We start from the raw sequence: 56,108 nt of genomic DNA on the forward strand, positions 1-56,108 counted from the left end.
ATAATAAACACTATATGGCAATTAGCGGTAAGAGATAATGTTCTAAATGGCGTGAAAATGGGGTTTCCGCATTCTAATCATAAGATGGAAACTCCGATGTATCGAAAGACCCAATGAATCGAACAAAAATGAAAAAGTTTTTATGACAAATCGCTTATTGCAGTAATGAGGTCTATTTCACGACGAGTAATACAAAGTTTGACATAATTTGAAACGTGCAGAAGAAGAACCTTGGTTTTCTCATTGGGTCCTTCTAGGTCAGCTCACTTTCTATAGCGTTAATTTGCTGTTACTCGCAAATGTGAAAATAAAAGTTTGAGCTTTTTCTGTGGCCACGATAAAGAAATTATGCATAAGATTAGCTACAGATGCCCCCATTCAATGAGTAAATCACTATAGGTCACGTCGAAAACATATAATTTTTCTCGAGTAAAAACATTTTTAGGATTAAGCAGTGCAACATACTACTCATTGTTGTTTTTTCATATTAGACTCATTCGGAATATATAATAAGTTTAAAAAAATTAAAAAATGCAATTATTAAATTTCTTATTATTCTGTGTAATAGAAAATTATGAATTCGCACGAATCTTATCAACAAATTTTGTATGAGGAGAAATAAGATAATCTTGGAAAGAAAGTAATTAAAAATTTTATGGTGTTTATAATTTTAACTCATTTACATTGTATTTATTTTTATGTAATATAATTTGATAATAACCGTATTAACCGAAACGAATATAAATCACTTCATTTCTTTATTTAATTTATCAATTCAATGAAAAGCGATTAAAAACTGTACGCATTTGAGAGTGTATATAATATACACATTTTATATACATACGTTGATAGTTTAATAATCAGAGGTTCAATGAAAAAAAAGAGGAAAAAAATCTAAAAAATCAATTCTAATTTTAATATTCTTCCGTTCTAATGTAGAAAGTAACTGTATTATCGACTTAGAATAAGATACACATTGCGAGAAATCCAAATTTCCACCGATGGATAAGTGGACAGAAAATTTTCAAAAAAAGCATCGAGCATAACGACCATAGATTTTTGTGTAATATTCATCATGAACAATTATAATTTCTTATATAAAACTCAATGAACGGAGACTCGATAAAAAGCGAATGAAGTTAAAAATTAATATTCTAAATTGTATCCCAAGTTTCATAAAAAGATACGATTCGCCCTCAATAGATTTAGGACATAAGTGATTGGTATAAATCGTATTAACTATCAGTAAGTGATGTTGAATGATATGACTAAAAATTTTTAATTTTACTTTTTTCGGCTTATCGAGAGAAATATATGAACGAAAAAAACCCACCCTCGTTTAAATCCAACTCATCCTTTTAGTAGTTGCAATGAAGTATAATACTTGGTTGTTACGTATAACAAACAACCAAACTTACCTCAAACATATCATGTCTTTCAATACGTTTACTATGCAATCTAGCATGTTTAATGAATACAGTAGTAGCCATACACTCGAGTATAGTATCTTATACTGGCCAGGAAAATGTCGGTTGCCTAGGCAATGACGCGCAGCCGCGGCAATTGTGCCGCCAACAAAACTCATATATATACGACCCTTACGTACTACACATACAGTCCATGGTATATAGTACATATGCTACGTTTTGCTTTTACAAACGCGATGTGTGCGTAGTACGATCCAAGTTATATGTACGTACGGATAGTATAGAATGCGCGAGTCTCGTCGTCGGGTCGTGCTGTGCTTCGCGTAAACAAACGGCCGCTCCGCTGCTGCTGCTATACTGCTCGCACATACACCCGTGCTCATGTGTGCACAATATAATTTTATACATCAAAGTCAATCAATCAGCTCGCAAGATATCGGCTGTATGTTACAGCGACAACATCAACGAAAATGACATCGTTGGATTTGAGACAGCAAAAACTCGAGCAACAGGTAGAGTCCATTTGTACATTACACTGCGATCGGATGCGAGGAGTGAAACATTGAGAGCCTCTCTCTCTCTATATATACGGCGTGAAAATTGAAACTCCGAGATATACTATGCACGTATAATGAAATACGGGGGATATAATATGCGTTCGAACCGAGTCGATAGTACCTACGGCACGCGACCTCTCGCCCAGCGATAACCTTTTTTCGAACAGTCGATCAAGCCATGGGTGGGATGACGTTTTCGAAGTACGCATTCTCGATTCTCAAATTTTCAAATTTAAAGAGCTTATCGCTTATTCATAGAATCATTTGTAAATGAGCGCAAGCGTCTGGTGTTTCGCTCGCTTGATAGCGATACTAGATCGGCGCTTTCGCGATTTCGAAAGTTTGTTCAATAATACGACTGCTTGGCTCGTGACATACATACAACATGTAGTACACAATTAAAATAGTACGATTTTGCGGAATGAAATTTATGTACTCGAATTTGGAAAATTTGCCATAGCCAATTCATGCATACAAAATGAATATTCTTTATAAACTGTTGAATCAATATCAATTAATTGTTATAGAGACAACTTATAGCTCAGAAACAAAAACAAAAAAGGCAAACTGGTGCTGGAGGAATGGTGCAGGCTTCTAATATTTCTAGTGCACAACGTAACAGTCGCTCAGCAGCCTGGCAACATGAAGTCCATGGTAATGCACTTATATCCAGATTTTTTAATACCATTTTTCTATTTTGTGCTATGCTTTAATGTTGTTTTTTTTTAAATTTTCTTCAAAATTTTTTTTTTTTATTTCAGGATATGACGGAACTTTACAATACAATATGTTTCCAGGTACTCCTGATTCTAGTACACTTCCTGAAAATAGGACAATGGAGTCTGAGTTAATGACAGGTATATTCAGCTATTTTGTAATATTTCATCAGCATGTTTCAAAATATTTTAAAATTTTAAATCACTGTTTTGTTCTCAGATATGAGCACTGAAGGAATTTTTTATGATGGAGCTGATGAGGAATCTTCACCAGTCATTCAATCACCTACTGAAACTTTAGCGTGTGCATCTCCTCTAAGAGTAGCTCCATCGGATGGGCCTCTGACAGTTATCAATAGAGATAATCATGTAATATAAACTTTACTTTACTTAATAATTTTTTAATTAAATTCATCTTCATAAAATTATTTTTTTTGAAGAGTCCTGAACTTGAAGGTAATGTTGAAGGTAATCTTGAACAATTTGTACTACAACCAGCCAACAAAAAAATGCATTACAAATGCAGAATAACACGCGATAGAAAGGGAATGGATAGAGGATTTTATCCAACTTATTTTTTACATTTAGAAAGAGATTATGGTAAAAAGGTAATTATTAATTATAAATTAAGTACTATTTTATTTTATGGTCAGAGCTTTTGCATGTACAAATAAATTAAATTTTTCAGATATTCCTTCTGGCTGGACGTAAAAGAAAACGCAGTAAAACAAGTAATTATTTAATATCCACTGATCCAACTGATTTATCAAGAGGTGGTGAAGCATTCATAGGCAAATTGAGATCGAATCTTTTGGGAACACAATTTACGATATACGATAGTGGATATTCTCAGTTGAAAGACGATAAAAGAGAAGAACGAAGATCTCATCCTCGGCAAGAATTAGCCGCTGTAGTTTATGAAACAAATGTATTGGGATTCAAAGGTCCTCGAAAAATGACCGTTATCATACCGGGAATGACCCCCGATGAGCGAAGAGTTGAAATTTGCCCGCGAGATGAATCTGAAACGTTACTAGGTAGAACTTTAATTCAAATATGAATTATCAGTTAAATGCCTTGATTGAAACAATTTTTCAATTTCCAGAACGATGGAAAGCAAAGAATATGGATAATCTTATTGAATTGCATAATAAAACTCCAGTATGGAATGATGACACTCAATCATATGTATTAAATTTTCACGGCAGAGTAACGCAGGCATCGGTGAAAAATTTTCAAGTAGTTCACGAAACTGATGGTAAACTTACCTAAGATATTCAATATTCAAAACTTTTTTACACAAATGCAAGTCTAAAATCAGCCAACACTTTTTAATCTTTTTATAGTGGACTATGTAGTCATGCAATTTGGTAGAGTCGCCGAGGATGTATTCACGATGGATTATCGATTCCCGTTGTGCGCTTTGCAAGCTTTTGCCATAGCTTTGAGTAGTTTTGACAGTAAGCTTGCCTGCGAATAATAAGATGTAACTAAAATATCGACAGCTCATAAAAAGGTAAGCCTGTTACTCTTGATTATGTATGTACGCCAATACATAAAGGGTTGTAGATACATCAAAACATTGTAAAAGCAAATCATTCAGAACAATGAACTGACAATCTAATAGTGCGTTTACCTGCTCGTTCAATAATCGATGTTCGACTTTGTATGTAGCAACAGTAAATAACTCATGCTGTATGTTTCTCTCAACTATGAAAACTTTTACTGATAAACTTTTTTTTTCATATTAATTTGCACAAATGAAAAAATGTGGTTGTGAATTTAATTTCATTGTTGAGTACAACAATATTGAACTTTATTTGTTGCTTTTTAAAATTTCACAAAAGTAGATAAAATAAATATGTAAAAAGAAATTATTTATTTCAAAAGTTAGAAATTTTACAACTAGTATTATTTAATTTTCGTCGAATATTAATTCCAAAAATCAACAATAAACGGCGATCATGTATGTAATACGCATCACCGTTAGTTACGAGTTCTTATATATTTACACAATACGTTCGTTTTACCCGAGTGTTAAAAAAAAGACTCACGAAACGTGCAATTTTTTGTGTGTATATCGATAAAGCAAAGTTCTACGAATTGTCAACAGTATGATGCATAGAAGAAAATCGGTGTTCAAAAAAAAAGTAAATGTGTTCAATTGCTAAAACGAAATGAAAAGAATAGGTCAACTACACAATATTGTGAAAAAACAAATACGAACGTTACAATATAATACAATTAGATAGCGCTACGCTATTGCAGCTGCAGTATTAAATAATAAGATTTAAGAATGAATGAAGATGATAAATTTTTGAAATGTGAAATTATTATAGATATAAGAATTGTTAGAAAATCAATTGTGTCATTGTACTTAAACTTATGCATCACTCACTGATCTTCAGAGCATTATGTACATTATTGATAAAAACGGCGGCCTTTTAATGCTGTTTGAAACAATATATTTAGTTAAGGCGTAATTGTAAAAGATTAGAGTTAAGTATTTTTAAGTGTTATGGAATGAATATTTTAACAATGATGATAATTGATATGATAACTAAACGTTGTTATTCCATAACTATTATCATTATTATTATTATATTTGAAAAAAGGGTCAAGACCTTATTTTAAAATACACATTATGATATGCCAGGTAATATGCATTTTTTTTTTATATAAAACATGCATTTAAAATGTTTTATGATAAAAATAGTTTAAAATTTCGAACTCGTTTTTTACAATCTATTTGTATATAATTAAATAAGTTCTTAGAATTACAAGTAATCTCAAATAATTTTTACCACATTATTTTGTGTACTTCTGATTTGTATCACACATACAGAAGATGTGTAAAATCAATTTTTTTAAGCACATTGTTCAATATGCGTATTAATATGGCTTACAGTGTGTCTAGTCTTGTACTCATTAATGATATGAATTAATTAAGTGGCATGTAGAATGAACAGCGCATATTTTAACAAAAAATTTTTTTCATAGATTATATATTATATTCATATATAAAATATATAATATAATATTATTATTATATTAAGCCAAAAATCAAGCACTGTGTTTTTAAACAATAAATTTTTTTTCATGATTAACATGAATATTTATTATTTTTACCACCATAATTCATTCGTAAAAATTATAATCAAGAAACTAATACGCAACTCATTTAGTATATAACAAAAGCTTCTTTATTAGTTTTCTATAAAATATTTCTGGGATGTAAAAATTTGTATACGTATCGGAAGCTGATTAATGGCAATGCTCAGCTTAGAGCTTACATTTATAATTTGAACACGCAAAATTTGATCACGAGCAGAATTTGCACGTATTTTTTCAAGGCACTTGAAGTTTAGTTATAATGAAAAATTCTTAAGTCAAAATTAACATAACAAAAGTAGTGAAATGATTTTTTTTCCACTTTACAGAAATCTACATAATGATTTGTCATGAACAATTTTGATTTCTCGATTTCTCGGTTCATCAAAACATATTTCAAAATAAATATTGTAACATAGTAATTTTTAACTTTATTATATTACTATAATTATAATATTCATTTCTTTGAACAGCATCAAAATCAATAACGTGATTCTCTCAGTAAAATTCAACGTACTCACAAGAATGCATTTATAAAAGTAGAGATAAATTTATTATTTTTTTTACAACTATACCTTAGTACAATAATTTTCATTAATTTTTCCATTTAAATACGTAACTAATACGTGATATTTTGAAAATATATTTCGATTAAAAATCAAGTAAAATTACTGGATGTAGCAAAGGAAAAATTTATAAATAGAAAATAAATCCTAAACTACTAATGATCAGTCAGAAGTTTTACTTCATCAATTAATACAGATATAAATATTCTGAGTTATTCAAATTTTTAGTGCTGCATATGATGTATGAAAAAATAAAATATATTAATTTGAATTAAACTATTCATATTATAATAATAAAATTTTTTAGATCATCAATTCTAAGACTAACTTGAATTCAGTAATAATGAAAGCTATAAACGAGCTTAAAAAAACTATTTCACGAAACATGTCATTTTCGAAATAATTTTTTTTCAAGAGAGCTAATTTAAATTCCAGTATCCTCAAATGCAATAACAATCAATAATTTTTGGTTAGCAACTTACACCGCAAGTTTTGCTGTAAACCCATAAATGCCAAATTATAGCACTAATTTGTTAAAATTGCCCAATATACGATATATTTCTTTCTTATTTTGCTTTAACATCAAAAAGAAATTTGTAATTGATAGCATAAAAAATGTAACACATAATTTCTCTTTGACTATCATATTAAATTATCTAGCAATAATAGATATGCAAAATTGTTGATGAAAATACAGAGTACGGGCTAAATTTGCTTTATCCAATTTTTACAAAATTTGTTCAATGTTTTATCATTACAATATTTACAACGACTCATGTCTTATATCAAAGAAATGAAAACAGTTATAAACAACATCAAAAATTAATTTTCTGTACGATACAAGTGTATTTGTAAGCACGATCGGGCAAATTTGTACTGCTGTTCTTTTTTAAAGCAGATATTCATCTTCTGAGATTCTATCAACTCGTACTCTTCTCGATAAAAGGAAAAATAACATTGGTTCGATCATTTATAGCTCGGCCTAACAAATCTCGGTCCCGGTATGCGAGACTGTGGTCTCGGAATACCACTCGAGACACCATTTGCTGCACTATTATTTACCGTAGACGCCGGTGTTGCATTTGGAGCGGCGCCATAATTCATGGGTCGTCGCAGTTGACTGCTTGCATTTGTATTTATGACATTCATTGGCTTGATTTGATTGACAGGCTTAACGTTCTCGGTGGTTTGTATATTTTCCTCGATCGTTTCGATACCTCCATTGTCGATTCCCATTTTGTTGATCGCCTGAGTCGAACCGACAGGACTGAATAACGGTGAACTTGTCGTCGGTGACGTGCTCCTACTTTCTCCACTGCTGTCCGGGTAATTTGTGACGCGCCCATTTTTCAAGATAGGCGATGGCAAATTACTTCCGGCCACCCACGTATTCTCGAGTATGTGTGGTGGTGATTTGACTTTGGGTGTTGAAAGAGCGAGCTTTCCTTCTACAAATTGCACAGAAAATTTTTATCTTGTTTAATATCGTAAGATACATTATGTGTCAGTATAATTAGGCATTTTCCGTACAACCTACCGTATTTTCTAATCGTTTTCGTGGTCTCTGCAGGCTTGATCGTGTACGATGCTTTGCTATTATCGGAACAAGAACTCAACTTGTCTTCGAGATCCGGTGCACTATGCACACTGCTGGTGCTACTCACACTCTCGGTTGACTGGCTCGAACATTTGTTCATGGCAAATTCGGACTGTCGAAGCTTTTGTTCGGATTTATGTCTGCCGAGCGCGTACATGTTAGGTTGCGAGCCCTTATTGTACCCAATACTGACGTCGATTTTGGCCAACGACGGTCTCGCAGCAAAATTGAGATTTGGATTTGACTTTTGAAACATTTGCGGTAGCTTCGACAGAGTCTTTGGTGGCTGTATTTGTTTCGTTGGTTTTACAAATTTATTCGAATCTTCGGCCCTATGGTCAGCCGAGACACCGTGATCGACGTAATGCATTTTTTTCAGTATTCCTCCCGATTTTTTAGAAAATGTGTTGAACCGATTTTGATTTAGAGCCTCGTTCGCTGCTTTTGTGGATGGTATTTCAGTTGGAGCTGTAGATGGCCTATTCGTGTTGTTCTTTTCAGCTATGTCTTGAGCTTTTGAAAAGTGATTATTCCGTACGGCTTTGGGATTTTTACGATAAGTATTGAATCGATTTGGATCTGGTTGTGAAGTTGGCTCAGTAGATATCTTTTTCGGCGGCACTAAACTATTCGAGGAACACAAATAAAGTTTAACGAAATTATTATATTTTGGAAAAAAAATGAATTGATATAAAAAGTGTAATGTTTATTTACCCGAATCGTGGCACAGAAGATACAGGACTAATTTTGGTTTTCTGCGAAGTCGGATCGGAAGCCGTATCGACGATCTTCCTTGAAACCGGTGGCTCCATTTTACTGACATACGTTGCCTCGAGAACGTTGCTGCATTGCTTCAAAATTTCACGGGTTTCATCGCTTTTTACTTCAGCAGCATTGATTTTCAAGTCTTGTCGATCGCTCGCGACGTCGAAAGTTGCGTCGGCACTCGAAGTAGTAACAGCGAACGTAGTATCAACCTTGGGGTCTTGCAAACACTTCAAAGCTGGGGCGTCGAACGTTGCATCGGCTCTCAAAGCTTGTTCATCGTTCGGAGCTGCGGCATCGAACGTGGCATCGGATCTTAACGCTTGATCTTTCGGAGCCAAGGCATCGAATGTGGCATTATTCGCAACCGTTGACGTCGGTTCGTCGTTCGGAGGCGAAGCATCGAAAGTAACATCGTTCGAGCCGGTGATGAACGTCACGTCATCCTTTGGCGTAGCGGCATCGAATGTTGCGTCATTCTTCGGGGTAACGGCATCGAATGTCGCGTTATTCTTCGAGGGAGCTGCCTCGAATGTCGCGTCGTTAAATCCATCCAAGTTGGTATTTAATTTGAAAGTCGAGTCAAATTTGCCACTCGTTCGGCGCACTTCTTTGAGCAGTTCCGACCTCAGATTTGGTACTGCTGCTTCTGCTCTGTTACCCGGTTGACCCACTAGAGTCTGTCGTCGAAGCACTTGCTCGGTGACTTGATACCCTGCGTCGAAGGGCTTTCTACTCGCCAGGGCTTGCGGAGACGAAGATTGTAGGTCGAAGGTTGCATCGGCCTTCTCATTGGCCAGCGTTTGCGTGGTAGTCATCATCGAGTTGGGTGTCGAAGTGTCGAGAATTCCGATGGTACTGAGAACTGTATCTGGCGATTGAGCAGCGACGATGTGCGTCAGTTTGGCCAGACTACCTTTCAAAATTGGTGACGACGTCCCCGAGTACGTGTCCTTGAGTATGGACTTGTTGGCCACAAACGTGTCGCTCAACTTGGAATTGTCGTTGCTGGCAACAAAAGTCTCGTTGGGCGAGCTCTTGCGATAAGTTCCATTTTTATCATCGACATTCTCATTGACGAACGTTCGGTCGCTGGGATCGGTAGCGGAGCTTTCGTAGCCCGTCGCGTCTTCCTGCAATACGAGTTCGCTCGTGCTTTGCTTGAGAAAATCTACGATTACCGAGGCGTCCTGCACCTCCTTGAACATGCTAGTCTCCATCATCGAGTCCGTCAGTATTTGCGGATCGATAAAGCTGTCAGTTATAGACTGGGTCATCATTTGTATGCTGCCGTCGTCGATTTTGCTATCAGACATTATCGACGAATAGAGAAACGAAGGTTCCGAGATATTCATGAGAAAAGGAGCAACTTCTGGCTCACTGACATCACTTAACATTGAACAGTGACCATCTTTTGAACCACCAGCATTTATAAATGCTTCCATACTGGCATCGCTATTGATTGATTTAGGACTTTCTGATGGATACGCTGACATGAACTGATTTGTTTTGCGACGAAGCATCATAGGTATACTGTCTCTTCTTTCATGTAGTATTTTTTGTTCTTTATCCATATTATTGTTTTGTTCCTTATCAGTGTTAACATTCTAAAAAAATACCAAATGAATATTATACTCTAATAAAGTTTTTTGTGAAAAGGATGCTTACTTTTGTTTCTGAAACAAATGTATTATTTTTCCAAATATTAGAAAATGGTTTATCACTTGTTGTTAAAGCTTCGGTACTATCGTGGCTTAATCTATTATTTGATTTTCTTTTTATCCTAAATGTTCTTGTGTCGACCAATTTATGAGAAGCTGAAAACAAAATAATTATCAGAACTTGTATCTCAAGACTACAAGTGTTACAAAAATCCATTAAACTAACCAGATTCACTGATATCATACTGATTGTTTTCTTGGCCATGCAGCCAAGCTTGAAGATCTTCAACTCTTTGATTTCCCACACTGTTACGTCTGGATGATGGTGTACACAACCTGCAACACAACAAATGACAAGATAAATAACAACAAATAACAAATGTCAAGAAATGAGTCTAAATGAACAGAAGTTGAAAAAATATGATATTAAATCCAAAATAAAATGAAACAAAATATAATTATAAATTAAATGTGCATATTGTTTAAACCAACCATGTATCTTTATCGCTAAAATCAAATTGGGATGCATCGATAATGCTATCATCGTCACTTTGATGCTGCGGGTAATCAAATGCAGGAGATGATGCAGCTGCAGCAACTTCGTTGTCATTCATTTTTTCTTTGTTTTTATTCAAAGACACATACACACGAGTCACGACAAACAATCACACACGATATGTATCAGCGACACATCATTACTTGACATGAATATATTTTTTATTATCGCAAGCTATCGAAGCACCGTTATTATAACCTTTAGACGTGCATATAATCGCGCAGCCGTTGGCCACGCATGAAAATTATAATTGTTCTAATTCGCGCACGTCCCAAACGCGAAACACACACACACGCGAACACTTATAAGTACACTTCTTTCAAGGGTATAAATACTTTAAACATCTATACGCGAATACATTTACATACGCGTTCATGTATCCACGTATGTATGTATATAAATATAATCTGATATATCGCATCCCGTGTGTAACGAGCAACGACACTGGCGAATATATGACCAACTGACGGAGCGCGCTGTGATTTGCGAATAGGTAGGTGATATAATAGCAGCTACTCTATATCCAAACACGTAAAAATTCGTTCGCAACACGAGACAACGGTTCGTTCGTCGAGACGTGGACGAACACCTAATGCCGTTGCGCTTAGAAAATGAGCGAGCGTCTACTAATTATTTGACGGCCAAATAACCCATAATATTATTGCCCGCGCGTACGCGAACAAAATACATAAGTTGACAATAATATTATGGCTTGGCAGACACTTTGGAAAATAACGCGACACTCGCTGCTGCCCACGACACGGCCGTTATTGGGATTGAGCAAGATAATGCGTATGTTGCACACAACATAATACATGTAAGAGCAGTAGGCGCAACAGAGAGTCGTAGATGCATTTTTACGTTTGCTCCGTATAAATGGGCTCGAATAACATCGCAGCCATACCTATATATGTATGAATGTTTTGCAGACGATTCGTTGCTGCTGTGTGGCCTGTGTCTGCGACGCATGCAACGATGTGTCAAACGCAGCGCCCCCGAGAGTCTGATTTTCATCTGTGCAGCGGCTTACTTTGAAACTACGCGCGCGCCCGCGCGTCATACAGGTAGGATGGGTAATGCGTTACGAACGAAATTCGCTTGCGATTCGCGATCGTCGATAATATTACCGATTGATCGGCCAAGATTAAAATTTCTATCTTTGGGAATTTGAATTTAACAAATATACCTCAATGATAAATGAACTTTTTTATTGTGTCGAAGCAAGTAGCAGTTGAGACAATTTTCTCCGATTGTGAGGTACAGCATATACGGGACAAAAATGAGCATCAGCGACGATTTAAATAAGAACATATAGCTAATTTAACTACCGATTTTCTACCATGAATAAGACAATATTCATCCTTTAATTTAACTATGAGTTTTGAATCATTTCAAGTCCGATAACGTGCAGTAGTGCTTATGAACTTTACCACTAGAGGACGCGTTCTACCTCGTCAATTTGGTCAGCTATATCCGTAGCAGTCAGCTCTATAATTCACGTTAAATTCTCAACTACAGGTAGGTTTATTACGACAATTGTTACATTTTCGACATCAACATGAGCATTACTGAATCGTATGATTGTTGATGTCAAAGTTTCGATTTCGTAAACTCGATGATAATTTTGACTTTCTGTGATGCATTACATAACAGAGCGAAGTAGGCAGCGTTCAGCCACATCAGTAACTTGCTAGGGTCACACGTGCGTTCATCCATAGTAGGACACCAACCGGTGACTTGTGTTGTCAAGTTTTTTTAATCAATAAAGTATCAACAAAATGTCGGAGTTCAGTTCTGTGTCGTCTTTTGACGTCGGTGATAATAATAAATCAAGCGCAGCCAGCTCTGAACTCGAAGAATTCATCATGGTTGAAAAGCAGAAGGCTCAATTCAATGCTCAGGTACAGAATATTTTTACTTATAACCTTTTTTAATACTTTGAATATTGTAAAAGTAGAAGTTTATTCTTGACTGACTTATTCACCAACTTAATAGCAATAGCTTGAAAAAATACACCATTTATCATGTTAACCTGATAAAATTTCAATTCTTCTTTAGATTCATGAATTCAGCGGTCTCTGTTGGGACAAGTGCATTGACAAGCCTGGAAACAAACTGGATGGAAGGTCTGAAACTTGCTTGGTCAACTGTGTCAATAGATTTATTGATGTCTCGCTCTTAATTACAAATAGATTTACACAAATGTTGCAAAAAAATATGTAGGAATCAGCAATGACACTAATATAAAATTTTACCATACACTTTTTGACTTTTAAAGTCAACTAGTTCAATTACCATCAAAAATGGTAAAATGTTGTGATTTCTTTTGATTATTAGGAAATTTTAATAATTTCCCGGAACAAAAATACTGAATTTGTTGTTAAATAATTATTGAAAAACATTGAAAATTATGATGCAATAACTGATTCAACAAGGACATAAAAAATATATGTGAATATCTCAATTGTTGTTGTCAGTGTAGAGTTGAAATAATGTAAATGTTTCAAATTTAGTCAATTAATTTCATTAAAATTGATGTTTATAAATGAAGTGTTATTTTTAAATATAAATACTTGTACAAACAGTTTTTATAACATAAAATGAAGCGTGAAGTTACAAAAAACAAAATAAGAATAATACTCTATGATTGTTGATAGAGCCTCTATAATGCTCCTGTCACAATTTTCATTAGCAGGTGAAACATGTAAAGTTTAGTGACCTTTGGTCATGAATTATAAAGAAATTGTACAGAAATAGTACAAGCTTCCCAATAAATCATTTTCAAATAGTCAAACAAGCAAGTCGCCCACCTCATCATTTGCCTCCTCGACGAACTATTTCAAGAAGCGCAACAAGGAAAAATAAAGAATCGAAAAAAAATTGATGCCACCAAGACAGCTATATTGTGATAGTGCACACTGTATGTATTATATTCGAGTGCAGTATAGAATGTTGTACGTAACGTGGACGGAGAAGGCTTTCGCGTGACAGTACAATGCGCGAATAAGTACACATGTGTGCTGTAGGATGCTTTTGGTGTGTGCCGATACGTATGATAATATGTGCATAGTCTCGCAGCCCCGCAAAACCCAAAAGCGAAAACGTTTCGCCCGACGAGCGCAAAAAGGAACACGATTGAAGAAAAACAAACTAACGCCGATGCATGCCTCCCACGTGACCGGATTATAAGTGTGTTTAACATCAACGGCGTCCACAGTCCACACCACGTAGCGAGAGTTAAGTCGTGGTATATTATATCGGCAGTAGTAGTGGTGCACTCATAGAGCGTTGCAAAAAATAATCATCGCCCGAGTGCGCGTCGAGTGCAGTTTTATATTATTATAGTTCGAGAAGGCGCGCTGCATTGCAGCAGGCGGAGGCGAGCGACGCGCCGTGCCACAACAGAGAAAGGAGTTGCTCCGCCGATAGTCGTCGTCGTCGTCGTCGTCGCGATCTGGCAACGTGGTCTATAAGGCGGTTCCTTCCCTGCAGAGAATAATGTACGCAGTTATATTCTGCGGCAATTCGACTGCAGAGCTGTATACGTGGCAACGTCGCCCGAGCCCAATACGATGCTCACCTACACATGTACACACACGTACATGTCATCGGCTGCAGCAGCAGCAGCAGCAGTAGCGCGTTGAGCTCGATACTGGGGGGCTCTCCGCAACGTATACTTCTCTCTCTCTCTCTTGCTCCATTACGTATGTGTGTGTGTATGTGTCGAGGCTCTCCGCGCGCGATGTCGGGCGCTCGAACGAACGAGCATATCTAGCCGAAGTCGTGTGTCTCGGGGCGCGTCTTCCATTTGCCTGGCTTTTATAAACCATATTCACCTTCGATTAAAGCGACGAAAATTCGCCCGCAGTCGTCTCGTACGTTCGATTACGCAGTTTATTCCAAGCGTCCAATGCCCGTTAAACGTGCTCGATATTTTTATATAATCGTCGTCGCGTTGCGCTTCCTGTACACTCGCGTATAAATTCTCCATTTTTTTTTCTGGCATTTTAAGAAAATTGTGGTGCGTACAGTATGGCTCGAACGATCGTCGGAGGCGTCAGTACATCAGCAGCAGCACCTGGGAAGACTCGCACGTATATTCGAGAGCGAATATATCGGCTCGGGTCTCGACGAAGATGCTGCACTGTGCTGCACGACGAAGAGAAGCGAGCACACGAAATGGCGACTGCGGCGGCGGTGACGGCTGCGGAGACCCGACCAAGTACCACCGAGCGATCTCTCGCTACACACACGTACGTGGTGCTGCTGTTCTCGTAGACGCGGCAGTAATAGTGGTGGTGTCGTGTGCAGTTATACAGAAGTATATTAGATAGAACTTGGTGCGAATTATTCATGCACGCCACGTTGAAATCGCGCTGAATAATGGGCTATAGTCATCGGGATATACGCGATGTCGCGATCATCGACGAGTCGTCGCGATTTCGTCAACGCCGTGGACGGATAATATCGAGTAGAGACCCGCGTGAAAATCGGTCGATCCGGGAGGTTCCGCAGCTCGGGGGCATTTCGGGAGCCACGGCATCAACCCACGTAGCTTCTTCGGGGAAAAGCGGAGTCGGGTCACGTAACTCCAGTAGGCCATATTGGTTTTTTCTCTGGTCGATTCGTCTCGCATTGTCTCTCTCTCTCTTTCGCGTTGGCTTTTTCGCTGATTCGTCGATGTGGCAGGCGAACTGCAAAGACTTGTGGGAGAGCGCGAATAAGAACGACGCAGTGGGGGGGGGGGGGTGAGCGCGCGCGAGAGACGGAGAAAGAGAGAGGTCGGACGCAAGGGAACCGAACGGCAGCAGGGAAAGGGTATATCGGGCTTCGTTTCGTATACGTGTGAGATATGCTGCTCCTATATATGACTATCTGCGCGGGCGCGCTTAGTTCGCGATATCTTGTGTTGGTAGTGTGTGCAGCATTCGGTACACCCTACCCACTCTGCTCTGCGCCGTTCTCTTTCTCTCTCTCTCTCTGTAGCTGCTGTGACCTAAATCGCGGCAGCCGAGCGACGCAGCTCGGCTCGGCCAAACGCAAACGTTTTGCTCGGGAGAGGACACACTGCACAGCGCGCGGAGCACGGGCCACAAGCGCGAGAGATCGATGCGCGCGTTCGCGCGACGATTCCTCGCTGCTGCCGCCGCCGTCGAATGGGGAGTTCGTTCGCCGCGTGGAACAGCTGTTGCTGCTGCTACTGCTGCAGTGGCGGCGCTCGTCGCGTCGTGGACCGTGGTGTGCGTGCCGTGCCGTTCCGTTGTTGTTGCTGCTGCTGATATTATACGTATATGTATCGCGCGCGCGAAGATGTCGGACAGCAACCTTCTCCGTCTCTCTCGCTCATTGAAACTAACGCGCAACTCACCAGGGCCGTAGCAACCAAAACGTCGTCTCGCGCGCGCCTCCTTCAATAACAAGCCGGTCTATTGTTGTTATTATTTTCGTTACGTGTGGGTCTCGAGCCAGCCGTAATTCTTTTTGTTTCTCCAACTCGACGATCGGAAGTGATGTATTTCTTTTTTTTATTGTTGCACTTTTAATGCGGCTGTGATATCGAATACGGACTCCAAGTAGAAGTATAGCAGTGTGACCATGTGAGATTTAACAGATTTTAAAAACACGATGAAAATAATACGTGACAGAAGAACTCGTATGACTTTGACTCAAGTGCGCGTGTGGTGTTGATTCTTTTTTTTTCACCTTTTTTTTTAGAAAATCAGTCGCACTCGAAGCCAGAATTACAAGTATAATTATATGACCAACCTGCAAGACAATGGAGTCGAGCTGGTTTGTTCGTAACTATTTACTGCTAATGATGATTTAAATCTCACAATACTTTCAAACATGATGAATCTTCACACCATTTTAAATTTAATTTATATGCTTTTCAGTTTCTATTATAATTTGTAATTTGGTTCATAAACTGTATCATTGATCAACTAAGGGATTATAATAATGTATCTAATTCATTTAATTGACAACAATTTAAATGACATTGATGTGCGTATGGATTATTTTAAATCATGTTTATCTTTTTTTATTTATCATTGCTTAAAGTTTTAACAAGATTCTTTTTTTTTCATCTTTTAATTATCATTATAATTTGATATTTACTCATTTTAGATTTAGATTATTGGTGCTGGAAAATAAAAATATTAAGTTACATAAAAAAAACATGTGCATCTAAGAATGCATTATGTGTATATTGAAAAAAGACTCAATAAAATTGAAATTTTTTATTAAAAACTAAATGAAAATTTGTCAAGTGCTTTTTCATATCATTGTGAAACCTGTAGAATGCATATTCAATATGTGAATTCCTCACTCCACTTTCCATTATCACTTTGTTATCTACTTTCTTTCTTTTTACCTAAGTTATATTTATTTTTTATGTCTGTAATTATTGTGTTTACACTGTGAGGTAGCTATGTAAAAATAATCATACTATCTAAAGTTGTGAATTCTTTTGTTTTTGGCAATATGTTACGAGCCAGCAAATTAGACTAATGTTACTATTCACTTCAACATTTACTATGTTACAAAGTTGTAATAACAATCTTTCATTGGAACTCAGCAGCTGATTGTGATGTATCTGATTGTAGCTGTTATCTTTTATATTTTTGTTTATACTAAATATCAGTATTTCAAAGCGACTCAATAAGAAGTGTTGTGCAAAGTGTATAGTTATTGTACATTTTATAATGTTTAAATTATGCTGCAGTGTCTATACCATCTGTCATAATGTTTGAAATACAAGAATGTCTGTGTAAATTTAAGGCAATTGTAATGAATGTCAAAACTTGACTTGATGACTTTTGAACTGGTAATAGAGACAAATAAGTTTTTAGGATTTCTATTATAGAATCTTTGTTTCTATTAAGTTATATTCTATTAATAGTTACTCAAAGTTCACTAAAAAGTTTACAGCTTCTCATTGATCAGTTGAATATTAATCAAAAGTCAGTAATTGTGAAATTTATGATGAAAGTATGCTTGTTACAAGTTTTAGCAGTAATCAGTAAATTCCAATAAACTTAATAGGTCAAAGGATAATCTGTATTGTAAAGGTAAAAGATTATAATGAGAAAGACATGAGAACTTTCTCTTGAGAAAAAGAAAAAGCGTATGAACGAATGCAGTGTATTACAATTTCATGTAAGTAAAGTGAGCAAGAAAAAGAGACATCGGACCAGAGCACGTTTTAGCGCGACAATATGGTTTTGTGTACATCAGCAAAGTTCTTTAACGTAACAATCGTATACGGCCCTGGGGCCGACAATATAGCAGCTAAAGTTTCTCTCTCGTACCAATACAGGCTCGCGCGAAACGCACATACATACACGCTCGAGGAGCGTACGAATAAACGAGCGCATGTGTACTTTATGCACGTATAGGTATACGCACGTACACATCGAAGAGTGTGCGAGTATATATAGCCAATCGCGATTCGAGATATGCATGTACACATGTACGTATGCACACACAACGACACAGCGTCCAAGTGTAGTAGCAGCAACAGCAGCAGGAGAGGTTACGAGGGGTGCCTCGCTATATTCCGCACACCCGTCTCTGGCTTGGAGTTGGCTTGCTTGCTGCTGCTGCTGCTGCTGCTATACCTCTCTGTGTTTATGTTCGTGTGTGCGTGACGTATAGGTTGCTGGTGTGTGTGTGTGTGTATGCGCGCAGCGGCGAAGCAGCAGCCAACCAGCCAGCCAGCCAGCCAGCCAGCCAACCAACACAGCCAGCTAGCAGCTAGCAGCCAAATCCAGTCAAGTCAGTTCCTTGTTTGCCATACCGCGTAGAGCGTTACCTTATTGCCGATGCATCGCGCGCGATACATATAGGCATCGCTTTTCTGCACCAGCCACAATTACATAGTGTGTGAAGCCTCAAGAGCAGCAGCAGTTTTTCAATTCTGCGGCTCCGAAATTCGTGCTGGGATCGCTCGATTTATCATGTGCAGTGGTGTCGTCCGAGTTTTCGCGCAAAAGTCATCGCGAGATTGTCTGCAAAAAAACGACGTTATGGACAGTCTATGGAGTAATAAAGCCTAGGCGTGCGTTAACTCACCAACACACACATACGTCGTAGCGGGCAGAGGCACTACACACTCGAAGTCGGAGCACATACATATAGTTGCGTGCACTTGGATACGTGCGTCGTCTGAGAGACCCCCGCAAAAGAACATTTTGCGAGAGACGACGGCGAAGAACCATTTTTGCGTGTGTGGTGTGCTGTGTGTGTGTGCGTGCGTGCATGCACGCACGAGTTTCGTTTGATGTAACTATTATACACCGTCGTTGCTGCATATGCAATCGGGTGCCCGCGCGTGTGTGCATATTGGAGAACTTGAGCTCGGCACCTAAATAAAGAAGAAGAGAAAAAAAACGCCAAGAAGTTGTTAAAGTTTTATGTGCGTGCGCTCTCTCGGTGTGTGCGGTTGTGTGCGAATGCTTTGCTGCGATGATTTTGGTCGGCAGCAGCAACAATAATAATAATCAAAGAAATAGTAACTCATCGGCGAATAAAGTGCTAAGCAGCAGCAGAAGCCAACGTCGTAACAGCAGCAGCAGCAGCAGCAGTAGCAAAGGTGAAGCAAGAAGAAGCGTCGGCGAAATAATTGTTACTGAAAAATTCGAGGAGAAGCGTTTCAACCGCAGCAGTAGCAGCAGACTGAAGCAGCAGCAGCAGTCTGACTCGTCGTCAGCAGCCGCAAAGACGACGACTGCGTCGTCGTCTACGTTCTGGTTGCGTTACGATAATACTCTTGCAGCACGAGTCATGCTTCGACCTCGAATAATGAAGAAAAAGTTGTGCCGTAGTAGCCCCGCGTCGTCGTCGCCGTCGTTTGATAACCTGCGTCACAGCAGCATTGTGTTCAACCACGGATCTGCCTCCTCGACTGCAGCAGTGCGCGTTCTTGTTGATTCGCCGTTGTTGCTCTTCTCGTGAGTGCATCGCGTCGTTGTTGTTCGTCGCCACACTCGACGAAATATAATACACAAACCTCGTCGAACCTCTCTAAAAGACTAATAAAACGTATTTACTTGGCTCTGCTGTGTTTCATTCTTATATATGCGAGCTATATGTATCAAATACATATATAGGTACTCTCTCTCTCTCTCTCTCTATCGTATTCACACATACGTATATGCAGCTCTATAAAGGCGCGAGCGCGCGCATTACGCACACAAGCTCAAACAGACAGAACATTGTGATTACATACGTATAAGTGTATGAACGTGAAAAAGTGCGTTGCGTGCCCAGCAGGAGAAAAAAACAATAATTAAGAGTTGAAAAAAAAGTTTGTTGCATCGGGCCGATCGAAGGACAAAGCCAGCCTAAAAACGAGAACAACGTCGTCGTCGTCGCCGTCGTCGTAGTAGTCGGCAGTCGTCATCATCTTTCTCGTATATAATACCTACACTACTGCGCGAAACCAATACACGCGCATATTCGCGCGCATATACAGCAGCAGCAGCAGGCCAGACAGGCGCAAGCAGCGGAGAGACAGGCAGACAAACGTATAAAGCTTGTGTGTATGTATACACGCTCTTTCACACACTCATACAAGAACTCTTGGAAAGAAGGGGGGGGAAGGAAAGCAACATTACCTATAAACCCAAGGCAACCCCAAGTGTGCAAAGTGTATATAAAATACATGTATGAAAATATATGCATTTGTATGTGTATAAGTGCAGATGTCAAGTGACTCCAAAATTTTGTACATTAAAAAAAATTCGCTCGCCTAAAGGTTTATCAAAACATTGGTTACTTTGACAGAAAGAGAGTCAACCGAGAATTCAAGGAAAAAACAGAGCTTTAATCGAAGGTACGTTGTGTTTTTTTTTTCATTCACGCAGCACGAATTGCAACAAACGCGGGCATTTCATTTTACAAGCATACAACACAACGCACCAAGTATATAACACACGCACACTCACACACACATATACACGCGCGCGCGCGGCTGCAGCAACAGCAGCAGCCAGTCATACTGCTGCGGTGCTTCTGCGGTGCGAAACGTTGAAAAGAGTATAAGAACGAAAAAGATCGGACCCGGCGCAACGCCACACACGTATTACACACATCGTCTCGTCCTCTTTATCTCGCTCTCTCGGCGTGTTCTTTGGCGAATATACACACACATATAAATACAAACGGTCCACTCTCTCTCGTTCAACGTACTTTTCTTTGCTCCTTTTTTTTTGCTCTCGCTGCTCTTTTCGCGTACGTGCGCGTGTGTATATTATAAATATAACGCACAAATGCAAAACGCGATCGTGAACATGAGTGTGTGGCCTTAATAGGTCTCGGTGACACCGCGCGCTGATCGTTACACGGATGAAAATAAAATGAAAAAAAATGCAACGAAAAAGAGTTTAATTATTATAACATCGCGAGTGCGAGTTACAATACAATCGGCTGGTTTTACGTCTTCTGCATTGTAAACGTCGCTTCGTCGTTCGTCGCTCTCTCTCTCTCTTGCTCGCTCTCGTAAAGACGTATTATATCGGCTATGTGCTGTACGCGAATGTGTGAGTGCGCGCGATTATGTGTGTGCATGTATACACAGAGCGAAAGTAGCGCTTCGTGACTGGCGCGCGCGCGCGCGCGACGCTCGTGCGAGCTGCTGACTTGCTGCTGCGGGCTGCCTCCTCACACACCGAGGCCCTATATATACCGCTGCTGGCTTATGTTGTGTTTTCTGCGAGCGAATTCGGAGTGATTCTATACTTGTATACAAGTCCACGACTCCTTTTTTTTTTGTCTGTTACTTCATGCGATCTTTTCTCTTTTCGTACCGATTAAACTCTGTGTTGTGTGCGTCGACGTCGTTGATTCGCGCTCATCGATGCGATTACCCTCGATCGATTTTTATATTATGCTCGCTTACTACAACGAGCGAGCCCTGCAACCAAGCCCTTTGGCCTTTAAGTGCAAGCGCGTCTCTGAAGTGTACACACACCCTCACGCACACACGACGAGCTGCATCGTCGCGCCGAGGGCCTCTGCATGCGAGGCAGTATATGCATATTGTGTGCCGCCATGTATATCTCTATCTCGCTGACCGAAAACATGCAGCGCAAAGAGTACACAGTACACACTGCAACTATATATATTTCTGCTGCTGCTGTTAGTATGCGTGCAGAGAGCACATAATATAAGAAGGGAGGGAGAAAGGACAGTCACAGACAGCCGCAAAAGTAACAGCAGCAGCAGCACACGGCGCGTCGTTTCCTGTCCGATCGCGAATACCTTGCTGCTGTTGCCGCCGCCGACACCGCCACCGCTACCTCCGTCGCTGTGCAGTGTGTGTGATACAATTTACCTCGGGTTTTCGGTGCTTTTCAAAATTTCTCTCTCTCTCTCTTTCCGTGTATTTTGCGCACGTACACACGCATACACTTGCACTCCTATGCAGACACATGCCTCGCTCGAATTCGACTCCTTTTTTTTTGCCGTTGCCGTTATGTAACTCGTTGTGTGTACTTCACCTTTACGGTGCTGTATACCGTACACGAGAGCCGAAGTGTGCCTCGGCGTCGTACGCACATGCCCAAACACGAAGGCCCGCGCGAAGGAATTTCGAAATTTTATCAAAATAAATGTACGGCAGCAGGCGGACACACGCAAGAGAGTTTTAACTCGTTCGCGATCATATGCTACAGCAGTAGCGCGCCCGAGCGCAAGTTTTCCATGCCTCTCTTTCTCTCGTGCACTGCGCTGCGCTGAGCTATATGTATGCCTACTTACGAGCAGCTACATTGGTGCGCGCGCCTTTGACGCTTCTATAAATATGGGTGTGAGACTGTGTACGTGCGTATACGTGTTGGTCGTCGTCGCCGTGCAACTATATTTGTGAATTGCGGCTACCTAGCATCGTCGTTGTCGTCGTTCAAGCCGCCGCCGTTATGATAACGGAAAGACCAGCTGGTCGTTTTATTATTATATAAACTCGACAACAACGGACGCCTACGTACAAAAAATGCACGCAGAAAGTCGAGCACTCGCATCAATGTATGACAAAAAAATATGCACGCAGTCGCACACGTTCGGAGTTGTTATACGCGTAGTCATTGTACAATACGCACAGCAGCAGGCCAGCAGAAGATAATCGACTCGAGGCTCCTTTCATCGTCGACGTATTATTATTGCGAAACTCACGCGATTGTACTCGCGTTGAAATATTTTCTTTTCAGCTAGACATTTAATGTAATATCGAAATCGGAGCTTCTTGACGACAGCAGTAGCCTAGCACGTAGCAAAACGTACAAACACACATGCACAGACACACATACACGCAGACTGGCAGAGCTGTAGCGAGGCGCCTCTCGTGGCGACCGCCCGCACTCGACTTGGCTATGTATATAGTTCCCTCCCCCTTTATAAGCTTTGGAGCTCGCGCTATAATACTTGCGAAGCAGCAACAGAAGCAGCAGCAGCAGTTTTCGTATTCGCTCTTTTTTCCGTGATCTATGTATACCTACTTATATACGTTGGGGCGTGCGTGTGTGTGTGTGTGTGTATGTGTGCAAGCGCGAATATTTCTCGTCTGCTGTCTCGTTTTTCAATCTTCCTACATAGACGCGAATTGGGATTGTCTTTATATTTAGAATTTTTCATCGCGCCTGGTGTATGTTTATGTCGAGAGGCTCTCGTGCTCGTGATACGAAATACCGAATAGAAGATGCCTCACGCGCGCAGGTCGATTAAAAACCGATAAATACTCAACAATTTTCATGTCGCGCGTGCCCGAAGAAAAGCTCATAGCTCTGTGTATCGTACGATCATCGAATCTCTGCTAGTAACGAACCTCGTCAAAATCAAAATGAATGAAACCTTGAAATAATTCTGCAGCATAATAGGTATACATTGTGTACGGAGACGATCTAGCTCTCACGATAAACACAACACCTTACGCGGCCTGAAGTTTATGCCATTAGGCGCAAGCGCAAGGTGATGCTCGGATGAACGGACTATAATAATATGACAGTACATGCACACACAACATTCTATGCTATAGGCATATATAACACACATTTGCGCGCAAGGCGATTCAAAAACATACATAGCTGCGTACGATGCTTTAGTACTCCCACTACCTATACATCTGGGGTATCCATATACACCGATCCTCATCCAGATCGGGCGCGATGGTCGACTCGTCGATCTCTATGTATACACTCGGCGCGAGCGTCCCACTATACCTATAATCTTCTTTTCTCTCTTAAAAAATATATAATATAAAGATGTGTGTATATACTCGTTACTATACATCCCAGATCCTATACATTTATAGGCACCTTCGCCCGTACCAACATATATACGACTATATTCCAAACGCTGGATTTCGAATGAAACGAAACGACACACAACAGGACGCCGCCGCGGCGCAGAGATACGCGTGCGCACACACGTATTACCATCACTAAGATACTTCGGATCAGTTATTTAGCCCGCTTGATGCCACACACACTGTAGAGTATGTAGTTGCGACGATGTATAGTGTGTGCCAGCAGAGCAGTAGCACGCACTATAGAGCGAGGCGCGCGTGTCGCCCTCCATCTGGCCATAGACTGAAAACTTCTCGCGCTCGCCGTGTATAATAATCTCCGCGCTGAATTGTACACTGCCGTAATGTGTTTTCTCCTGCAGTCGTCATTCGGGATACCAACGCGTTATCGTGTGTACGCGTTTTCTTAAACCGACGTACGTGGTGATCCATTGTTCGAGGCATAGCTTGTAATCTCATTTTCAAACCCGTCGGAGGGATGATTTATATCTAGCTCTGATAACGAAATATAGTTAGTGTGTTGAAAATACAGCTCGAGAAATATACTGCTAGCACGACGAAATCTTGAGAGAGTTCTCTCTTTCTCTCTCTGTTCGCGAGTGTGTGTGCGTGTCAGTGGGCATTGGAAAAGTTGCTCGTTTTTCGAAAAGTCGTGTCGTCGCCAAGCCATCAAGCCAAAGATCCTACGATAATTGATATACAAGGATCTGTGTTTGTTTAAAAAACTCTCAGCGTTTGAAACAGCCAGGGTTTGAATTATTGATACGTCCCCAGTCAGGTACAATACTGACACTTGAAAATTCTCTCGATTGCTTGGGTAGGTTTACACATCACATCTAATCATCATCATCAAATTCTATAAAGGTCGCCTCTCGTTCTCGAGAGGTGCAGCTCGACGATTTCGTGTGCCCCGTAGTATTGTAACGCGCGTGTGGTGTGCCTCGAAATATTATTGCGTGCCGCTCGACGACGACGACGACGACGTCCATATATACCGAGACTCAGTGCTGTGGCGGCTGCTGTAGTGTTGTTGCTCGAGGACAGATAAATAACGATCACTCTACCGGATAAAATGCCATGCACTGCAGTGACCACGATACCGCTAGAGATCGAGGCAATTTTGACGGACGCTCGTGATAACAATCCAAGCCGGCAATCGATTACTTGATTGTCGACCCCAGCTCTCTCTCACTCTCGTTGTAAATTGTGTATACGTGTGTGCAAGTAAGTGAGTGAGTGAGTAAACGGGCAGTGAACTTTTACAGTGCCTTCACGCAGTTTATTGTTCATACACATAATACTGTTGCTGGTAGGTTAACTTCGTTCACTATAACGTCAACTCTCAACTCTCTTTTCCTGTACATACTCTCTCTTTCTCTCTCTCTCTCCTATCTATGAACGTAGCTTGGCTCGTTTTTGAGACGTTGCGTCCATTCATATCATATATTTCAGCTAAATCTCGTGTCTCGATTTTGTCCCTGTATGCGTTCGTCTGTCTAGCTTCATTTCACCAAAAAAAAAATTCGGCCGCTATTCAAAACTCTCTCATAACACCACGAAACCTATCGGTACAGACGCATTTTACGCACACGTTGCACTCGATTGCGAGGTTAGAACGAGCGAGGCACAACACGCCGTCACTTGGCTTGGCTGCCATGTACAACATGAAAACCGGAACAGCAGATATAGATATAGCAGCGACTCGCGTCGAAAAGAGCGCGGGATTATGTCAGCTATTATATTTTGGTGTGAAATGCCCATGCGTGACTGGATTTTGCCATACTTGGTGCTGTTACGATTATTATAACTGTATAATAACTTTATCACGTGTACGCGTACGTAGTAATGGAGACCCCCTCTGCGCAGCGTATTTTTGTTTTGATTTGCTCCGATTTTAAACAATCAATAAATTTAATAACAGAAACACTTATAAACAAGTAAACACATACACACGAGATATGACAAACATGCGAATTGACCTAACGCATTTTCATCTTACCTGCTCTGCACGATTTGACAATTGGCAAATTCTTTTTTATTTCAGCATTTTCGATGTAAATTGAGATGAAACGCGTTCGCGGGGTGGAAGAGATAGGACCGCCAACCGCGTCACAGTCGCAGCGGCCGCAGCCGCAGCAACCTCAGCAACAGCAGCAACAACAGCATCAACAGCAGCAGCCACACCAGCAGCAGCAGCTGTCGCAGCAGTTGCAATTACAGCATCACAACGTCAGTGTCACGTCGAGCTCGGGTGCAGCCGTCGCTGTTGCTGGCGGCGGCCCCACTGCTGCTGTCGGTGTTGGCCCAGGATCGCAAATCGGTCAGACTATAGATTATTTACCTGGCCCGAGCACCTCGTCGGCTGGTATAAACGTTCAAGCTACCGGCAGACAATTGCAAGCAAAAGAGATGCCAGGCAGTATTCAATACTCGCAGTCGCAGCAGCAGTACCCTGGCGCGATTGTCGTTCCTAATTCTGCGACCGCTCCCATAAAGGTGAGTTTTATTTAATTACTGAGCTGAAATCACATTTTACTTTGACTGCATTGGCAAGAATGATGTAGACTGTTGATTTCCAGGGTTACGTGTTGCAGTCCAGTAATTCAAACAGTGGCTTTCCTGCTAACTCCTCATGTGCCGCATCTATACCAGCAGGGTTAGTAGTTCATAATGCTACAAATTTTGGAAAACATGCACAAGCTACTACCAGACCAGTTGGTCAAAGCAAAGTAAGGACAACCAAGTTTTAAAAGTCATTTACCTTACAGTATTGTACAATGAACTTCATTATTTTTTTTTTTAGATGGTACAAGGCAATCCTCCAACAATTCAAACGCAAGGGCATGTCAATCAAAATTCTGCTCAGCAGTTTCAAAGGCTCAAAGTTGAAGATGCGCTATCATATCTCGATCAAGTTAAATACAAATTTAGTGATCAACCCCAGGTTTATAATGATTTCTTAGATATTATGAAAGAGTTTAAATCTCAAAGCATAGATACTCCAGGAGTTATTACCAGGGTTAGCCATTTATTTAAAGGACATCCCGAATTGATCGTTGGCTTCAACACATTTCTACCGCCGGGTTACAAAATAGAGGTTCAGGCAAATGAACAAGGCTACGCTTTTCAAGTCTCGGTTAGCATGCCTAGTCCAACAGCCACTCACACCAATACTACATCTGCTCACCAATGTACAGTCAATGTTGGATCACCACCTATTACGAGTCCTCCAATCCAATTACCCAAGGCCCAACCTGTTGTACAAATAATGCAAGGGTAAATATCAGTTGATTCTAATTTATTACATTTATTTATAATAGTACAACATTTTAATCAAAGTTTTATTGATCAATTTATTCAAAAATGAATAATCAAACCTCTACAAGAAATATGTTCTTATTTTTGTTTTTTAAATATTTTAGGGGAGCAACTATTCATCCACAAATAAATAATATTGGCCCAAATAGCCTTCCAATGCATGGATCTGCATCACCAGTTCCTGCATACAATAACCATGTGACACAAGCGCAAGCTCAGGCTGTAAGCCAAGCATTGAGTCAAGCTCAAGATGGTGTACCAGTGTCAGGTCAACAACAGCAAAATCAACCAGTAGAGTTTAATCATGCGATTAACTATGTTAATAAAATTAAGGTAAATAACTTTTTTTTGTAAATTTTACAGTTCATGTTTCCATCAGCATTCATTTCAATTGTATTATTTCTCAGAACCGATTTCAAAGTCATCCTGACAAATACAAAAGGTTCCTTGAAATTCTCCATACATATCAAAAGGAACAACGAAATATGAAAGAATCAGGAAGTGGAAGTGGAGGTAGTGCTGCTGGTAGTGGCAAACAATTAACAGAAGCTGAAGTTTACAGCCAGGTTGCAAAATTGTTTGAAAATCAGGAAGATTTACTACTGGAGTTTGGCCAATTTCTTCCTGATGCTACTAACCAACAAAATGCACTAGTGAGTAATCCCGAAAATATGCAAACAGATCAATTTCTTGTAAGTTGTTTTTTTTCTTTTTTTTTCAAATTTTAATCTATATTCAATCTATCCTTGTATCTTCATTTTATTTTGAGAGATGAATTTAAGAAAATTTCTAATATAATTTCTTGTACCCCAGTCTGCGGTATTTCAGAATAATAAGGTGTGTAATGTTAATGATCACGCAACAATTGCCAAAAAGCCACCCACCCTGAAACAACAATACAATAACGCCGGCCCTGTACCTAGAGAACAAGGGTCGGTTATTCCTTTCGATGTACGTGATCAGCGAGAACGAGAGAAGGAACGTACTGGAATGAGAGAAGTCAATGTGCCAAGTCAGAAATATGGACACAGTCAGAATCAATTAAAAAGGAGTCCGTCATTTAATACTACAGTAACAACAAGTAATTCTCATCTTCCCCATGGTCCACCTCCTCCTAAAAAACATAAAGTAGCGTCTGTTCGGGATTTATCCATAGCAGAAGTAGGGAAGCATGGAACGTTAGCGGACTACGCCTTCTTTGACAAGGTAAATTTATCTTCAATTATTTAAACATTTTTTTCTAAGTTGGGTTGAAATTGTCAATCGTATTCAAAACATTGAAATAAAAAAAATAATTACACTTTCATTAAGATTATAAAAATTTATAATAAAAAAATTGCTCTGTAAAAATATGTAAAAAGTACCTCAAATCATCGTTGCTAAAGTGAATAAGTTTTTAATGTTTCCCAAATTAAATTTTACAGGTTCGCAAAGCTCTGCGTTCCCAAGAAGTGTATGAGAACTTCTTAAGATGTCTTGCATTATTCAACAATGAAATCATATCTAAGACTGAATTGGTTACATTGGTTACTCCGTTTTTGGGACGTTTTCCTGATCTTTTACGTTGGTTTAAAGAGTTTCTTGGTTATATAGACGCATCGACATCGCTCTCACCTTCTAACTCTAACTCTAATTCAGTATGCAACATTGAAGCAGTACCAAATAATGTAGTTAGGAGTCATCAAGACAGGCCTCAAGGGGATCTTGCAATGGAAATTGACTATACGGCATGTAAACGACTTGGTGCATCGTATTGTGCTATACCAAAAACTTATATTCTGCCGAAGTGTGCTGGTAGAACTGCCTTGTGTAAATCGGTGCTAAATGATACTTGGGTATCGTTCCCGACATGGTCTGAGGATAGTACTTTTGTTACGTCAAGAAAAACCTCGTTTGAAGAAATGATCTATCGTTGTGAAGATGAACGTTTTGAGCTTGATGTTGTAATTGAAACAAACGCCGCCACTATTCGCGTTCTAGAAGCGATTACTAAAAAAATGGCCCGAATGACGCAAGAAGAATTATTAAGGTTTAAATTGGACGATTGTTTAGGCGGAAATTCGCCTACGATACATCAGCGAGCTATTCGAAGGATTTATGGTGATAAAGCAGCAGATATAATTGATGGATTAAAAAAGAATCCAGTAGTCGCAGTGCCAATATGTCTAAGACGATTAAAAGCTAAAGAGGAAGAATGGAGAGAAGCTCAAAAAAGCTTCAACGCCCTTTGGCGAGAGCAAAATGAAAAGTTTTATTTGAAGTCTCTCGATCATCAGGGTATTAACTTCAAACAAACCGATATTAAATCGCTCAGATCGAAAGCCTTGTATAATGAAATTGAGCTCGTATATGATGAGGTAATAATCGACTATTTTCTTTTGAACAAATTTTTTTTATAGATAATTTTTATAATGTTTTCTATTTACAGAGACACGAGAATGAGGAAAATACTGGCGTTTCAGGAGATGAGGCTCATTTAACTTTACAGTATCCTCCTTTAACGCCCATTTTGAATGACGTGTCGAACCTTATTATCCATCATGTGAAAAGACAAACGTCAATACAGAAAGGGGATAAAAAACAAATAAAAGCAATACTGAAACAATTTGTACCCGATCTATTTTATCATCCAAGACAAGAACTCAGCGATGATGAACAAGACGAAGAAAGTAAGTACAATAATCCTTGACTTTACGGAGAAATTGTCGCTAATTTCTTGTTTGCATAGATACTAGTTGGCATTGAGTTGTGCCTTTAGTCAATCGTGGCTATGAGTATTTATCGGTCTGAAAAATTTTTACGCGATGCTTGAAAGTTTAATTTGTTGCTAAAACTAATGTTCTTGATAAAGTAATGCAATTTACATAAGAATGGATCTGAATTTTCATGTATTTATTGAAAAACTATTGTAGTTGTCGTCAAATTTAAACGGGAAAGATAATTAGTTTTTGTGGGCCACATAAACACCGTTTGTAATATATATGAAACGCGTACACAGCTCTTTTGCCATACTTACCCAATGAAATTGAATTTCAAATGATTCTTTGATTAAAATTTAATCTTGCTGTTGTTATGTCTAGACGACAAAGATGATGTGCCCTCCAGCAGTACGGGGAAAAATACACCTAATTTGGATGTTGGCTCTTACAATGCAGCCGGATTGCAAGGGAGCAATAAAAATAACGACAGTAAATCACCTGAAACGCCTTCCAAACATGACGAAGACAACATGAAAAGAATGATTCAAAATCATCATACCATGAGAGAACCTAATGAAGCATACGTCTTTTTCATGGGCAGCAATAACTGGTATCTTTTCATGAGACTTCATCAAATACTCTGCGATCGAATAAATAAAATGTATAATCGAGCCATGGTTCTTGCTGAAGAAGAAAGGCAGTATAAACAACAGAGAAAAGAAAGTACAGCGATTGCCCTTAGATTAAAGCCTAAAAGTGAGTTTTAATTTAATGTTAATTAATTTTATTTATTTTAACTCGAAATTTATTTATTAATTAAAATTTATAGATGTACATAAAATCGAAGAATACTACCCTGTTTTTCTGGACATGATTAAAAATCTTCTTGACGGAAATCTTGACGCTAATCAATATGAAGATAATTTAAGAGAAATGTTTGGTATCCATGCCTTCACTGCTTTTACACTTGATAAAGTTGTAATATATGCTGTGAGACAGGTAAATAATTTTTAATGATTTTTATTAATGGTATTTTGCATGAATGAAAAACATCGTAATAAAATCATCCGTTTCCACACAGCTTCAACATATTGTCTGCGATAAGCCTAGCGTTCAATGTATGGAAATATTCAGTCGAGAAAGAAAGCGACCAAAAGAGGTTTCTAGTACAGGTGGTCTGTGTCGGACCGCTTATTTAAGGACTGCCTATGAAATGGCATATTTCAGAGATGTCGAACGTTTAATGACTGACGAAAACATCTTCAGAATCGTCATAGTAAGTAGAATTTTAACATTTTAATTAAATTAATTTTTTTTATAAATCTTTTAAAACATCCAGTTAACTTTTCATTTATAAATTTACAGTACAAGAATTGTCTAAAAATGTTAATGACGATGATTGATGTCGAGTCCGAGGATAATACCCATTCGAACACTAATCGTGGTGATAGAGACAAAGAGACCTCAGTGATAGTGGCAGAAAAGTGGTCGTCTTACGTTGAGAATTATTCGGGTACGGCTAAAGGCAAATCGACGACGTCGTTAATAACGACGACGATTAGTGGTGGTGTAGGAGTGCCAGGACAAAGTTCCAAGGACGTTACTTCCTCAACCGATTCTAATGCGGCAGCTAGTCATCCTGTGAGTAGCGACCAGGCATCAAAGGGGGGGAGGGGAAGAAAGCGCAAGAATACTGACGTTAACAAGAAGGTATAGGATCCACACCCCTTGTTTCAAAACTTGCCAACGTTGTAGATATTACTTATCATTGCGCTCTAACGTGTGGCTTAACTATTTCTATTATCATGATTACTGCTATACATTAATTACTTACCATTCATCAGAATTGTGATTAAGTTATTGAAATCATCTCGATAATAGTATAATAGAAGTGAAAACGCGGTACAAATTTGTGATCATTTTCTCTATAATGAGCTGCTCCGCCCGGTATCCATAGTGGATACTCATAAACTAGATAAATTAGATGTATATAAATAATGCATCGATTACCTTTCGGGAATCATTTCATCTTGAACCACATTTATTAATGAAAACTTTGAGAGGAATTTTTGCGGCTCCGATAACAAAGGTTGTAATTAACGTATTACCCTATTACGTTTATATATGTGTATTAATCAGAGACAGAATAGAAAAATTGTACTACCTTCGACTTTTGATTCTAGCTTCTGATCATAGCGAGTACTTGTGATTTATTATATCGGAAATTATATATTTTAATATACATTGCAAATTATATTTTTTTAATTCTATGCAGATTCAATTGTAAACTACTTATGCTCGGTTCGAGTTTCGCTTTAATTTTTTTTAAATGTAGTCATATTGTATTTAGTAATTTCATCTTGTATTATACCGGTGCTTGTTCAATTTAGAAATAATCGAAGGGTTTTTTTCGAAATTCTGATATATGCATTTCATTGATTAAATTTAAATTGCCCTCAAAACGTATCCAGATACGGACTAATTCAATTGATTCGGTTATAAAAAATTTGCATTTTTGCATCCTACTCAACGCACAGTTACGTTCGTCTAGCCAAAGAGCAGCACTATTTTTTAAGAAATAGAAGAGAAAACTCGTAACGAAATTATTTATAATTTTAAATTGACCTTCTCAATTTTTCATTTTAGTGCTATATAATACTGATTGACCCCTGCATAATATTGTTCGTTAGTTTTAAATGAAATTTTATACACGAGTTATAAATGCTTTGACAAGTCTGAAAGAAGTATGAAACATACTTGATTGCTAATTTTTTGCATTTGTACATTTTCTATCCAACGTTACATTCGTGTCCCTTATCAGTTTTCACAGTGTGAAACAAATTGATACTAATACTTGAATCAAACATAACAACAATTTCAATTCTCTACGTATTGGAATTTCCTACAAAAAATCTGCAGCTTCAACGAGAGAAAATATAGGTCCATGTTGTCTATAAAATTTAAAAATATTAAGTATCTACAGACAGAAAGAGAGAGAAAATTCGTAATGTGCTATTCCGCGTTCGCTACTAACAATTTAAAATTAAGAACGTATCTTTCAGTGATAGAATCTAATAGGCATAGCGATCGCAGACTACATACAATACGAAATACAAGTTAATAAAGTTATTAACTTTTAATTTTTCGACGTGATTCCCGATACATATTGATAAGTACGATCGAATTAATTTATTAAACACGAAAAAATTGACATTGCCTTGAATTAAGTGAAAGAAATTAAATAAAAGTTACAATTTGTGAAAAATTGTTTGTAAATGAATAAGTCGTGTATGAGTGCGCGTGCGAATGTTATTAAATCGTAGAACTCAATAAACTAATTCCGTCGAACGAATGTTGAGGGAATCGCACCGAATTTTACTTGACTAGAAAAAAGTTGAATTATAAGAAGTTCCAGTAAATATTTGTAAATATAAAAATTAAATATATATTTATAGGAATCGAAGAGTGATACAGAGAATATGGAAGATATGTCTATAGAAAAAAGTCACAGTGACGATTTATAATGATTAATATCATTACCATAAACGTTATTATTACTACTACGTACTGCGTGTAAAGAACAACTGATTCGAGACACATTTAAATGAATCTCTCTCTATCTCAGTCTCCCTGCGATGATTTTTAGGCTCTTTAAAAATAAAACGTAGATCTGGGGCTTAGCGCATATACTTCTAAGGTAACTATTTTGTAAATATTTCCAAAAAAATTATACATAATTATGAATAATGTCAGTCTGCATCAGACTGTTGAGCCATGAATTATAGTGAAATGGTAGATTCAGCGTAAAAATTTCATATGGATTACATTTTAATTCTTATTGTTTATTTCTTTATGGCTCAACAGCCTCACAATAGCTCTTGTAAATATAATTTCTTTTTAATATAAAATATACGTTGTGTTAGCAGTTCTTTTTTATACGCAATAGACACAAAAATATGTAGAAAAGAAGTAGAACTGCGCCAAAAAAGTTCACCTGCGGTACAGAAGAAAAAGCGCGTGTAAAGAAAATTCTTTATTAACTATTGATTGCGATTGGGCGAGAGAATATTCTGCAATGAAGTGTACAATTTCGTGGCACACATTCACGATTCGGTCCAAAACAAGAGCGTATCTACAAGTTCTTCCAAAACAGTTACGATTACGAGGCTGTAGTCATTTTTACTCAAAAAATTCGATTCCTTACGAATTTTCACTTTTCATATGAGAGTCAAGATTTTCAAATAAAGGAACGCCGTAAACGACGAAGACGACGACGATGGTTAATTTTTAGCATATTACATGTGAAAAGTAAAAGTTAGCAAGTGTTTACTATACATTAAATTTTTTGTACAATAATATTATCGTCGGCATTTATTGTAATGATTATCAACGTTATATTATGTGTGTGTGCTTCCTACGAAAATCAGTCATTAAAGGTGAAAATTATGGCCATTTCGTTAACTGAATGGGAAAACATTTTTGTACATATAAATATGAAGAGATTTTTAAAAAATCCTCGGATATAACTGTAATATATTAGTTATTTTGTTAACTGCAAAGCAATTGTTTTTTCTCAATCGTTTTTTTTTTTTTTTGTACGTAAATGAAAAAAAATTTTTTGTCACCGTGCATATAGGGTGCGCTCGAAAAATTGTAAAAAAAGTTTTGTAAAAATGAAAACGTGTGCGCGTTCGTGAAGAAAACACATTGTTCCGAATAAAAATGTCTCAGACCCTGCTCTCGCCTATTCCCGTCTCACATATTATATATACGTATACATTCTTCATTAAGAAACGAAGTATGGAAAGAAACGTTTTAATCTTGACCCCTGTACGATTATATAGATAGATAGATCTAAATATTATACTAAATGAAATAAAAATTATATTTTGTATCTTTCAACATGAAAATATGAAAAAGCAAATAATTATAATGAGAAGAGAATTATGAAAACACAAGGGAACAGCTGGAATAAAAGATATAAATGCTATTATTCTAGTAAAATACGAAGTGGAAATATCCAAATTAAAAAAAATAATAATTGAAAAATATAAATGGCAACAATATTGTATAGAAAAGAGATATTGAAATACATGAACGATGCTTTTAAACATCTACTTGTCTAAGTTATCATTTTTGTACAACACCACAATTTGCATGTATTTTTTTATTCTCATTCATAAATTTTTTTTTTTCATTTAGTTTCATTTCTCTGTTCAGTTTCTCTGAGCTTTTTTTACTACTATCTAAATTTTTGTGTTGTTACATAAATATGCTAAAGCATCCACTTCTATTAATTTTGTAAATTTATTTGATCATAAAAAGGAGGTATCTTTTCTTAGTCAATAAGTTATAACGTTTTGCTTTTTGTTTTAATAAATACAAATACTTAGGAACTAAAATTAAGTAATTTAAGATCTGTAAGCTTTTTTTAAACAACTGTTACTGGCTTGAAAAAAAGTATTTATTTAATGTCGAATTAATTGTTTATTTTCTCTACGTTCTGTGATTTATAAGTTACTTTTATTTTCTCACGTACTCGTGTATTCATTATACTGCTGCATGAAAAAATAAAAACTTTTACAAGTTTTGTCAAGAATAAAAAAAGGAAACGAAGAAAGTTAATAAAATTAAAAGCATCGATAAAAATAACTGTCAACGTCAAGTGTCAATTTATTTATTTCCAACCTCTCAGGTCGCTGAGCTATGTATACAGTTTTTTAAAAAAAGGCGAATTATATTGTTATTTCGTTTTAAGATTAACTTATTTAATTTTCTGTAATGAGAAACTCGTATTTTTATTGATCAACAAGCGATAATCACAATTTTCAACATCGAGATATTTCATACTTTATTATTTAAGTTAACATTCATTTCATTGGTAATCATTTGATTTTAGTTTTAGTTTTTACCAAAAAGCCACAATAATTTTTTTTAATTTTTTTCGTTAGATTTTTTTCAATTTTAAGCTCGGTCTATAAGGCAATAAATGAAAGGAAAACTGTTAGAAGGTAAAAATTTATTGGGATTTGTTGTAGGTTGATGGGAACGGTTGGAACAGTGGACACAGCAATGCAGTCAGCGGCAGCAGTGGTAGTGAAACATTAAGTACATTTTTGAAGGGTCGAAAACCAGTCTTTATTCCTCGCAACTTAACTAGGTTCAAAAGGTTCCATCCGCATTACAATGAGCATAATAAGACAAAAAAATTATTAAACGTCGAGTATGTATACTTTTTTAAATTAAAAAGTTGGTTTGATTCACAATAAAAAAATTAATTTGGAATAATTTTTGCAGAACAAATAAAGAAGCAGATACTGAAGCATCACGGTCAGATATCGTTACGTCGGAAGAAACTCAGTGTACATTTAATATTGATAATTACCGCCTTATGTATGTTGTAAATCAAGAAACCATTGTCTACAGCAAGGGTTGTCTATTCAAGGCTCGACAGGTAATTAATCATTAATGCTTTAAAGTTGTTTAATTATGTTTACATAATTTAAAAAAAAAATTTATTTCATCAGGACCATCCTAAAGTGACTAAATCTAAGGGCAGCAAGTTCCAACGTTGGCATTCTAATTGGTTGGCGAAAAATACAACGGACCAGCAGCTCCGACACTGCCAAGAATGGTTATTAGGTGCATTTGAAAATTCGTTACCGCATAGGACGCGGTTATTCACTGATAATAGCGTCGATCACACTCCGTATCGACCTTATAACCGTTACAGGGTCGACTTTTTAGTTTCACCGGCTGAGTTAAAATTGCAAGGTTCAAAAAGTTCTACATGATCAGAATTTAATTTTTCGCTTTTGAAAGCTTTTGTACAATAATGCAAAATGATGTTATTACATTAACTATTGTTCATTACTATTATTATAATTATCATTATTATAATTATTAATATTACCATAATTAAAATTAATTTTTATTATTAATCGAATGTATAGTTGAGCAAATTCAATGCTTGAAAAAACTCGATCTTTATGAAAGAAACAAGCCAAGCTTGTATTTGAGTAGAAATAACATAATTTAATTTCACAATATAAATTATTATTTCAAATATATAACACTTAAAGTGTTGCTCAGACATTATAAATACCTAATGTAGCACTTGAGAGTCGGTGCATTGACAATCGTTGATATCGTTACACGATTCATCAGTTATTAGATTGTAATTAGATTGTACATACATTATACATGTATACTGCTCCTTTGCAACAATTATAAAGTAATGTTATTAAGATAGTAAATATTTCCGTGTGATAACGAGAAGGAAAGTAACTGATTATTTTTATCTTACGATGTAAATAATTTTTTCACATGTATAAATCCAAGATCGTTATTCATGTCTAAAAAGGCTATTGATCAATCGTTTATTTCGTTGAAATAATAAGCGATCATTACAATTATGATTCATTATACTTTGTGTTGTGATTGATTTTATTATTGAAATTAGGTATTAAGTTTTTTTTTAGATTTAAGTATTGTCAATGTGTTTTTCAATAAAAAGTATCTACGTATCTTCATAACTATACATTTATTGTATTTGGCTCCATGAAGATCAATAAGCTTAACGATGAATGGATGATGAAGCTAGTGTGCTCGCACACATATAAAAACATATAAGTAGATATATATTTATATATCAATTGATCATGTTAATGTATAAATATATATTTTATATATATATATTGTACTTCTGTAGCTAATGCTAGCGTTATAAAGATTATCACGATTATCGTGGACTTTTTACTTTCGATCAATACATCAACTCTGACAAGTTCATAAAAAGGAGGTATTTTATTTTTTTCGTTATTTCTGCCGACCATAACTCAAATATATATTTATGTAAGTTTAATTGAACTAATGAGTAATTTTTTATTTTTTCAAATAACGCATTGTATTCTTATTATGCAGCATCTTCATCATTTTTTTATTATCTATTGAATTATGACAAAAAAATTACCATATAACTCGTTAAAACTGATACGTTGAAAGTTGTCACTTATCAATGCAGCACATTTTATATACAGACTTTTGTTATAAATATTTACTTGATAGGACTGGCATGTACATATTAGTCTTATGATTTTACAATTTAAGTGTATTATAAATACAATTCGTGCGAATCCGAATGAGCCTGTATTTTTACGTTTAAATGTACAGGCTATCGTTAAAATGACTATAATATTAGCTGTTATTAAGGAAATAACTTATATCTTCTTAAAGGATGTGAAGTACAAGAGCATTTTCATTGACACAACTCATTTGAATCATAAAACATGTCTATGTATTATGATCAGTGAGGTGTATTTGTAAGAAAATAAAAAAATAAGATAAAAGTAAGTGCATTTTCAAAATGCAGTAGAGATTATAGCAACATGAAGAAATAATAAGTGTGTTATCATATTATAAATATCTGAACAGTTATTTATTACTTGTATATATTTTACACAAACAATAAACTTCTTATCTAAACATATTGTAGAATCAAATTTCCCTTACATGGTTTTATTTTTCTAGCGCAGTGATCAATAAAAATATTATCTTTAAAATATATATAAATTTAAAATCTCAACTTGGATTTCTCTACTTAACAATTAGTAAAGAAAGAGTCCTACAAAATATTTGTATCCTGACCTCTTCTAAAAAAAAAGAGGAGTTCATAATTCCTACAAGCTATTAGTGAAATCTGAATAAATTACGAAATTCATCAATACAATTTTGCAGTTAACAATACTGTTTTAGGATTGTAATACTTGCACAGTATTCTTGATGCTACAAATTAGGCTAAGATTGTATCATTGTAAATATGTATGAAAATTGGCTTTAAAATTTGAAAAAGCACTTTCCTAAAAATAACGAATAAACTTTATATTTAATATTTAAAAAGAAGACTCTATTCTGATGACTGCTAAAAAAAGTATTAAAAAAGTCTCAAATGTTTAAAAGTGTCCATAGAATTTATAATACCAGATAAAAATCTTAAGTAATTGCAATTTTGAGTAAATTTGCGTAATCATTGGTCTTACGCAGGCTTGCCAAAATTTCATTATTTTCTCACCCTGGGTGAGAGGTAGCACTGTTTCAAAAGACAAACTTATTTCTTGTATGTAAAAGCAAATAAAAAAATATACAAATTGGGTGGAAGCTAATTAAAAACTCTCATCTAAAAAATATGCTTTGGAACAAAATAGTTAGTTCCATCCCCATCATATAGTGTGTTATATTATCAAATAGGTTTTTGTACAATTTTTTTATGTATAGAAAAATTTAACATCGGCAGATACAAGTATGCATAGTCGACCTTATTTAATTATCGTTTCATTAGCCATTGATCGATTTTAATGAGTAATTATATTGATTATATTTACATATGTACATATTTCAAAAAATAGTACAAACATTTATTAACAATTAGAGTTATTGTAATTAGTCCGTCCTCCCATTTCCAATAAGTATCGATCTGGGTGATCTAACCATTCTGATGTACTTAATTTTACTACCTGTTGTCTTTCTGCTTCCTTCACTTGCCATTTTTTAATTTCAAGTTGTTTTTCTCTGTTAATGACAATAGTTAATTAACAAATTTATAAAAGTAACCAATAGTATTAAATATCGATTATACATACTTGGACTTAGAATTTCCACAACCCCATACTTCAAGACTAGATAATCTGTAAGGCACGCCAGCAAAACTAACTGAACTAAAGTCTTGATCTATCGATACACACGGATTTCTTGGATCGGAACCTGCTCTCAGTCCTTGTGGATAACCCCTGATACTTGTATTTAAATACAGAAGCTTTGGACCTTTTTGTATGACGCGATAATTGGGTAACAATTCAACAACCATAGAGTCCTCATTACCCCAATACAAGTGACTTTCACGCCACTCCATGGACGAGCATATGCAGTAGGTAGGATAAGTACGTCGGTCAGCATCCAGGGCACCCTCAGCACGTATAAAAGTTAAAGTTGGTCCATGGTAACTGAGAACGTGATGCAAAAAACGATTGCTACCGCAGCCGTGTTGATTACTATTGTAAAGTAGTGTCCAGTGTCGAGGACAAGCCATACCAGACATCTTTTCAATGAGTGCTTGTACTTTATCTTTGTTATCTTCTTCTGACTATAAGTAGAAATTTTGCTCATAAGTGACAGTTTTCAGAATTTTTTATCATAATGCTATGATTGTTCATTAGATAAATGAAAGTATAAATTAGCTGGTTGGCAGATATAATATCTTTCAATATTAGGCCCATGCATATAAATAACGACAGTGTCTATTAAAATGATGCCTCATTCTTTCAAAAGAAAGCATAACATCTTTTTGATAAAAGCCATTGATCCATGTAAGTCTTATAGCAACATTTATGAATGTGTTATCATGTATATATTATTTCCTACAAAATTTGAGTATTTAAACAAAATTTCATTCAAGTTATGTTTTCATTAAAAAAAAATTAACTGCATGCAATAGAATTCTATGTAAATTAATAGTCATTCAATTTACATACTTTCTATCCTGTGAGTTGGAATGAGATATTCTAATATTTAGTTGAACAAGAAATAATATTTTTCACATGCAGAAATGAAAAATTAATTTCTAACAAGTTTCACAGCATTTTTATAAATGTCAATGTAATAATTTGTTAGAATTAAGAAGCTACAAGATTTTAGTGCAATAACACAATATTTACAACAAACCAAATTCCACTTGTTTGGTAGTCATCAGCCAGTCAAGTAAAAAGTTACAAGTGTCTACAGATGACTAAACACAGCTTAGCAGATTCCTGTACTTTACACAAATTTACTTATACATACAAATCTAATACTTAACAATTGAATACACATTAGTTCACAGATATCAATACACACTAGATATTTTGTTAATTTTATTATACACATTAAATTACAACATATTTTCTCAACACTGTCAAATGCATAAAAAATAACAAAGAGACAAAATTAACAATAATTTAACTCAATTGTAAACTAATAGTAAGAAAACTAAAGATGCAATGCTTTCAATGGAAAAAAATGAAAAAATTTACCTGTGTATAACAATCGGGTAATGTTGAAGCAAGCAGCCACACGTAACTAATGGGTAATATAGTTTCTGCGTAATCTGTCCACTCAGGCTGATCCAAAATAGGAGTTGATGGTGAAAGATGCATACTTGATTCTTTTGCTAATAAAGTTTTACTATTACGATATGCTGTTGTTAGGACATGAACAACATATCTGTGGATACCATGCACCACCCCAGCACAATTATTCCACATCCAATTGGTAACAAAATTTACAGAGAGAGAATCTTTTCCATGGAACTTGAAAAAATAGTAACATAAATATTTGCTTTTTTTCATTTCAAATTGTAAAAATTGTTAGATCTGGTAAAAATGCTTACACATGAAACCACAACAGCATTGATTATATTCAATAGCTGAGGACAGGAACTGTTTCTGTTTTCAGACATGGCCAATCTGTATGATACTAGAAGTAATTCCCGAAAGCCATCGGGTGTAATTTCGTTTTCGCCAGGATTTTCGGCAAACATCTTCACATACATTTCTAGTACCAACTGATCAAACATGTGAGATAAAAATTTCTCGGTCTGCTGTTTGAAAGCTGACAGGCCGAGATGTTTTGATTTTGTTGGGGAGTGGCTAGTGTGCAAAAAATTAAAAAGTCTATCCGCAAGCTCGGGATAGCTCGGGAACAAATACTGTTGGAAGACTTGGAGAGAGATGCCGTTAACACCCTCTTCTCTCAGCGTTATGTCTGAAAGAATCTTTGGAAAACGGAATAACTTTGTCATGAAAAAAAAAAGAAACGAAAAATCGTCGAATTACTTAGCATGAATAATACTTTGATAAGGTAATTGGTTTTAATGAATATTTAAATTGTTGCACTGCTGCAGCAGCCCTCTTTGATCGATGCGTATGAGGATTGACGCGAGGGCAAGAGTCTCACCCGCGCTCCCATTCGAAACGATCGAGGATGTTTTAGTATATGTGGTCTCTCGACCGACCGACAAGCGGCGCAGGCACTGGTGTGACATGTGTTCGCTGGCTTTGTCATCGTCGGAATAGAAGAGAAAAGATGTGAATAATAACAATATAACAGTATGTACTGCATTGGTCACATAACTCGAGATTTATACCATTAACCTACATATGTTGATATAGGTGGTATAGCCCAAGTCGTATAAAGTTTCTACACCATCACCATCAAAGTATCATTATGGAAAAAAAATGAAAAAAAAATTAGCTAAGCATTGAATTGTCAGATAACACCTACCTTGGCCAACTTATCAATAGGCAAAAATTGACTGGATAATATCTCGGCGCTCGATGGACTGCGCGACATAGCAGCTTGTTGTGATATCGCCTGATTGCTTCCGCCAGGTCCGTTGATGTTATTCGCAGACGACGAAACCACCGAAGCGGCAGCAGCAGCCTCGATTTGGCTGTTGAGTGCATCGGTCAAGAACAGCTTCGACGGCGGTTTCGCAGTTCTCTTGCCGTTCTTGTTACGGCTGCTCGTATTGTTGCCCATGATGATGTTATTCGTCTGCTGCTGCTGCTTTTGTCGAGTTAGTACTTAATACTTATCGTAGTCTCGCTGCCAAAACAAAATAAAAACTGACGAGGCGCAAAGCGCTGCAGCGTGGGTGCAGTATGCGGCGACGGTACGACGACACACACGACTACTACAGCGACGACGACGACGACGACGACGTCAATGAGATGTCTCGATCACGAAGCTGCGGGCAGCTACGATATTTCTGCTTCGACTGCTTGATCGAGAATGACTGATCATATAGCTGACCAAATGTTCAGCTACAGCCTATATATATGTAAGCCATGCCTCGTGCCGCTCGCTCTCTACACGCGCAGCATACACTGAATTGTACTAACTTATAACACGAAACCAACACAATAGCCACAGCGCGCAGTAGCGTCACAGACTTGGCAAGTCTCTCGCCGCGATGCAGCATGAGACTTCGAGAGACGTGTATAGCTATATAATATAATATTCACGCCAGAGACCCACGTGACTGAGCTGCCTCGGTCTGCTCGTCTCTGTGAGGCGTTGATTATGGTGCGGGAGTGAATAATAATGCACCCACATGCATCAATGTCGCATCTCGATGACTTTTGTCTCTTTTCCTCGTTCACGAGCGATGTTTTTCTTTGAACGTAAATTATCTAACACATTAAAATCCAAGGTAACAAAGCCGTTCGTCAACTTCAATTGTTTGCGATGGAACAGCTATACCGCACGATAGCATCGGCGGTACCTCGTGCCTGAAAAATCGGTTAGTTACGGTTAAATAAAGATTGCCCAGTCGCTCGACATTGCGATCTTTAAGCAAATTTCTTACTGCGAGGTAGCGAATTTAATATAACTACGTGCAAATAAAATTTCCCACGATCTAATATTTTATATTGTGTCTCTGAAATGTCTCAAAATACACACGAGTACGAACGAGACTTCGCTAGTCGACGTTAGAAAGATAACTGAACTAAAAGTTATTTTTTGACGTTCGATTGATATACTCTTATATAATTAAGCTTCAGAGTCGACATTAGCGAAAACTTTGTTTCCAGATAAGTCGCTAGGCGGCTATCTCGATTTCTTAATTATTTTATTATGTTGCTATGAGTAATAAACATTTAATGACGTAAAAAATTTACCCACGTTTTGGCTTTACGATTTTTCTGAGTCTTTTTCGTTATTTTACGATGGCATTTTACTGATAAATATTTGGTATTGTTTCTAAGAATTATACCATTTTCGAAAATACTTCGAAATTCGTGCAGCTGCATTTATTAAAAAATGAATTATCGATTAATACACCGTAAAATGTTTAACTGTATATAAATTTTCGTTCAATATGTAGACAAAATATGCCTTTGACTGTTCAGAATTAGAAAAACAAAGCCAGAAATCAAAACCGAAATTCGAAAAAATATCCTAGAATCGATGGCTTTTCTTTCAACTGTCTCAATGATGTACATTATAGTTTTATTGTAGTTTTCGATTTCATACGTCTGTTTTTTTGTCATGCATTACTGCATACTGAATGAGTTATTTTTAGGTAATTTAACAGATGCTCTCTAATACCATGAAATTCACATTTGAAACTCATACGATCGACCAAAATTACCTCATCGATATAAAAGCCTAACCGCTATTATCTTTCGTTCATTGAAATGTGTGAAATCAATCATTACTGGAATTCTTTCGGCGGTCGTGTTCTTTGATGTAACAGAAAGTTTTTTCAATCTAAGATCGTATCGCTGAGAATAATTAGTTAGATGAGTAATACAAAACTTGTTCATTATATACTCACATCACAGCATTAGCAGTTCGAACAATTGTCTTAAGATTGTAGTGTCAAGTTATCAATCAGCAGCACAGATGTTGCAGTTAGAGCAAGCGAACTAAACAGTCGACTATACTCTGTATGTAAACTCAATGCTGTGTATATCTGGCGCGCGGGCACATGTTCACAGTTCACACGTTACAACATGAAAACTTAATGTCGTCTGCTACCGCCTACCGGTTCTTGGCTTCTCGAACTCAAAAGTCATACGAGTCGTTTAGATCAGTTTGACGACAGATTTTTATTTTTGTTTATTTTTTTTATTTTTATAATTTGATTCATACATTATTAAAGATGCAGGAGATAGAACTTAAGGGTGTCGTTGTGAAATTTCCTTTCCAACCTTACAAGGTTCAAGAGGATTATATGTCCAAAGTTATAGAATGTTTACAAGATCGTAAACATGGTGTTTTAGAATCTCCGACAGGTACCTAGGTTTATTTGCTTTACTAAAATCTTCATATCAATCAATATTTGCGCTGTTTTCATTTATTTATTTTTTCTTTTAGGTACGGGTAAAACATTATGCCTGTTATGTTCCTCGCTGTCATGGCTTTTAGTCAAAAAAGCTCAACTTCAAATGCAAGTCCAGACGGCTGATTGCCTGGATCAAGTTGCATCTGGAAACGATTATGTCAGTCAATTTAGCAAGAGTTTGAACAAAGCCGGCGGTAAGGCTCTGGTTGAAAATCCAAATGCTGCATGGGAAAATCCCAAAATCATATATGCGTCTAGAACACATTCTCAGCTTTCTCAAGCTATGCAAGAATTAAAGAGGACTGCTTACAGTCATGTTCGTGTTACAGTTCTTGGATCTAGAGATCAACTGTGCATAAATCCTGAAGTGGCTGCAGAGCCAAATACCATGAACAAGATACACATGTGTCAAGCTAAAGTGAAAAATAGAACTTGCCATTACTACAATAATGTTGATTTGAGGAAAGATGATGCTTCTATTACAGATAATATTTTGGACATTGAGGATTTGGTAAAGACAGGAACAAAATTAAGATGCTGCCCTTACTATTTGTCCAGAGAACTCAAGCAAAGTGCTGATATTATTTTCATGCCTTACAATTACATCCTTGATCCTAAGACTAGGAAGACTCAAGGTATAGATTTAAACAATAATGTGATCTTATTAGATGAGGCACACAACGTTGAAAAAATGTGTGAAGAAGCTGCTTCTTTGCAAGTAAGAATTAATTCTAATACACAATTCCTAAAGCCTGAAAATTCAAATTTAAGATGTTTTTTTTTACAGATAAGCAGCACAGACATTGCTGTTTGCATAGATGAAATAACATATGTAATGGAAGCAATGGCTAAAGAGGAAGAAAATCCCCCTGATTTTAATTCTGAAGAAGCTGATAAAATGGTTGCTAAAGATTTTACCTGTGATGATTTAGTTGTTTTAAAAGCAATGTTTTTAGAGTTAGAAAAAGCCATTGATGCTATACAAATCAAGAATCGTGAGGAAGGTGATACTTACCCTGGTGGTTATATGTTTGAACTTTTGGCTAAAGCAGATGTAAGTATGTAAAAACATGTACAATAAAAATTTTGAACAGTCAATATATTATAAGTATGATTTTAGTTGACCCAAGGAAAAGATCAACTTGTGATTGATAAATTAGACAAAATTATATTATATCTAACTACCGTTAGTGGAACTTCATTTCAAAGAAGGGGAAATGCTCTCCAGAAATTCAGCGACACATTGAGAGTGGTATTTGCTGGATCAGCAAATGCTAATTATAGAGATAGGATAAGGAAATGTTACAAAGTGTACATTCAAAAGGATCAACCAAAAAAGGCATCCAATAATTCTTGGGAATCAAAAAATAAGATCAATAAAACTGAAGGAAAGTTGATATGCTATTGGTGCTTCAGTCCTGGATTTGGGTAAAGCAATAAATTTTAATATAATATTAAATTTTAGAATCTCAATTTTTGAATAAATCAATGGAAAGTCTGTACTCCTATTGAATACTTAAATTATTGTAATTACTTGTTAAACAATAAGTTTAATTTATTTATATGAATTATGTTATTAGAATGCAGAATATGTTAGATCAAGGAGTTCGTTCAGTTATTTTAACCAGCGGAACTTTGTCTCCATTAAAACCTTTCATATCAGAAATTGGAATAAATATTTCTGTGCAATTAGAAAATCCTCATATTGTATCTGAAAAACAAATATGCGTTGGTGTTGTGGCAACTGGTCACGACGGTTACACGCTGAACTCCTCATATAACACGAGAAACGATCCAAATTATATCGCTTCGCTTGGAGAAACGATAAAAATTCTTAGTTGTATTTTGCCGCACGGTTTGCTAATTTTTTTCCCTTCATATCCAATTATGAAAAAATGCCAGGAAGAATGGCAACGGATGGGAAAATGGTCTCAAATCGAAAATGCCAAAGTGAGTTTTTTTAGTGAAATTTTTTATTTAATCATATAGATTCTCACGAAAATCGTAATCTAATTTCTGATACCTTAAAAGGCAATTTTTGTAGAACCACAATCAAAACATGGTTTCAATAGCCTAATGAACGATTATTACAAAAAAATTAACGATCCTACGCTCAGAGGAGCTATTTTCATGGCTGTGTGCAGAGGAAAAGTCAGCGAAGGTTTAGATTTTGCCAATGCTAATGGAAGAGCAGTCCTCATTACAGGGTTACCTTTTCCACCTTTGAAAGATCCTAGAGTCATATTAAAGCAGAGATATTTAGAAGAGAACAGAGTGCCTGGAGTTGAGGTAAATAATAGCATTTTAAACAAGTTTTCTGCTTTTAAAAATGGAAACAAAATCAATGAATGTGAAATCTTTTTTTTTATAGAGTTTAACAGGACAACAGTGGTATCAACTTGAGGCATCAAGAGCCGTTAATCAAGCTATAGGACGGATCATTCGTCATAAAAATGATTATGGTGCGATACTACTGTGCGATTGTCGATTCGATAATCCATCGTTCAAGCAACATTTGTCATCTTGGATCAGACCATACATAAAGAAATTTCCCCATTTTCGAGGTGTCGTCAAAGAACTGAGAGAATTCTTCAAATATGCCAAGGAACACGTGAGCATGAGTTTATGATTGATAATATTTTCCTGAAACAGGGCTACTAAAAAATGTTAATAAATATCTTTTTATAGTTACCACAACCGGCAAACACTCACTTCGACGTGAGTGGAATGGCCTTACCCGCAGTACAGGCAGAATTTGATACTACCGCGAAAAAAAGATCAAATTCAAATTTTGTCGCCGGAAATTGTGCAACGACGAACGATGATGATACTTTCGATCTAAGCACGTATAAAACCGAACAAATGTTTGAGGAAAAATCGAAGGATAAGAAAGATTTTGCATCTTTATTCGAAGTAAAGCAAAAAACTGCCATGAATTTTGCAACTTCTAAGCTCCAACAGGACAAGGAAAGCTCAATAGATAAAATGTTGGGAAACATTAAAGAACCTGCTGCTAAGAAGAGAAAATTAAAAATAACTCCGATTGATTTTGTTTTTGATGAACCGCTTCCTATAGTTTGTACACCAGTTCCTTCAACTTCTTCCGAAAGTCCGAAGCCGGAAGAAAAGAAAAGTTCTAGAGAACAGGGCATGAAGTATTTGAAAGCTGTGAGTTTCAATTTTTTATTATACCAATTGTGTTAAGTGATTTTCCGTCAACTCAGCCAACCAAAAAATTTGTCATATATTTTATTTAATGAACGTATTTATTGATACGTCAGAGATATCTCAAAATTTTAATAGAATTTGGAATCCTCAATCACCTGGTTTCATTTTTCATTGGAAATACACGGTTATTACGATTATTTAAAAAATCCTAGCTCAGTCAAGATGATTTAATAAAATAATGCTAGAGAGTTTTTTTTACTGAAAATCGTCCAAATTGTTATATTGAAAACTTTTAGAAAAAATGTTCTAAACTATTTTGAGCAGTCTAAAAAATTGCTGCGATCCACAGCAATATAAAACACAAAATCGAATTAATAATCCGGACAATAATCACTAAAAAATCCGCAAAAGATTCTTACAATGCAAACTAATATTTACTAAATTTCATATAATTTCCAGTAAAAGAGCGCTGATACTTTTCTTATAGTCACTCTATGCTGAGCTAATTTAGGGCCTCTGAAAAAGAGTGATAGTCGGTCTCAAAACCCCTATCTAAATTTTAGGACATTTTTTATGTACTAAACAATATCTTTATCACACTGGATTCACGAAAATTTTTTGGCCGGTTGAGTTGTTCATCAACCATATGTATTTATTAATTTCAAAAAATCATTGAATCGTTTGCAGGCGAAAGGGACATTATCAAAAGAAAATTATGCAATTTTCAAAAAAATGGTCGCTAATTATAAGGAAAAAAGTAGCTTTGAAGAACTCATTATGACTTTAGAAGAGCTTTTTATGAGTAAACTCAAAGTTCGAAAATTATTTGTTGGTAAGTAAAAATTTTTTTGTCTATTACTAAAACTTTACCGTTTGTCATTATTTTTTTATTATAGGCTTTCGAACTTTCGTAAAGAAAGAACATTTAAAATCTTTTGACGAATATGTAGAAATGATGGAAGGTAATTTTTAGAGCTGATTTTAAATAATAAAAAAACTTTAAGTATCTATAGAATTGATAGAAAATGTTCTCATTTGTCATTATTAAACAGTATTTTTGATCATACGAATCATATTTTAAAATTTGTCAATAATTATGAATAATTGACAAATAATTTATTTTTTTACTGTGTAAAGCATCAACAAATATAGACATAATCATATTTACACGCAAATGTATGTAATAAGTTTAATTAAAATTTGTTAACAAATAATATAATTTTTTCTAAACAATATCATTTATAGCCCTTAAATATTTGGATAATCCAACAATTTTTTGGACAATTGTATTGTTGAAACAGTGCGGTATGTACAAAATGATTCGGTATTTATTTAATTAAAAAGATAATTATTTCAATTCTCAAAATGCCATTATTTTAGTGAATTTAGTTTTGAGTGCCATTTTAAATTAATCTATTTAAATAACAAATTGAAATAAATTAAATTGCTTTAGCTATTGATCTGAGAGATAGATTTAATCAAATAGAATTTATATTTGTGAATTGATTTACTTCACCAAACTAAGCTGTAGTTTTCAAATAATTTCGAAATTATTATGCTTTAGTTTTTCGAAATTATTATGCTTCAGTTTTTCGAAAATTGTATTCGGTAAATTGTATTTAGTAAGGCAAGATAAAACTTAAAAATTTTACCCATAATGCTCAACCTAGAACTCATAAAAGTCCCTAATAAATTTCTTAAATTCATTTCTATAATAACATCCAAGAAATTGATCTTAGATGTAATACTTTGTACAGTAAACCTATCAACAGAATTTCTCCATAATTTTCTTGCGCAAACTCATAAATAAATTTGAAGTAAAGCTAGTTTGAAATTACAAATTTGTAATCAAAATCTTTCTTCAACATAGATAAACTATGCAGTCAAATCTTGAAGTTTTCGACAAGAAGGTGTTTCTATGTTCCGTGCTCTCTGATATTGTTCTTGATCACCAAAACTTCTTGCTTTCCACATCATAGATTCTCCTAAAATATGATTAGCATAAATATTGATGCTTAAATTAATTGTTCAAATATAGCAGGATGATTCTTACGGTAATTTCTTTCTCGATAACAAGAGTGTCGTAAAAAATTTGTATATTCTTCTTCTACAGAATGTTCCAGTCTTCTCACATTACCATCATACTCTGTATGAAAGTTTTCTTTTACATAGTAGGGTACTTTTAAATTTTGAGTTGTTCTAAGCACTGGATATTTGCTATATAGGATGAATAAAAAACAAACATGTAATAATATTCTGATAAAATCATCTTCATTTAGATACTTACGAATTCACATGCAAACTATAAACAGGATCAGAGATGAAAAAACTACTCATCATCGATAAGACTATTAACAATAATACAGGCAACATTTGAAGGAATGTAGTGTAACCATTGGCTTGTTGCTAAAATATAAAATCAAAATTTAGTAAATTTTGAAATATTTTTAAGAACTTATTTTTATAAAAAATATCTTTCATTAAAAAATCATTACTTGATGATTATGAGTATTGTTATGGGCATGAGCTTCATCACGTCTCATCCACCTTCCACCACCTCTTCGCATGTAAAAATCTTGTTGAGGAAATCCACCAAAGAACATATTAAACAGTTCTTCAGCTGTTATGTCAGCTGTAACAAGGCAAAATTCATAATTAGTAGAAATATCATTGAATATATAAAAATTAAGTTTAGAATCATTTACCTTCAAAACCTCTTGTATAGCTATAATGAGTATGCGGTGATCTAGAGCTGACTCGTTCTTCATTTCCGTACATATCATACTGCTTTCTTTTCTCTGAGTCAGTTAAGATAGCTACAGCATTTCCAATAGCTATCAATCACATAAAAATCATTAAAATCACCAATTAAACCTTCATTGTTACTTAATTTTGATTTTATCTTAAAATTTTCAATTTCATGTTTACCTTTGAACGCTTCAGCTGCACCTGGTGCTTTATTCTTATCTGGATGTAACTGCAAGGCCAATTTTTTGTAGGACTTTTTGATATCACTATCGGTTGCATCTTTCTTAAGACCTAATATTTCATAATAGTCTTTACACTTCTTTATCCTGCAATTGTAAAGAATTTGTACAAATGAATTGTCATGTAAGGAATTGCAATTAAACGGAGTTCAGTATTTACCTTTTGACATGTTCCAATTGTTCTTCTGTGTACTCTATAGTTGCTTGAACGCTTGGTCCATTATTTTTGGCAGAATTGTATCTCTTTCTAACCTCTGGCTCAGTGTCAGGCTTTGGAATTTGCTTAGACATGAGGGTTACCGTTGTCAGCAAATCTAAATAACAAAGTACAATTTGGTATGATCAAGATTAGATTGCCGCATCAAAGCGTATTTTAAAGCACGCATTCGATCGAGTCACATTGCCTCGCGCATTTTCTCACGTGAGAAAGAGTCAAAACTATGTTCTTGTTTATATCTATACATGAATGTGTAATGAAAATGAATCGTCAAATTGCAAACGCATATCAACATTGTATGTACACGCAGAAACGTTCGCCACAATGACATATGCTATATTACGTAGATAGAAAAAAAAAACAGCCATGGCTCATGCTCACCCTCGGCTTTATTGGTCGGATAGAGTCGTTGAGCTTTCTTTAAAAACTTTTCGGCTTCCTCGAAGCGCTTTTCGCGCACGTAACGCTCGGCTAGGTCGATGCAGCGTTCGGCTTCGTCCTTGTTGCCGTCCATCCTCGCAGGATACTTGTGTAATTATTATTATTATTTCTCACACGTACACCTAGGCACGTACGGGAGATTACTTGCTAGCCCCGTCGTCGTGTTGATAAGCGCGTCGAAAATAATTTTTTGCGCCTATATATAGCTACACGTATACAGTATCCATGTAGCAGTCGAGTCGTACACGAAAGTAGAATAATTGATCGATTCGTTACGACGATTACGAGCGCGACGTATAATATGTAAGGATGGGCACACTTTGATAGACTTTATTGCACTCACGCACATACAGACACGCACGGACACACAAACACCTATACACCGCTCGAAAACTCGTTTATCAAACTCGGAGTCGAGTCGAGAATCCAGCTATTTGCAAGATCAGCTTGACATCACTCTGATTCTACAGGTTCAAAGCGTTCAACCTAAATCGAGCGTTCAAAGGTAAATTCGGAGCTCGAGCAAAAGGCATATACAGGCGCAAAAAAGAGTCGTCGTTGTCGTCGTCGTCAGCTCGCAAGCGAGGGGCAGACAGGCCAGCCAGTCAGTCAGTCAGTCACACGATGACTCGGAGCAAGAGCAGCAGAAAACGCTGTTATTACTCGTTTCTAGATACACAAATATACGCGCTCGATTATTGACTAGATCGCGCACTACACACGGGCCAGCCAGCAGCACATTTGCAGTCTATATAACAATGATGACTTGTATAGTAGTGCTGTATAGTAGGCGCGCGATATACACGTAAGCTCCGCACTCCGCACCACACGTATACAACACGTAAAACTCATAGACGAGAGAGTCACGAGTATAAATGTGTGTGTACGTCTGCGACTGTGTATATAGATACACTTGTGTTTAATGTATATCTATAGTTATCGACGTATATATACGTCGAGCGGATGACCGATGATAAAAACACACACGACAACTGCTGCTGCTGTGGTGCGTGCGATTAGACAAGTTCCACCATGACGTATAATAAGGCGTAGCGAGAGGTAGGGGGAAAGGAACTTTTTTCGTATATATTGCACCGATCGGTCGCCGCCGCCACCGCCGTCGCCGTCGACTGACGTGGACTATTTGCAAGTACACACGCGAGTTAGCGCATATTTGCCACTTACCTGTAATGTATATTTGCAGGCTCACGACGAGTCTTTTTTGTATATTCGCTGTACTTTTTATTTAAGCCACGTTTGCAACGGTCGCCGCTTGTTGAACTTTATACCCCATATGAGCTTTTCGGTCTTAGCAAATATAATAACGAAGAAACGGAGCGCAGCGTATCTAAAATTGAACGTTTTTCCGACTATTTATAGTTGTAGTTTCTTGTTTTCTTTATATGCGTAGGTACCTACTCCAATGTTACACAGCCGAATTCAATTTCTCGCACAGGCGACTCCAAATGCGCAGTTATTGTGCGCTACGCCAGAAATTCTACTCGGGGAAATTTCCTTCCAAAGGTTGTGAATATTTTAATTGAGTATTATAATGAAGCCAGTAATGGCACTATTATGCCTCGCAACTAGATAGATAAAAATGACGATTGATGATTTACACGAAATTTCATGCATCGATTGCAAATGTACTTATACCATCGGTCGATCGGCATTAAATGCAATAGAATTCAATATTATGTCTGAAATAAACACATTCGTTCAAACAACTATCTGTTGGAAAATTACTCGTTGACTCTGATACTACAGTAAGAACCTCCACACTTCTGTTACAAGTATTCTTTATTTTGATTGAAAACTATCACAAAGTTCGCCCCGCATTCAAATTTTCATACTTATTTAATCGTTCCTTTGAAAATGTAGTAAGTATTGTAGATTATTTTATGTTATTATTATTGTTTTTTATCTCAGCTGTTTACACAACAAAGAATCAATAAATTATGATTGGATCCATAAATTTAAATATAATAGAGTTCGCGCGAAAAATCGCAAAATTAGTAGTAGTAGTAGTAGTAGTATAATAAGTTTATTGTCATAAGCGTACATGCGCATACAGACTTTAATCGCAAAATTCGCGGCGTGTGTACAAATACGCTCTCTGAGGTGTATGCCGTGAACTAACCGTGTCATGCGATTACTGCAGACTGCTGCAATCTGCATGCACCTGCAATATTTATTTTACTTCGAACACGATGGCGGCATTAATGTAAGAATATTGTCAGAAAATTTATTTATTCGTCTTAACAACAGTATCGATTGATGCAAAATGTGAATGTATTACATCCAAAAAATCTGATTATCAGAATTCACCTGATGAAGTGTAAAAGTTTCAACGAAAGCCCATGCAATCATGGCAAAACATCAACATGCGCACACTAACCTTATATTCCGGCATATGAGCCACCCACGTTTTTGCCACTGTCGATCTGTTATCATTGTTGACATCTTCCAGTGACGAGAGCTCGTTGTCCAATAACATAATGTTTCTTTGTTGCGCAGTTCAGGCCCAGGTATGGCCCCGATGCCCAAACCAGGGTCGAAGGTTTTGCCAAGAGTACCGGAAGCGGTACTGAAAAGGCTCAAACGTAGGGAAGATGCTAGGATATTGAAATATAATCTCGATCTTGTAGTGAGTACTCCATTTTATCATATTTTATTTGATATATTTTTTAAGACCATTTTAGTTATTGCTATGTTTGAAATTTTAGAAAAAGATCAGACGTCTTGAAACCAGAGAGGAGCTTCTGAAGAGAGCTGAAAAGTATACTAAAGAGTACAGTCTGAAGGAACGTGAAGAAATTCACAACATTCGTATGGCTAAAAAACATAGTAATTATTATATTCCAAGTGAAGCTAGACTAGCTTTTGTCATCCGTATTCGAGGGTAAGTTTACTTCTTCATTGTCCATTAAGTGTTATAATTTACACTTATTTGAACAATTCTTTTTTCTTTATAGTGTTAACCAAATTCCTCCAAAGCCAAGAAAAATCTTGAAATTGTTCCGTTTGAAACAAATCAGTAATGGAGTTTTCATCAAATTGAACAAGGCCACAACTAACATGCTCAGAATAATTGAGCCATATGTAACCTGGGGTTATCCAAACCTTAAGAGTGTGAAAGCACTTATTTACAAGCGAGGTTTTCCTAAAATTAATAAACAGAGAATAGGGCTTACAGCCAATGGCTTAATTAAAAAAGCCTTAGGTAAGAAGGATATTATCTGCATGGAAGATCTAGTTCATGAAATCTTCACCGTTGGTGAAAACTTCAAATATGCCAGCAACTTTTTGTGGCCATTCAAGGTAAATTAGTATTTTTATTTACTATAGTGATATATCACTGAAAAAAAATGATATAATTGTCATTGACACTGGCATAGTAGCTGAAATATATTTGTTTCTGTTACTTCCTACAGTGTCAAAAATTAATTTGAGAACCCATTACTTCATAACTGTTTACTAAGTTGTGAAACAAGTAATTCTTACACATTTTTTCCAAAGCCCCAACTTTTTTTGAAAATGTTTGAAACGCAAAATTCTTAATAATCAATTTATGTTATTTTCAGCTCAACACCCCAACTGGTGGATGGCGCAAGAAGACCAATAATTATGTTGAAGGCGGCGACTTCGGTAACCGCGAGGAGAAAATTAACGAATTGTTGAGGCGTATGGTTTAAGATCGACTGAATTAAAAAGTAAATTTTTCTAAAATATCTATGAACTTTTTGTCCAAAAACCAAATCTGTCCTTTGAAAGAACGTGTAAGGGTAATAATTATAGAATAAAAAATGATTATCTCAAGCGCGAACTAGTTTAATGGCCAAGTTTCGTTACGGAGCACCATAAACCTGGCTATTTTACTTTCTTCCGTAAAGAACGACATTCTCGATCGGGCGCTGCAAACGCATAACGAGCACGCAAACCTGATATCCAGGTCAATCTCTCGGTTATACATAATTCGATCGGCAGGCGCGCGTTTTGCGCGCATTACCGAGCCGAGAGCGCAGCAGCACCCGGTTTGATTTCTCCCGACACGACTTATTATATCCTAATGATTTTTCGTTACTTTTTTCCCCTTCATTCTTTTTGATTCAATGAAAGTGCAATGGCGGGGAGCAGCTCG

The 56,108-nt window shown here is 36.6% G+C and overlaps 8 protein-coding genes across 20 annotated transcripts; 5 read left to right on the forward strand and 3 right to left on the reverse strand.

The window, feature by feature from the left end:
* Positions 1–1,897: 1,897 nt before the first annotated feature.
* LOC106650398 (protein king tubby) lies at positions 1,898–4,499 on the forward strand. Its single transcript, XM_014368370.2, has 8 exons — positions 1,898–1,939; positions 2,512–2,638; positions 2,746–2,841; positions 2,921–3,069; positions 3,141–3,308; positions 3,389–3,737; positions 3,806–3,958; positions 4,047–4,499. The coding sequence occupies exons 1-8, from the start codon at positions 1,898–1,900 to the stop codon at positions 4,178–4,180; spliced, it is 1,218 nt and encodes a 405-aa protein (XP_014223856.1). The 3' UTR covers positions 4,181–4,499.
* A 1,381-nt stretch (positions 4,500–5,880) lies between these two features.
* LOC106650612 lies at positions 5,881–11,709 on the reverse strand. Its single transcript, XM_014368739.2, has 6 exons — positions 10,893–11,709; positions 10,627–10,736; positions 10,408–10,556; positions 8,689–10,346; positions 7,915–8,600; positions 5,881–7,825 (listed from the first exon to the last, which is right to left on the reverse strand). The coding sequence occupies exons 1-6, from the start codon at positions 11,012–11,014 to the stop codon at positions 7,344–7,346; spliced, it is 3,207 nt and encodes a 1,068-aa protein (XP_014224225.1). The 5' UTR covers positions 11,015–11,709; the 3' UTR covers positions 5,881–7,343.
* Positions 11,710–12,107: 398 nt separating this feature from the next.
* On the forward strand, positions 12,108–13,757 carry LOC106650613 (mitochondrial import inner membrane translocase subunit Tim8). Its single transcript, XM_014368740.2, has 3 exons — positions 12,108–12,474; positions 12,610–12,857; positions 13,015–13,757. Exons 2-3 carry the CDS (start codon positions 12,735–12,737, stop codon positions 13,177–13,179), a joined length of 288 nt encoding a protein of 95 aa, XP_014224226.1. The 5' UTR covers positions 12,108–12,474; positions 12,610–12,734; the 3' UTR covers positions 13,180–13,757.
* A 5,203-nt stretch (positions 13,758–18,960) lies between these two features.
* LOC106650457 (paired amphipathic helix protein Sin3a-like) lies at positions 18,961–38,759 on the forward strand. 11 transcript variants are annotated; one of them, XM_014368447.2, is made up of 16 exons: positions 18,961–20,791; positions 26,301–26,752; positions 26,821–26,985; positions 27,060–27,532; positions 27,679–27,907; positions 27,982–28,266; positions 28,388–28,780; positions 28,999–29,931; positions 30,003–30,243; positions 30,655–31,029; positions 31,103–31,272; positions 31,355–31,549; positions 31,639–31,983; positions 36,312–36,496; positions 36,571–36,727; positions 36,801–38,759. In XM_014368447.2, exons 2-16 carry the CDS (start codon positions 26,321–26,323, stop codon positions 37,065–37,067), a joined length of 4,845 nt encoding a protein of 1,614 aa, XP_014223933.1. In that variant the 5' UTR covers positions 18,961–20,791; positions 26,301–26,320; the 3' UTR covers positions 37,068–38,759. The 11 variants fall into 11 exon arrangements, 9 of the variants coding, with proteins under 9 accessions (XP_014223933.1, XP_014223932.1, XP_014223940.1 ...); XM_014368446.2 differs by lacking the exon at positions 18,961–20,791 and adding an exon at positions 24,571–25,073; XM_014368454.2 differs by lacking the exon at positions 18,961–20,791 and adding an exon at positions 24,571–25,073 and having other exon boundaries at positions 31,639–31,914.
* A 697-nt stretch (positions 38,760–39,456) lies between these two features.
* LOC106650459 lies at positions 39,457–44,729 on the reverse strand. 3 transcript variants are annotated; one of them, XM_014368461.2, is made up of 6 exons: positions 44,645–44,729; positions 42,586–43,595; positions 41,693–42,076; positions 41,337–41,612; positions 39,912–40,411; positions 39,457–39,840 (listed from the first exon to the last, which is right to left on the reverse strand). In XM_014368461.2, exons 2-6 carry the CDS (start codon positions 42,841–42,843, stop codon positions 39,690–39,692), a joined length of 1,569 nt encoding a protein of 522 aa, XP_014223947.1. In that variant the 5' UTR covers positions 42,844–43,595; positions 44,645–44,729; the 3' UTR covers positions 39,457–39,689. The 3 variants fall into 3 exon arrangements, with proteins under 3 accessions (XP_014223947.1, XP_014223945.1, XP_014223946.1); XM_014368459.2 differs by having other exon boundaries at positions 41,693–42,094; XM_014368460.2 differs by lacking the exon at positions 44,645–44,729 and adding an exon at positions 43,673–43,787 and having other exon boundaries at positions 41,693–42,094.
* Positions 44,730–44,835: 106 nt separating this feature from the next.
* Positions 44,836–49,314, forward strand: LOC106650458 (regulator of telomere elongation helicase 1 homolog). Its single transcript, XM_014368458.2, has 10 exons — positions 44,836–45,104; positions 45,187–45,872; positions 45,942–46,208; positions 46,275–46,582; positions 46,735–47,104; positions 47,186–47,443; positions 47,526–47,765; positions 47,843–48,322; positions 49,010–49,154; positions 49,219–49,314. The coding sequence occupies exons 1-10, from the start codon at positions 44,972–44,974 to the stop codon at positions 49,293–49,295; spliced, it is 2,964 nt and encodes a 987-aa protein (XP_014223944.1). The 5' UTR covers positions 44,836–44,971; the 3' UTR covers positions 49,296–49,314.
* Positions 49,315–49,328: 14 nt separating this feature from the next.
* Positions 49,329–52,776, reverse strand: LOC106650461 (dnaJ homolog subfamily B member 12). Its single transcript, XM_014368462.2, has 8 exons — positions 51,908–52,776; positions 51,470–51,623; positions 51,251–51,396; positions 51,028–51,156; positions 50,818–50,954; positions 50,610–50,728; positions 50,376–50,539; positions 49,329–50,307 (listed from the first exon to the last, which is right to left on the reverse strand). The coding sequence occupies exons 1-8, from the start codon at positions 52,038–52,040 to the stop codon at positions 50,198–50,200; spliced, it is 1,092 nt and encodes a 363-aa protein (XP_014223948.1). The 5' UTR covers positions 52,041–52,776; the 3' UTR covers positions 49,329–50,197.
* A 1,245-nt stretch (positions 52,777–54,021) lies between these two features.
* LOC106650462 (60S ribosomal protein L7-like) lies at positions 54,022–55,698 on the forward strand. The gene is made up of 5 exons (XM_014368464.2): positions 54,022–54,191; positions 54,485–54,614; positions 54,694–54,869; positions 54,943–55,288; positions 55,552–55,698. Exons 1-5 carry the CDS (start codon positions 54,178–54,180, stop codon positions 55,660–55,662), a joined length of 777 nt encoding a protein of 258 aa, XP_014223950.1. The 5' UTR covers positions 54,022–54,177; the 3' UTR covers positions 55,663–55,698.
* The last annotated feature ends 410 nt before the right edge of the window (positions 55,699–56,108 follow it).

The sequence above is a fragment of the Trichogramma pretiosum genome, unplaced genomic scaffold (genome assembly GCF_000599845.2).
Source record: "Trichogramma pretiosum strain Unisexual culture from Peru unplaced genomic scaffold, Tpre_2.0 scaffold3, whole genome shotgun sequence".
Taxonomy (NCBI): Eukaryota; Metazoa; Arthropoda; class Insecta; order Hymenoptera; family Trichogrammatidae; genus Trichogramma; species Trichogramma pretiosum.

Excerpts from the sequence above, each read along its gene's own strand:
- LOC106650398 (XM_014368370.2), top strand. The coding sequence starts at position 1,898 with ATGACATCGTTGGATTTGAGACAGCAAAAACTCGAGCAACAG. Across the intron at positions 1,940-2,511 it reads AGCAAAAACTCGAGCAACAG|AGACAACTTATAGCTCAGAA; the intron begins GTAGAGTCCATT and ends TAATTGTTATAG. Across the intron at positions 3,309-3,388 it reads AAAGAGATTATGGTAAAAAG|ATATTCCTTCTGGCTGGACG; the intron begins GTAATTATTAAT and ends TAAATTTTTCAG.
- LOC106650612 (XM_014368739.2), bottom strand. The coding sequence starts at position 11,014 with ATGAATGACAACGAAGTTGCTGCAGCTGCATCATCTCCTGCATTTGAT. Across the intron at positions 10,737-10,892 it reads TTTAGCGATAAAGATACATG|GTTGTGTACACCATCATCCA; the intron begins GTTGGTTTAAAC and ends GTTGTGTTGCAG. Across the intron at positions 8,601-8,688 it reads TCTTCTGTGCCACGATTCGG|TTTAGTGCCGCCGAAAAAGA; the intron begins GTAAATAAACAT and ends TTCCTCGAATAG.
- LOC106650613 (XM_014368740.2), top strand. The coding sequence starts at position 12,735 with ATGTCGGAGTTCAGTTCTGTGTCGTCTTTTGACGTCGGTGATAATAAT. Across the intron at positions 12,858-13,014 it reads AGGCTCAATTCAATGCTCAG|ATTCATGAATTCAGCGGTCT; the intron begins GTACAGAATATT and ends ATTCTTCTTTAG.
- LOC106650457 (XM_014368447.2), top strand. The coding sequence starts at position 26,321 with ATGAAACGCGTTCGCGGGGTGGAAGAGATAGGACCGCCAACCGCGTCA. Across the intron at positions 28,267-28,387 it reads TGCAAACAGATCAATTTCTT|TCTGCGGTATTTCAGAATAA; the intron begins GTAAGTTGTTTT and ends CTTGTACCCCAG. Across the intron at positions 29,932-30,002 it reads TTGAGCTCGTATATGATGAG|AGACACGAGAATGAGGAAAA; the intron begins GTAATAATCGAC and ends TTCTATTTACAG.
- LOC106650459 (XM_014368459.2), bottom strand. The coding sequence starts at position 42,843 with ATGGGCAACAATACGAGCAGCCGTAACAAGAACGGCAAGAGAACTGCG. Across the intron at positions 41,613-41,692 it reads ATGCTGTTGTGGTTTCATGT|TTCCATGGAAAAGATTCTCT; the intron begins GTAAGCATTTTT and ends TATTTTTTCAAG. Across the intron at positions 40,412-41,336 it reads TACCCGATTGTTATACACAG|TCAGAAGAAGATAACAAAGA; the intron begins GTAAATTTTTTC and ends TTCTACTTATAG.
- LOC106650458 (XM_014368458.2), top strand. The coding sequence starts at position 44,972 with ATGCAGGAGATAGAACTTAAGGGTGTCGTTGTGAAATTTCCTTTCCAA. Across the intron at positions 47,105-47,185 it reads CTCAAATCGAAAATGCCAAA|GCAATTTTTGTAGAACCACA; the intron begins GTGAGTTTTTTT and ends ATACCTTAAAAG. Across the intron at positions 47,444-47,525 it reads ACAGAGTGCCTGGAGTTGAG|AGTTTAACAGGACAACAGTG; the intron begins GTAAATAATAGC and ends TTTTTTTTATAG.
- LOC106650461 (XM_014368462.2), bottom strand. The coding sequence starts at position 52,040 with ATGGACGGCAACAAGGACGAAGCCGAACGCTGCATCGACCTAGCCGAG. Across the intron at positions 51,157-51,250 it reads TGCAGCTGAAGCGTTCAAAG|CTATTGGAAATGCTGTAGCT; the intron begins GTAAACATGAAA and ends TGTGATTGATAG. Across the intron at positions 50,955-51,027 it reads CTATACAAGAGGTTTTGAAG|CTGACATAACAGCTGAAGAA; the intron begins GTAAATGATTCT and ends GCCTTGTTACAG.
- LOC106650462 (XM_014368464.2), top strand. Across the intron at positions 54,615-54,693 it reads AATATAATCTCGATCTTGTA|AAAAAGATCAGACGTCTTGA; the intron begins GTGAGTACTCCA and ends TTGAAATTTTAG. Across the intron at positions 55,289-55,551 it reads ACTTTTTGTGGCCATTCAAG|CTCAACACCCCAACTGGTGG; the intron begins GTAAATTAGTAT and ends TGTTATTTTCAG.